Source organism: Panthera tigris, chromosome D2, assembly GCF_018350195.1.
Source record: "Panthera tigris isolate Pti1 chromosome D2, P.tigris_Pti1_mat1.1, whole genome shotgun sequence".
In the NCBI taxonomy this organism is placed as follows: Eukaryota; Metazoa; Chordata; class Mammalia; order Carnivora; family Felidae; genus Panthera; species Panthera tigris.
In genome coordinates this window covers 80090383-80162471 of record NC_056670.1, presented here as the reverse complement: position 1 = coordinate 80162471, position 72089 = coordinate 80090383, and positions in this window count along the sequence as shown.

Sequence of the window (72089 nt, the reverse complement as noted above, 5' to 3'; positions counted from 1 at the left end):
CACTGAACACCAATTTCCCATCCTCTCCCCGCCCCCCCACCGCCATCACCCCCAGGGGACCCTCTGTTCCACTTCTGTCTCCATGAATTTGCCTACTCTAGGTACCTCAGATAAGAGGAATCCTACAGTAGTCGTCCTTTGGTGCATCTGCTCATTCTCTGAATGTTATTGCTAACCTCCCAGGGTCCTGTGAAGGGCAGTGTCTTACGTGTTGTGCGAGGCCTTGTACCTTCTAAGAATTTTCGAACGATTTAGACGTTTGAGTCTCACGTCAATTCGTTGAGGCGAGCAGGGGTCTTGTTATCCTCATGAGACTGAAGTTCAGAGAAGCTACTTATGTTGTGGAAAGTCACACAGCTAGTGGCCGGATTAGGACGAGAAGGCGGAGTCTGTCGACTCTGTCCGTCTTTTCTAGAGTCTGGCAACTGGTCCGGAGGTGGGGACGCTTTCTTCCTTCCGGAGTCTAAACCTGAAGTTTGCGTAACTACATTTTGCAGAAGCAAAGAAAGACTCCCGTTGATTTGTGAGCGTGTGGTGAGGGGAGAGCGGGAGTGGGGGCAGGGCCCGCTGGCGGGGAGCCGCCGAGGGGGAGGGGTGTGTCTTCACATCCAAGGTCTGCCTGCCGTCTTTATCAGGGTTTTCTCCCAGAGGGAGGGTTCCGGATGTTCAAGATACGCTCTTCCAAAAAGGTTGGGCATTTCTCCAGGAGCCAGAAAAACCAACCAGTGCTCAAACAGGCTGGAAGACAATCTTGTTTTTCCAAGCCCTAAAATAATCAAGATCTCGCTGTGTACATGTTTACAAACAAGAGGAAACAATAAGCTCACTCGACACATAGGGTTTTACTTGCCGTTCTATCGCGCGGGACAGTCACTTCTGAGGACTCGACTGCAGCTGTCCCTCCGTGAAAAAAAAAAAAAACCTGGGGAGCCGGGACCCTGCTCGGAAACGAGAGCCCGGGACTGGTGACGGGCAAGGGTCCGGCCTCCGCGGGCATTAATGCTTGTCACGAGGGCGAGGAAGGCCAGCTTTTATTTATTTGTTTTTATTGTAAGTGAGCTCTATGCCCAACGTGGGGCTCGGCCTCACAGCCCTGAGAGCAAGAGTCGCGGGCCGGGGAGGTCATTCTCCACAAAGAAAAGCTGACGGGAGCTGCGCAACCAGACCGGGGTCAGTGCACCTGCTCGTGGGTAACTCTGAGCCGGAGGCGGTTTCCACTTGCACGCGGCAGCGCCGTGCACACGCGTGAGCGTTGCAAGGACACTTTTAACGTTACGGCCAAGATTTGCTTTGACACAGGAATACCGCTTTTCTGTTGACTTCGGCGACTCGGAGCGTAGGGAGAAGCGTGGCTGACACTGCGTGTCTTCAGCGAGGGTTCCCAGCCCGTGCGTCTGCACCCAAAGCCATGGCCATCTATCGGGTCTGGCAAGAGGGGCCTTCTCGACGATTCTGTGCAGCATGGGGCCTCTCACCCCTGGGCCCCGCTGCCTCCCCGTCACTATGGGTAGAACTCAGTGGCCAGCTTGTTGGCGGTCTGGGGGCCGGGACCTCCAGCGAAACCAGCCGTCCACAACCTCTCCAACTGCCATCACACCCCAGCTGACTCTGCTCCTGTCGAGAGCCCAGCGCAGGAATAAAAGTGACGCAAATGACAGTCTCCCGGCCGGCGGGCCCGGGGAAGCGGGGCAAAGCCACAATGCAAATGCTCTCCCTTCAGTGACTCAGTTTGAAGTGCTCGCACTCCCAAGACAAGTGGTTTCTAGTGTCACCGTTTGCCGTTTAGAGGTAAAGATGCAGACACAGAGAAGACCCTCGCTGGCCCGGGCTGCACAGAGAGGTTGAGGGGATGTTCATACTCCGGTCCCCTCCCAGCCCCACTGCTGGGACCGCTACCTTCCGGGGAGGCAGGGAGGGCAATGGCATTAAAATGACTGAATTGAACAAAATTGCAGAGACACAGAGAAAGGGCTCCATAGAACACCTTTCTGAGCACTGTGCACCTCCTGAATGCCCAGTATTTATATCTAGTGAATCTCTGTTACGCCCCAGTGTCTTCCTGTAAACCACGTTGTTTAAGAGGTGAACACAATGGGAACCATTTCTTCATCAGACGGTCACGCTGATGGCAGCTGACATCATACATGACAATTGTTTCCCATGGACGCGCAAATGTCTTATTTGAGTGTTTTAAAGTTAATATGAATTATTAATATCCAATACGGTTGGCTTTGATGGCTATTAACCATTAACAAAGGCTAACATTAAATCTGATACCTTTGGAGCACTTACCCTGTGACTTTAAGTTTTTATTTATTTAACTTGAGAGAGAGATGGAATTCCAAGCAGGTCGCGCATTGTCAGTGCAGAGCCCAATGTGGGGCTTGATCTCACGAACTGAGAAATCATGACCTGAGCTGAAACTGAGAGTCGGACGTTTAATTGACTGAGCCACCCAGGTACCCCAACGCTCCCCGTTTTTAAATAAAAGTGGAGAGTGGGACAGAGCGGTATGGGGGAGCTCCCTCAAGGTCATGTGATGCCAATGAGTGGTTCTCCGCCAACATTCTGTGGACAGGGGATGGTAGTTGAGGGAAAAGAGACCTTATCTATGTGGACTTGAAAAAGCAAACCGATGCCCAGCGGTGAACTTGCTCAAGAACCACCTAACAGGTTGTGATGCCCAGACTTTACGAAGACATTATCAGAAAGAAAACCAAACTAACTTCTCATGTGAATATATATAAGAAATGCAGAGATCCCAAATAAAATACTAAACAATGGACTCTTGCACTGTATTAAATAAGGAAAACACATCATTCTGGGAATGCAAGGGTAGTTTGGGATTAAGAATCTGTTAATATAATGCATTATGATGCAAAGAAAAAATATGATTACCTGAATATATTCTGAAAATCTACTTAATACAATTTAACATCCAATATTGATTATATTTTTCAAAACTCTAGTAACGATCTCTCACTAAGCTGGGAATAGAGAGACCTCTTTTACAAAGGTAAAGAATGTCTATGCGGGGGGACGCCTGGGTGGCTCAGTCAGTTAAGCATCCCACTCTTGGTTTTGGCTTAGGTCATGATCCCCGGGTCATGTCCCGCTTTGGGGTCTGGACTGAGCACGGAGCCTGCTTGAGGTTCTCTCTCTTCCTCTCTCTCTGCCCCTGCCCCGCTCTTCCGTGGTCACTCTACTTCCCTCTCAAAAATAAATACACGTTAAAAAAAAAAAAGGAAAAAAGAAAGGTACAGGACCCGAAACTACATGATGTCTACTGGTGGTTGTCTGGGTGACAAATATTTATCACAACCCTCAAAATTGTATATAACCTCTGACCCAACAATTTCTTTTTTTTTTTTTAATGTTTATTTATTTATTTTCAGAGACAGAGACAGAGCATGAGCAGGGGAGGAGCAGAGAGAGAGACACAGAATCCGAAACAGGCTCCAGGCTCCGAGCTGTCAGCACAGAGCCCGACACGGGGCTCGAACTCACAAACCGTGAGATCGTGACCTGAGCCGAAGCTGGACGCTCAGCCGACTGAGCCACCCAGGCGCCCCAACAATTTCACTCCTAGGGGTTTATGCCAAGGAAGTTGTCACAGATGAAAACAAGGATTGGCTGGCAAGAATGTTAATCACAACCCAGCTTGTGAAACTAATCCATTGGAAATGAACTGTATGTATGAAGTCAGAAGTGCAGCGTTGATTAAATGAATTACGTTATACACACCTGCACCGGACACAAACTTGTGTGTCTTCTCAGAGTCCCCAGACAGCCCGCTCGTTTCTGTCTTCCGGGCTCACGTCTCCCCTGCTCGGGCACCCTCTGGTACCGAACTTAGACCAAATACCCCAAGGCAGGGTCTTCTGAGTGAGCGCCAACGCACTGAACGAGACCCCGGTGAGCGTGGGAGACTTAGCTCCTGATGGGGGTGACCCTCGACCTCTTGGAAATTGGGCAGATACACCCCATCTTGGTTCTCCCCTTGGGGAGCGAGGCTGTGATAAGTTTTCTCCCCGAATCCCTTCTGATGCCAAGGAAGCGTGTCTGTTGAACGACCTGTAGTATCTCTTTGGAGCTTGTCCTGAAATCGCTGCCGGCACGGTGACTCGTCACAGGGCATCGCTTTGTGTTTTCCTCGTATTTTTTTCTTTATTTTTCTTGCCGTCTAGGCCCTGGGCCTGCACCTCCCAAATAAAGTATCAGCACTTTGATTCTTGCTTTAGGCCATCTTTTCCAGAAGACTCATGTGAAGACATTATACTAAGCCGTTATTTTAAATGATGTTGAAAATTCTATTGTTTATATACATTTTTCATTTTCTCTATGGGAGGATAGGTTTTGACATGGTAAGAACCTTTCTGGCTGGGGAGAGACTGCCCCTCCCAGGCCTAGCAAATTCTTAGAGGTAGCAAATGGCTCAGCTGGAGTATGCCTTTAGCACACAAACTAAGTAATCCAGAGCCTTACCTCCTTTGTCCTGCAGACCCCTGGAGGTAACACTCCTCTCCTTTAATTAACACCTCCTCCCCCCAGGGGGCAGGGGCGGGGCGGTCAAGGGCTGGCAATGAGAGACCACCCCTGGAGCCCAGAGCCTGAACAAATTATTCAAACTAGCCAATCCAGACTGTATACCCTGCCTTCCCTTCCCTTTCCCAAGGAGGCTCCAAGAAAAGCGAAGCCTAAGTTCTCTTTACTTCTGCCCCTTCTGCCTCAGGACCACCCTGTGCTTCCCCATCACGTGACCGTGCGTGGCCTGGTTTGCTTCCTGTTTCTAGCACCTGGGAGCGTAATGAACTAGGCTTTCCTTGAGCCTCTCCTACGTCTCCTCCTGTGACTATGTTTGACTGACCATCACATAAAAGAACCCCGAACAAAGACTCTTTTATGACACGGAAAAACATTCACACTGGGTGTGTCAAAAAGCTCACACATCCAGTGTCTGACTCTCGACTTCTGGCTCAGGTGATGATCTCGCGGTTCTGGAGTTCGAGTCCCTCATCGGGCTCTGCGCTGACATCGCAGAGCCTGCTTGGGACTCTGTCTCCTTCTCTCTCTGCCCCTCCCCTGATTGCTCTCTATCTCTCTCTCAAAAAAACAAAACAAAACAAAAAACAAAAAAAACAACCTCCCCATTTATAAAACAATATGTTTCCATTCTTATAAAAAACAAACATAAAAGAAAACATTTGAAAGAAAAATACCAACACAGTAATAGTGGTTAATGTTAGAGGAAGATTGGGGGGATGTTTTGTCTCTTTTTGAACTCTAATGTCTGAATTTTCGACATTTTTTTTTGAAAAAAAACACATTGGTACCAGTTACCTCTTGCTGCATTAAAAGCAACCCCAACACTCAGTGGGTTCAAACAGCAATTTGTTGATGAGTCTGTGGGTCAGCAGTTTCGGGCTGGGCTCGGATGGATAGTTCTACTAGTTTGCCTGAAGTCTTTGTGGTAACTTTCTTGGGGCCGTTTGGTCCCCAGTAGCCTAGCATGTCTGGGCCTCTCCTTCCAAGTGGTCTTTCATCTGTAGAGGACAGCTGGGCTTTATTACATGACAGTGGCGTTCCACGAGGGTCGACCGGGATGCTGCAAGGCCTCTTAAGGCCCAGGCTCTAAGCTCACACAATGTTACTTCCGCCCCCAAATGATTGCTCAAAGCAAGTCACGAGGTCTGCCCAGATTCGAGGGCGGGGGAACAGATCCCTCCTCCAGCTGGTCTGCAGGGATGGGCAGAACGATCGCAATCTCCTCGTAAACACTGATAAGCAAGCTACCATACCGTTTGGAAGACGTTTCCAAAGTTTCTTCTAGTCTGTCTATAGGGACGGATATTATTTCTTCTAGTCTAGGTTGAGACAGTATTCACGAGTAATGCTTTCATATCCATCACTTCGTGCAGGACTCAAGGTTCTCAGGCAACTTGAAAGACAAATTTAAAAAGTATTACGTAGGGGCACCTGGGTGGCTCAGTCGGTTGAGGGTCAGACTCTTGATCTCGGCTCAGGTCATGATCTCACAGCGGGTTTGAGCCTCTCATTGGGCAGCATGCTGACAGCGTGGAGCCTGCTTGGGATTCTCTCTCTCCCTCTCTCTCTCCCTCTACTCCTTCTTCCCCTTGCTCTCTCAAAAATAAATAAACCCCCAAAAAAGTATTAAGTAAGTCCTACAGTGGAGATCTATCTCTATCTATATCTATTTCTATATCTACATCTATTTCTATATCTATATCTATCTATCTATATCTGTAATTTATTTATTTATTACCAAAATAGATTGGCTCTTCCTCTCCATCAATTTGAATCAGGGAGATTTACAGCATACGTATCAGGGAAAGAAAACTTCTTTAATTTAGTTCCTGGCTGCTGGACAGATTGTCAGATTTGTGCCAGTGATTAAAAAATGAATTTCTCACCATTCTGCAATTAAAACCCTACCCACTCTCCATTCCCGATGATGTGATAGGACAGGAGCCATCTCGGAGTAGCTTAATATTATTAGATTAGCAAGAAGATGTCTAACATGACTCAGTGTTGTTCTTGAGAAATAATTAGCTACTTAAGTGGAATAGACCTCCATGGAATACAAGTCTATCTCTTTTATAACATTTAGATTTGGAGGCTTAATTATCCAGTGAAAAATAGTCACTTTAGCACTTTCGTCCATTGGGCTATATATTGACATTATTAAAATGCTTTCCTGGTCTCTATGCAAATTGCTTTTTTTTTTTTAAACCAATTTATCTCCTAGCAACCCAAAGTGAAATAAGCTCTGAAAAATGACATCCCAAGAAGACTTTGGGCTGTTAATCCACAGAAATTCCTGGGGTTTATTTGTTGATTGTCTAAATGAACAAACGGATTTGTGCCTCTCGGTGTCTGTGCTGTGGAGTCACTCCTTTCAGCTCAACTTTTAAGCAGCTAATTAAATAGTTGACTTCACACAAATAAACAGTGAAATCGACTGCGTTGGGTCCCCAGTTCCAGTCTGTAAGCACTTTGCATCCAGCCGAATGGGAGGACCCAATGTGAAGTCAGCTAAGGTGCCCTGGAGGCCCGGCCGTGCTCTGGGGTGTGGGGGAGTTTCTCCGTCTTTCCAGACACGCTCCCCCGCTGCAGGAGAGGCGGCCACCTCTCCTCCCGGGGTCTTAGCTTCTCTCTCCTGGAGATGCGCGCAAAGTCCGCGTTCCAGGCTCAAGGCCGAGAAGCCTGGAGTCAGACAACGAGCGCGACGGTGTTTTACAGACGGCACAGAAGCGCCAGCCACGGTTATTCCCTCGGATGAGGCAGCGGCAGATGGGGACCAGCTTCCCGCCTCAAGGATGGAGGCCACGGGCCCTGCGGTGACCCAGAGGGTGCCCCCCGCTGCCTGCCCACCCACCTCCCTGGCCTGAGGCTTTGCTTCCTGACTCAGTCGCCTTGCCATCAGGGGGCACTCCTGCTGGCTGCTCTCCACTCTGTCCCTGAGCTGCAGGGCTGGGGTCGCAGTTTGCGAGACCCCTGTTTGCTCTGCTGAGCATGTGCCACCACAGCCTTGGGAGCGGGGCTCAGGCTCCAATCTTGCTGCTGCTGCTGCAGCTGAAGCTTTCCCTGGTGGCAGGACCAACAGTAATCCCCCTCCCCTCCCCCCAAACTAAGTGTGTGCCCAGCCAGTGACACCCTGGGGCTGCCACTTTTCAGACTCACTTCCAGGGAAGGGGATGCATGAACCTGGATGGGGTTGGGAGTCCACCACCGCCCCCAGCCCCCGGCAAGCGACCACTTGCCTCAAAGCCTGCTCTGGCAGTGACTTGCTCACCTGCTCTTTTCCAGGACCCTTTAGAGGTGACCTGAACCCAATTCAGTGCCATAAGTTTAGGCAAACAGGGGATTTGTAGGCAGCTTAGCCCCCAAAGGGTCTTAGACAGAACTGGCTTTCGGGACGACCACAGCCAGACCCTCCCTGGTTAGTTTGGGTTCCCCCCAAAGTGGAGCCTGAGACGAGGACTTAAAGCGGGGGGCGAAAAGTGGAACAGGGAACTGAGAACAGCCATGAGGATGTGTCAGCGTGGTGAGTGGGCAGCTGGGCTCTCTGGTGGGGACCCTCTGAGAAGCCAGCCTCACAATCATCCAATACAGGCTGGGCAGGAGGGGGCCCTTCCCACCAACCCCCTTCCCCTGCCCCTTGAAGGCTGCCTCGGGAACCCAAACTTCCCAGTATTTTAGGTTGTGTCAGTTGGAGAAAGCACTGGCAGAGAAGAAGCCAGCCCCTGGGACTTGAGGCGGGAAGCTGGAGAAGCCAGGTGGGCCATGCTCTGTGGCAGGGGCACCAAAACTTTCTGCTCTAGGCCCGGATGCCCTGGGGACTCTGCATCTTCTTTGTCTGCCCCTGCTGGTTGTTTGGCTCCCTCTGACAGCAAAGGGTTTGTCTGCAGGAAGCCACATGGCAATCCCTTCCAGGCTGATGTCCATTCAGATCATGGAGGACTCTTCTCTTCTGGCTCCAGCCAGCGGAGTCCCAGGGGAGGACTCTGATTGGCCTGGCTGGGTCACGTGACATCCCTGGACCAATCAGGGTAGTCTAGGCTCTGAAGGATTGTGACTGGCCCACGATGGGTCGTTTGCTCCCCCCGTGATCAGAGGGATGGGGTCTGCTCCCAGAAGAGGGGGTGTGAGGCTTCAGGGAGTGGCTGGGTATTTTCCTCATCGGGCATTGGCCAGGACCAACCCAAATAGCTGGCAGGCTTCAGACAATTTGAACCCGGGCAAGGAGGGTTTGGGGTCTTGATCCTTCCCTCTCCGAAGGCTGCTAGACTCTATATTTAAATTTTCCCCTTTCTCACTCCCTGTCAGTCTTCTAAGTCTCTATATCAATGATTTCTCTCCTCCCTCCTCTCTGCTTTTGCTTCCCATGCACCAGGTACTGTGAGTAGGCAGTTATAACCCCTGAACTCTACCTAGCTGGGTGTGTTTTATGGTATTCTAGGAAAATGCTCTCCCATTCATCAGGCATGAATATAATTTAGAGAATAGTTTTTTTAAATTTTTTAAATGTTTATTTATTTTTGAGAGAGACAGAGACAGAGCGTGAACAGGGGAGGGGCAGAGAGAGAGGGAGACACAGAATCCGAAGCAGGCTCCAGGCTCCGAGCCATCAGCACAGAGCCCGACGCAGGGCTCGAACTCACAAGCTGTGAGATCATGACCTGAGCCGAAGTCGGACGCTCAACAGACTGAGCCACCCAGGCGCCCCTAGAGAAAAAGTTTTGACAAAAGATACTACCACAAAAGAGCCAATGGAGAGTTTTAAAATATTTTTCACACCTTAGGGCAATTGACATTTTAGATTTATGCTTTTGCTCTCTTTTACTGGAAATAAGACTTTCACTTGCTTGACCTTAATGAATGTTAAGAGAATTCCTTCGTTGCTCAAAGACAAGGGCAATATGTGTAGGAAGCTAGTGGTAAAAACCAAAGGGACGTTGACTGGAATGAAACTGATACTCCAACAGACCATCATCCTCACCTAACAGCAAACATGTCTTTTCAGAACTCGGTGTTCATTCATGCTTTCATCCAACTAGCATTTATTAAGTACCCAGAAGGTGCTTAAGAAGCAGTGCTAACTAAGATCAGCAACATTCTTGCTTTGAAGGACCTTACTTTTGAGTTGGGGAGACAGAAGATAAGCATGCATGAGTGAAAAAACGAGCTTCTTCCAAGAGTGAATGTGCTAGAAATGCGGTAAAGTGGGAAGTGGCCAGGGAAGTCTCACTGAGAAAGATCTTGACTTATTTATTGATTGATTTTTATCGAGAGAGCAAGCTGGGGAGAGGGGCAGAGGGAGAGAGAGAACCTTAAGCAGGCTCCACGCTCATCAGGGCTCAATTCCATGACCTTGGGATCATGACCTGAGCCAAAATCAAGAGTTGGATGCCAACTGACTGAGCCATTCAGGCGCCCCAAGATCTTGACTTGGAGTCAAGAGACGAATGGTTGGGAATCCTTGGCGTGATGAGCTGGGGAGAAGCAGCTCAGGTAGAGGCAGGAACCATTCTGTGATGTTGGGGAAACTAGAAGGGAGGCCTGACTGGCCCAGGTGCAGTGTGCAGGGAAAGGGAGGGAGGGTGTGGGCCAGAAAGGGATTCCATTTACGGGGCCATGGGCCACGGTAAAGATTTTGAGCTGTGAGCTTGAGGTTTTGGTTTTTGAAAGACCCTCCTTTCACCCAGTTCTTGTTGCTGGACAGGATACACAGAAAAAGAATGGGAGGGGGCGGGAAACATGGCACCCCCCACCTCCCCTCAGTTCTGCTCAAAGAAAGCTGAGCCCGTTGTCTGCCGAGTACGCCCATAGCCAAACTTGGCGTTGTATGGCGAACTGTGTTTTCTGAGTCATTGATAATACCTGGGTCCTGTCTGTGTTGTCCTGGGGGGAAAAGCCGAGTCAGAGAATAGCACAAAATTTAGTTTTGTTAAATGAAGACCATTTAACTCCAGTTAAAATGTCATTCCTGGGCCAGCAAACAAGCTCTACGCCAACGCCCTCCTTGGGAGGGACCCAGGGATTTATTTTCACCATCCACGGCAGTCCAGTTGAGCTAAACCAGAATGCAGTTTGGATGTGAGCTTCAATTCAGCAACTTCAGAGTCTGTGGGTTTGGATGCACATTATTATCAGCAGCTCTCAGAATAGCATCCTGTCCTCACCTGATGCTGGAAGTGCTTTGCACAAACCCTGTTACCACCCACACCTCACGATGCATTTATGGATTCTCTGGGGAAAGCCCTCCTTTCTCAGCAGGACCGTGTGGCAGGACAGCACAACCTCCCACCACCCTGGGACCGTCCCGGGAACTCGGTCACTGAAAAAATCGGGGAAGAATGTATCTGGTGGAAAATGACTACAACCGGTGTAAGGATTTCACATATAATGTGTCACCTGTTCACATCTCAGCAGCACTGCCAAGGTCACAGAGCCTTGTCTTTTTAATCCTTCCTCCTCTCTTTGCTCAAACTCCCCGAAGTCAAAAAAGCCCACACTCCCTGCAGCTACTCGTGCAGGCTGCACATTCTTCCGCCGAAGAGCTGGGGTGGGAAAGGAGAGGGATCTGTGCAGGGCACGGAGTCAAAGGAAGTAACACGAGCAAATCCTTCTGTTACAATTCCAAGTAAAAAGGGCAGGATGCAAAATTGTCTCGTCTACGGTAGGACTGTATTCAACATGCACCTGTGCCTAGGACAAAATCACTTGGGGCCGACACCCGCATGGTGTTCACTACGGTTGTTTGCGGATGCCAGGATGATGGGGGACGTTTTTGCTCTGAGTTTTTCATCTTTTCCCATGATTTGAAAATCACAAGTATTAGTAGCAGATATTTCTTATTTTGTTTGTTCAGAAGAAACGAGAGAACTTCTTCCTCTGCGTCGACCCTGCGCTCCTGCCCTGGGCTGCCCATGGCTGCGCCCCACCCCTCTGGGTTGAAGGGATGAGATGTAGGTGACCCGAATTGAGCCGGTAGTGCTACCCCATTTCCCCGACCCCAGTTCAGGAATGGGCGTGGGACTCAAGCCGGGTCTTACCACGCCCTTCCCCTGGTCCTAGTGAGTGGAAGAGAAGGACAGGCAGGACAGTCAAGGTGACACAACTGTGTGGAAGACTCAACACCCCATCACTGGCTTTGAAGATGGAAGGGGCCTCAACACAAGGTTCGCGGGCAGCTTCCAGAGGTCTGAGAAGGCAAGAAAATGGATTCCCCCGAAGAGCCTCCAACACATTGACTTTAACTCAGGGAGATTTTCAGACTTCTCCACTCCACGACTGTAAGATAATAGATTAGGGTTGTTTTAAGTCACTAAGTTTGTGGTCATTTCGTTGCAAGGAGCGGTAAGAAACCCCTACAGGGAGAGAGAGGCCAACTCCAGCCGTGGACTGTCTGGGCTGGGTCAAGATGGCACAAGTGGGCCATCTTCCAACCACGGCTGCGGGGACAGGGTTTTGGGGAGCAGATGGGGCCTGCTGTGTGGGAGGCCCGCTGAAGGGCCCTCGGGCAGGTACTGAGCGCTCCAATGGCAGCTTGGGTCCAGAGGTGCTCGGGAAAGGCCAAAGCCAGGTTGTCCTCCCACCCCCATTTCCAGCTGAGCTAAACCAGGCAGCATGAGAAGGGACAGGATGGTTACAGTTTCATGGGTGTCCCTGGAGGAACAGGGGTTAAATGTCTCCTCACAGGGTCAGAGGAGACAGAGTACAAGTGGGAGCCCTCAGACCAAATGTCAACGGAGATCACTACAAATAACACCAGTCTGGGGTGGCCAGCTATCTCAGTCAGTCCTGGTCTCGGGGTTGTGAGGTCGAACCCCACGCTGGGTGGAGAGACTACTTAAAAATAAAATCTTTAGTCTCCTGATTTGCTCATTTTAGCCACTCTGACGGGCGTGAAGTGATATCTCAATGTGGTTTAGATTTGTATTTCCCTGATGAGGAGTGACATTGAGCATCTTTCATGTGCCTATTGGCCATCTGGATGTCTTCTTTAGAGAAGTGTCTATTCATGTTTTCTGCCCATTTCTTCACTGGATTATTTGTTTTTCGGGTGTGGAGTTTGGTGAGTTCTTTATAGATTTTGGATACTAGCCCTTTGTCTGATGTCATTTGCAAATATCTTTTCCCATTCCTTCAGTTGCCTTTTAGTTTTGTTGATTGTTTCCTTTGCAGTGCAGAAGCTTTTACCTTCATGAGGTCCCAATAGTTCATTTTTGCTTTTAATTCCCTTATCTTTGGAGATGTGTCAAGTAAGAAATCGCTGCGGCTGAGGTCAGAGAGGTTTTTTCCTGCTTTCTCCTCTGGGGTTTTGATGGTTTCCTGTCTCACATTCAGGTCCTTTATCCATTTTGAGTTTATTTTTGTGAATGGTGTAAGAATGTGGTCTAGTTTCATTCTTCTGCATGTTGCTGTCCAGTTCTCCCAGCACCATTTGTTAAAGAGACTGTCTTTTTTCCATTGGATATTCTTTCCTGCTTTGTCAAAGATTAGCTGGCCATACTTCTGTGGGTCCATTTCTGGAGTCTCTATTGTATTCCATTTGTCTATGTGTCTGTTTTTGTGCCAATACCATGCTGTCTTGATGATTACAGCTTCTATAGATGCTGGAGAGGATGTGGAGAAACGGGAACCCTCTTGCACTGTTGGTGGGAATGCAAACTGGTGCAGCTGCTCTGGAAAACAGTGTGGAGGTTCCTCAAAAAATTAAAAATAGATCTACCCTATGACCCAGCACTAGCACTGCTAGGAATTTACCCAAGGGATACAGGAGTGCTGATGCATAGGGGCACTTGTACCCTAATGTTTATAGCAGCACTTTCAACAATAGCCAAATTGTGGAAAGAGCCTAAATGTCCATCAACTGACGAATGGATAAAGAAATTGTGGTTTATATACACAATGGAGTACTACATGGCGATGAGAAAGAATGAAATCTCGCCATTTGTAGCAACGTGGATGGAACTGGAGAGTGTGATGCTAAGTGAAATAAGTCATACAGAGAGAGACAGATACCATATGTTTTCACTCTTATGTGGATCCTGAGAAACTTAAGAGAAGACCATGGGGGAGGGGAAGGAAAAAAAAAGTTAGAGAGGGAGGGAGACAAACTATAAGAGACTCAAAAACAGAGAACAAACTGAGGGTTAATGGGGGGTGGGAGGGAGGGGAAGGTGGGTGATGGGCATGGAGGAGGGCACCTGTTGGGATGAGCCCTGGGTGTTGTATGGAAACCAGTTTGACAATAAATTTCATATTAAAATAAATAAATAAAATAAAATCATAAAAAACAAAAAACAAAGCCAGGGGCACGTGGGTGGCTTAGTTAAGCATCCGATGTCGGCTCCGGTCATGATCTCACAGTTTGTGACTTGGGACCCCACATTGTGCTCTCTTCTGTCAGAGTGGAGCCTACTTCAGATCCTCTGTTTCCCTCTCTCTCTGCTCCCTCCCCATCTGGTCACTCTCTCTAAAATAAAATATTTAAATATTTAAGTAAGTAAGTAAATAAATAAATAAATAAAATAAAAAAACCAAAACCAAAACCAAACAACAAAAACACAAATAACACCGATCTCACAAGCTCTTAAATAAAATATGTCCCATCTTTCTCACTTGAGACCTATACCTTCATAAGAAGAAGTTAAAAAAGTTTCAATATGTTAAACATGTTAGACAGATGCTAAATATTAACACATTGAAATACATGTTATAATATGTTAAAAATATATTTGACTATAGTTTTTTTTAAGTTTTGTTTTTACGTTTACTTATTTTTGAGAGAGAGAGAGAGAGAGAGAGAGTGAGCAGGGGAGGAGCAGAGAGAGAGGGAGACACAGAATCCGAAGCAGGCTCCAGGCTCTGAGCTGTCAGCACAGACCCGGATGCAGGGCTTGAACTCATGAACTGTGAGATCAAGACCTGAGCCAAAGTCAGACGCTTAACCAACTGAGCCACCCAGGTGCCCCTGACTACAGTTTTTACATGGCAGAAAGTTGGCCAAAATATCAAAGATAACCAAATCTAATTTTTTTAAGTTTATTTATTTTGAGAGAGAGAGAGAGAGAGAGTGTGTGTGTGTGTGGGCGCGCGCACATGTGAGCTGGAGAGGGGCAGACAGAGGGGGAGAGAGGGAATCCTAAGCAGGCTTCAGGCTGTCAGCCCCTGGTGCGGGGCTCGATCCCAAGAATGGTGATATCATGACCAGAGCCCAAATCAAGAGTCAGACACTTAACCAACCGAGCCACCCAGGCGCTCCCCAAATTTAATTACTATTGTGTATGTCTATACATTTTACTGATGGGTCAGTGGTGGATGGGTAATAAAAAAATGCGTAACTCATAAATTATATACTTATTCCATAAAATTTATAGTTCTTGAATTTCACCCAAATCACTTATTACATTGTCATTATAAAGATTTTCACACAACATATACTATGGAATAATGTCAAATTAGACTTTTCGTGAGTTATCATAATTCTTAGCTCTTACCTTCAAATTAGAGAAACTTTGTTCTATGTGTTAATAACCACTGAAGTCATCACTATACTTCTTCAAGCAATACTTAGATTCCAAGATGGACCATAATTGTACATATCATGTTCACGTGTTATAGTGGAATCATATGATACATTATTTTAGAAAATATCATAGAATGGAATTTTCTCATCTAAATCACTATCATTTATCATCTCTTAAAGCAATGTCTAGATTGAGTTCATATTTCTTCATTTCTTCTTGCAGATGTTTCAATATCAAGAAAGCTGAAAATAGCAGTAAAATACTCATTTTTTTTTCACATCTTAGCTGAGACTATTCCTTGATCCATAATGACCAGAAGATATTCTCTGTAGAAACAAATTTGGGAATTATTTTCATGTAGATCTTCATAGTTACCCAGTTTGTTCCATTTCTTTGTTCTAATTTCTCTACATTTTAATGGAATGCCACGTATTCTGCACGTATTTTCTGTTGATTAAGAAAACTCGTTTTCTTTAAAATTTCCAAAAATATCTTTTCATAATTAAAAAATGAAGTAGCTACACTTAACATTTTTTTTTCTTTTGGCAGCTTCTGAAAATGTTAAGAGCAAGCAACGATATATACCAAACAACAGTGGACAATGCAAATTCAAAATTGACTTCGTTTTCCATACATTCACTTTTTTGGTGGATCCTCTGTTCTTTTGCTTACTTAACTCTTGTTTAAATTAAGTCTAATTGCTTGAACAGCATTTACTTGGCATTCCCATTTTAAGTCTTAGAGGTTGTTAAGGTCAGATTTGAAGTATGTTTGATCAAGCTGTTCCCTTTTTGGGCAGATCTCGAAAATACCCTTTATTCTTCCTTAATTATTCTGAAGAATGCATCACTAGGGGCCAACATGAGACATGTGTCCTCGTAACAAAGTCAAATGATGAGCTACACATGGGATGCTTCTGAATTTTTGGCCAAAAAATTCTGGGCCATACACTTTTTCCTTTACTATGTTTGTGCCGTTTTCACAGACTTATTCTCAACCAGCTTTTTAACATTTTTAGTAGTAATCGCTACACCCCACGTGGGGCTCAAACTCACGACCCCAAGATCAAGAGTTGCATGCTGTGTTGACAGCCAGCCAGGTGCCCCTCAAATTTATTTTTCCACTTCTTCACTTGGATAAAAAACTATTTCTAGGCATAAAAACAATGCAATATGCTCTTGTTTTCTCCTTCAACAATATATGTAATCAATGTTTGTTGTTCAACATGACTTTTGTCAGTGGTACGATCTAGTTGCATTGAGTAATGGTTACTTATGTTTTTATTGTATGTAGGATTGATTCTCTCACGTTCTTACCTACTGAATTAATCATCTCATTTTGAATTATCCCATCCTAAATAGTGATTGTTTGTTTTATTGCGTTTATCCATCTTACATTTTTGGCCGTCCTAGCCTAAAAATTGGGATTATTTCTATTAACCTTACGACATTTTTATTGCTTTCTGTAGACATTGGGGTTTCAGTACTGTAAAAAGCACCATAACTCTTGGCTAAATGTTGAGCCCAAAATATATTATTTCAGAACGTCACAACAGTGCTGTAGACTGGCATTTACTCGTCGTTGTTGAATACTGTTAGTGGTTTGCTAGTTTTTCGTCCTATTATTAAATTTTTAGTACTTGCATGTGTATTTTGTTCATATGTGCGCAAATGACGTTTTGTGTTATTCCAGTAAAAAACCCCAAATGTTTCCGGCTACAAATAACACCTCTGGCCAAAGCTGATCTTGGAAATCGGTTGTGAATTACATAACACATGTAACAAAATACTTTGTCTTTCACTTTGGAAGATGAAAAACTGCTTTTGGAGGTTCTTTCCCCATTGGAAAGGATGTTGGTATAAAGTGAAATACTAAGTTTTCCGCCATGCTCATCCAATGAAAAATTGTATTTGCTAATTTGAATAGGATTGTGTTTTGCTAGAACATTCTCCTGTTGTCCAAGAGGTCTCGACGCCATTTTAAGGACCATCCTACAATAAATGAGTGAGGCTCCAGATGACCCATGAATGGATTTTTCTTCATCTTCCAACAGACAGGGCAGAGTTCCACTTGTTCCTTCTGAGTAGTGAATGTGTTATGAACAATCCTCTTTTTCATTCTCATGGCTTTGATCAGTAATTAAATCTACACGTAGTGGAGAATATGAAGTCCCAGGGATTTCCTCTGACCTCCTGAAGTTGTGAATTTGATTAGACCAATTTTCTTGCTCCTTTTCATTGTTTTGATCAGTAATTAAAACTTTATTAAATATAGAATTTCTAATGTCCTACTAGCAAATTTTATGTGGGTCATGCCTGACATAGACTTCTCACTTTAATTGTTTCTGGCTTTAAAAAATTTATGCAGATCACTTATTTGAAGGTATTATGTTTCTTTTTTTCTTCTCAGTTTTCTTTTCTTTTCTGACCTCTACGGTCTGTTTTTTTATTCCTATCATGATCTTGCCTTTTATTTGTTCTCAGTGATTTAAAGATTAAAAATGGAAGGTAGTTGTACCTAAAGTAAGTGCAATTTAAATATTTTTATATCAAAAAAAAAAAAAGAAAGCAAATGTGACAAAAAGTCAACATTATTTTTCATGTTAAAAAAATTTTTTTTTAACGTTTATTAATTTTTAAGAAACAGAAAGGGACAGAGCGCAAGCAGGGGAGGGGCAGAGGGAGAGGGAGACACAGAATCCGAAGCAGGCTCCAGGCTCTGAGCTGTCCACGCAGAGCTCTACGTGGGGCTCCAACTCTCCAACCATGAGATCATGACCTGAGCCGACATCAGACGCTTAACTGACTGAGCCACCCAGGCGCTCCTATTTTTCACGTTTTTAAAAGTTACTTCCTTTTAGAATATTATTATGCATGAAATTCAAAAGGAAAAATAGAAAATATCATTAACAGGTATAAAAAGGGAAGCTATTTTTCTAAGAGATGAATTTTTATTTAATTTTCAAAGCCTCGCTAATCCTATTAAGTAGTTTACAAAAATAGGATTACTTTCCGTTCTAGTCTTCGGTGTCCATCTAGCTGCGACCGCAGGAGCTGGTACCACGCTTCATGCATGTCATATCTAGTCCAGATCCCTCTGTACGCCAATTTAAGGGCAATATGAATTCTCTAGCTATTTGCTAAGTGTTCCTTGGGACAGCTGGGCCGCGCATTGGAATACAAAGGGAAGCAAGAAAATGGACTCTCCGCATCACAAAGAACGCCTCGCTGTGCAAGAATCTCTTGTGTTCATCCTATCGAGGCGGAAGGGTTTGACAAGGCAATTAATTCATCATTTATCTTACCTGAGCACTTTTGCTGCTCAAAGCCTCCCTTATGTTGAAGCGATGTCTGTTTCTGACACCCACAGCACACCCCACAAACCTTCATGGCCCTGGGGTTCAGGTACTTTTTGATTCGAGGACGTAGGGCAAGAGACGTAGAGAAGTGTTTCCCCAGGGCCCGAGCGGTTGTTGCGTGAGCGGGTGTTTGGGGCGGCACGTAGCGCTCTGCTCGACGGGTTCCTCCAGGACAGCGGCACCCGTGTGTTCTCCGAAACATCGTCGTGTGAGCCGTGTGTCAGACTCAGAGCCCTCAGAGGCTCAGAACCCACAGCCAAGGTCTTCTATCCACTGATCCGAATTGAACTCCTTTTTTAAAAAAGACTTTATTTTTCAAGTCATCTCTACACCCCACGTGGGGATCGAACCTATACCCCCAGATCAAGAGTCGCATGGTCTGCTGACTGAGCCAGCAGGGTGCCCCAAACGAAACTACTTCTTTGAGTAGCTCCTACATTCCAGGTACTGTGCCAGGTGCTGGAGTCACCGACTGGAGGCACTGAGAGCCCTTTGGGGAGAGAAAACTCGAAAGGCTGTGTGGATGGGGCGACAGTGGAGCTGTTCTGGAAGAGCGAGAGATCACCAGGGAGAAAGACCATTGAGAGTCACAGTCTGTGCAAATGCAGCCTGCTGGAGGGCTGTGATGGCTGGGTGCGAACACGGCTGGAGGGCAGGGGCCAGGGGGCCAGGGACCCACAACCCCTCTGGAGAGGTCTGAGGCCTGGTTTTGAGCAACCTTGTTGCCCGGGGAGGGAGGTGGTACTTCATCCTACAGGGCATCAGCATGACGTGATGAGATGTGTCACGTCAGGGAGGACAAACTTTCCTCCCAGTGCCTGGGACCTGCAAACTAAACCGACAAAAGACAGACCAGCAGGAGAGGAAACCAGATTAAACGCACACCAGAGTTCACCAAGAATGCGACTCAGGAGGTGGTTAGAATCTGGGGCTTCTGTCCCGTCTAATAGGGGATGGGGAGGCCAGAGGGGTATTTTTGGGAGAACAAATGCCTTCTCAGAAGAGGGGAGAGAGGACACTGACGGAAAAGCAAATGACATTTTGGAAAGACAAATGGTCCCTCAAGAGGATAGATGGGAGATGGGATGGGCAGGTGCCAATGTCTGTAGGGGTTAGAGATTGTTGATCTGCAGAGGGGATGTATGACCACCGAGTTCTTTTGGGGAGGCTCTGCTTTTAGACAGAGAAGAGATTTCAGGATCACAAATGCCTTCAGCTCAAGATAATTTTACAGTGGCTTATTCTGAGCCCCTTCGATAGTATGGAGATTGCCTTCAAATGAGGGGGAATTTGGGAGACTGTGGATGCGTACCGGGAAGATACTAGAGCCTAGGTTGGTGCTGCCGATAGTTCAACATGCACACGACACATCTAGGGGTCTCGTTAAAATGCAGGATCTGATTCAGAAGGCCTGGGCTGAGATTCTGGATCTCTACTGAACTGCCAGATGTCACCGATGCTCTGCTCCCTGGACCACACTGGACGCAGGAGGGCTTTGACTGAAGCAGGAGGTGGAGCTGAGAGAAGGGGGAAGGTTCTTGATTTTGGCTGCACGATACAATCATCTGCCTGGACCCAGAGCCATCACATTGGAGTCTGTGAGGGGTGGACTCTGAGACCAGCGTGTTGTAAAGCTCCCCAGGTGATTGAAACTGCAGGCAAGGCTGGGTGGCGGGTCTTAGAAGCCGTAGTGGCTGAATCCAGACTTCATGAGCCTTGCCACGCCTGCTCCCATGTAGTAAATTCTCTGGCTCCTGATGCCAAAGAGGATTCCCAGGAGAGCTCATGGAATGGCTTTGTGGAGTGTGGGAAATAAGCCCAAAGGAGGGCCGCGGACATGGATGCAGATACTGGGAGCACGGTGAAGGGAGGCTTTAATCAATGTTCTTGCAAGAGTGGGCTTCTGATGGGCAGGCACACTGGGGGCAATGACAGCAGACAACTTATCTCCTAGCATGCTAGTCCCTCCCCTGGATCCTCATTGGTTGAGCACTACAGAGGTAAGTCCCTCCCCTGGTCCCTCATTGGCTGAGTGCTACAGAGGTTACTGCCTTCCCCAGAAGTCGCCTGTGCCCAGGTAAGGCAAAAAGCAGTCTGGTTGGAACAAATGTGCATTCCTTGAGGTGACGCAGACGCTTCAGGTATTTGACGCATGCTGCTTGCAAAGCACACGAAAAATAAGCCCCAGAAATGGAGAGGGGAAGGAGAACCAGGATGTGAAGCGTCCAAGGGTTGGGACTCCATTTTGGAGGATGGGGTTTGTACACATTTCCAATAGGTTGTAAACCTGCTGTTAACTAGACAGCACAGCTTTTATTTGATATTTCTTTTAATATAGTTTTTTTTTAATGTTTATTCTTGAAAGAGAGAGAGAGGGACAGAGCACGAATGGGGGAGGGGCAGGGGTGAGAGAGGGACACAGAATCTGAAGCAGGCTCCAGGCTCTGAGCTGCTGGCAGAGAGCCTGACGCGGGGCTGGAACTCACAAACGGCGAGATCATGATCTGAACTGAAGTGGACGTTTAATGGACTAAACCACCCAGGTACCCCTGGTATTTCTGGTAATGAATCCTCTCCCTTACTTCTCACAGGAGCTGTAGGGCAAGCAGAAGACGCACCCAGCAGGATAGAAATGATGACCATTTTCATCTCCATCTTCGTTGTTGTTTTCCATGTTGCTGTCTTCCTTGGAAACCATGTTCTTGTAACTCAATTCTCACAGAGTCCGAAAGCAGAAGCCAGAATCTGCTGTTGTTTACCACAGTTGGGTAAACAGCCTCGAACCCTATCCTCAGAAGACGGAGCTCGGGCAAAAAAGGAGAATGAAGGAGCCTATTGTTTTCTTTTGTTTTCAATGTCAGTTGCTTTTTCTGATGACCACAATTATACAGGCTCCTTGTAAAAACTTTCAGGCGTGGTAGGTAAAACCAGAAAGGGCCAGTCCCCAGCATCAAGTTGTTTTATCTTAATTTCCAGGACAAGAGTGAGAGAGAAGGAGAGGGGGAGGGAGAGGGAGAGAGGACACAACCCAAAAGCAAGGCCCTGGAGCTGGAACACAATTGGAACAGGGGCGGCCTTCTGACTGCATCAGCCCATTTGCTTTTCCACCTTCCAAACTTCACCGAAGGTGACGCTGCTCTCACGTCCTCACCTGAAGTGATCGCTACTTAATGGTAGTGATTAAGTCTCCAGCTCAGAGGCAGCTGGTTATTAAATAACAGCCTCCTGCCGCCTTATCCTTCTCCAAAACAATGCGCTTCCACACCCCAAGGTTTGCCTCCCTCCTGCTTGGGCCCTGCTCCTTCGGGGGCAGGCGGTACAAATCCCCTGGCGGACATACCTGGGCCTCACCACCAGCGTCTCTCTCTCTCTCACTCGGGGTTCAGGGATAATTGTGGCTTCGATTTCCAGTGATTCAACTCGCTTGCTCTGGCTAAAAGCCCACACGTTGGTGCTAAAGATGAAATGTTAAGTCATAAATGTGTGAGTGGAATTAACGAAATAAAATAGAGATTATTTTTTAAAAAAAGTTTTTAAACATTTATTCATTTTTGAGAGACAGAGAGAGGCAGAGCATGAGCAGGGGAGGGGCAGAGAGAGAGGGAGACACAGAATCCGAAGCAGACTCCAGGCTCCGAGCTGTCAGCACCGAGCCCGACGCGGGGCTCGAACTCACAGACTGCGAGATCATGACCTGAGCCCAAGTCAGCTGCTCAATCGACTGAGCCACCTAGGGGCCCCTATTTTGAAAACATCGTACTGGCACCACTGTGGGACATTTGGGGAAGATACTAAAATTCTGCAAATTCTTGAGGATGCCCGAGGAAGGGAGGGAGGGGTGTGAGGGGCTGCAGAAGGAGTGGGGGTGGGGAAGAGTGGGGCTGGGGCTTCTTTACCCAGAGGCGGAGGGAGACTCGAAGGCACACACCTGTATGAAGCCTGCTCATTTCATCGGAACTCAGACAGAAATGGATCCTTTTGGAAGTACCTGTTTCAAAGGGATGGAAGGATTGATGCAATGAATGAATGAAGGGGGGAGGGATAAAGTAGCTGGTGGTCTGGCCTGGATGATAATTTACCAAGAAGAGGAAAATCCAATGGGGCGATGGCGAATATTATCACAGAGGCCCATGGATGGACTCTTCTAGCCAGGATGACATCTTCCCATTTTCTCGCCTTGTTTTATTTCCCCACAAAAGGTCAAGAGGAAAGTTTCATCAACTGAGATGTGTGAAAATTAATCCCTTTTAATCCTCAGTAACCCCCCTCTGTACCCCACTGTTTCCTTTGATGCAATTAATTCCATCCACCGTCACCGTTCTGTTCGTCCTGAGCTCTCCGGCTGATAAGCAAGAGCTCCGCTCAGGAAGAGCCCACCGAAGGGCTCTAGGTTTCCACTCAAATTTCCGAGTTGAGTCCAGTTTCCAGCAACACAAACTGCTCTTGCGAGGGGCTCTCTTTCTCTTTGATGAGTGGCGCCATTTTGCTTGGAGGAGGTGATCTCTGATTCAAGGTCTGTCAAACCCTCAGTTCTGGTGACTATCAGCTTTCACCTTTTGTGTGCGCTATTCACTCTTCAGAGTGTTCTGAAGAGGGGCTTCTAGAATATAAGATGGTTCCCACTTAGTCATTTCTCACCTTCCTGAGCCATCGTCTCCCATTTGAAGTATCAGTGAATCAATTCAAGTCACAGCCCAGCTGTGCGGATCTTTAAACTAAGTTAGGCTCAAACTAGGAAAGGGTATGTCCCCCCCGGGAAATGGGAAAGGGTGGTGTATTCTTAGACCCCCCTCTCCTCACCCACAATTGCCTGGATGAGTCAGGGGTGGAAATGGGGTCTCCTTCCAGGTAATTCCAGGTAATTCAGGCTGTGAACTCTGGCAGAAGCTGATTCTAAGTGACTCATACATGAGTCATCAAGTAATAACCAAATGCTTTGCAAAAATTACTCCCATGACAAGTCTTGATTTCTTAGTCTTTGTGATGCTCAAAAACTCATCATCAAAAAGCTCTCCAAATATATTGTTAAGTGAAAGATGCAAGGTTCAGAACAATGTATATACTGTGCTATCATTTATGATAAAGGTAGGGGGATAAGAGATCTTTGTATTGGCCTGTAAATGCTCTAAAGTCTCTGGAAGGAAAAAGAAAACAAAACCAGAAATCTAGCAATCCCGATTCTCTGTTGGGAGACATGGGAGAATAGCATCATCTGGGGATTCTTTTCAATGTTTGAACCATATAAATGAGTAACTTGGCAAGAAAACCAAGTCATTATTTAATTTCAAATGCTTCATACCGAGGATCGGTGCTTAGGGGCTAAATGAAGGAAGGCTGTATTTAGACACCCCACAGGCTTCTCTTTAATGTGTGTCCTTTGACTCAAGGGAATATTCCAGGCAGAAATAAGGGCTCGTGTATTTGTCATCTCTCACAAGCAACTTAAGAAGAGCGCTCGACTGTCTGAGGTAGCGGAAGAAACCCGGTCACTTGGCACGTTGCTGGACAGTCTGTGGAGGGCCTAGCCCAAAGCCTCGTGTCCCAATGTGCACTTAAAAATGGTTACTTTGGGGGCGTCTGGATGGCTCAGTCGGTTAAGCATCCGACTCTTGATTTTGGCTCAGGACATTTTCTCACAGTTTCACGAGATCGAGCCCCGCGTTGGGCTTTGTGCTGACAGTGCAGAGCCTGCTTGGGTTTCTCTCTCCCCCCTCTCTCTTTCGGCTCCTCCCCCACTCACATTGTCTCTGTCTCTCTCAAAATAAAAAAACAAAACAAAACACCCAAACTTAAAAAAAAATGGTTAAGTTAGCAAATTTCATGTTACATATATTTCATCATCATCTCAAAAATTAATATGTAAAACCTCATTGAATTATATGCTTTAAATGGGTAAGTTATTGGATATGTGAGGTATATCTCAATAAAGCTGTTAAAGCAAAAATCTGCCTTTCTCTGAATCATTGTAAGCTCTTTGGAAGCAGAGGCTGAGCCTTTTACACACTCATATCTCAAATGTAGGAGGGCTGGCTCAGAAGGGTGCCAGTAAATGTTTGATGATTAAATGCTGACTCACATTAGCCGTGTGGATAGTTCAAAGTAACCCACTAACGCTATCTGGCTTGTACTGGAAACCACCTCTGTACAATTAGCTGGATCCTCATTTGAGTAATCTAGTCGTTTTTTCTCTTACAATTTTTATGGTTAAAGACAAGACATGAAACCTTCTTTCCGTCTCTACTTAAGAATAAATCACAACACAGGGCGCCTGGGTGGCTCAGTTGGTTAAACGGCTGACTTTGGCTCAGGTCATGATCTCACAGTTCGTGGGTTCAAGGCCTGTGTTGGGCTCTGGGCTGACAGCTCAGAGCCTGGAGCCTGCTTTAGATTCTGTCTGTCTGTCTGTCTCTCTCTCTCTCTGCCTCTCCCCTGCTTGTGCTCGGTCTCTGTCTCTGTCTCTCTCTCAAAAAATAAAATAAACATTAAAAAATTAAAAAAAAAACAAAAAAAAACAATAAATCACAACTCAGCAACAACAAAACGTCAAATAACTCAGTTAAAAAATGGGCACAGCACCTGACTAGACATTTCTGCAAAGAAGATATGCAGACGGCTAAACAGACACGTGAAAACCAGCTCAACAGCGCTCATCATGAAGGAAATGCAAATCAAAACCACAATGGGGTATCACCCTACGTCCATCGGTAAGGCTACTATTAAAAAAAAAAAAACCCAAAGAACAAAATAACAAGTGTTGGTGGGGGTGTAAAGATATTAGAACCTTGTGCACTGTTGGCATGATTGTGAAAATGATGGGACTGCTGGGAAGTTTCTATGGAAAATTAAAACTAGATGTGCCATGTGATCCAGCAATTCCACCTCTGGGTATATATGGACAAGAATGGAAATCGGGACCTTGGGCATCCGGGTATTTGGGCATCCATGCTCATAGCGGCACTATGCACAATGGCCAAAAAGATGGAGGCAACCGAAGTGTTCATTGACAGATGAATGGGTAAACAAAATGCCGTCCATTCATCCAGTGGAATATTATTTAGGCTTAGAAAGGAAGGAAATCCTGTGGCCCCCCGGGGGGCTCTGCTGGTTAAGTATCCAACTCTTGGTTTTGGCTCAGGCCATGATCCAAGGGTTGTGGGATCAAGCCCCATGTTGGGCTCCACACTGAGTATGGAGCGGGCTTGAGATCTCTCTCCCTCCCTCCCTCTCTCCCTGTCTCCCTCTCTCTTCCTCTCTCTTTCTCTCTTCCTCTGCTCTTCTTCCCCATTCTTACTCACTCACTTTCTCTTTCTCTGTCTAAAATAAATAAATGAAAAAAATGCTACAATATGGGATAAGCCTTGAGGACATTATGCTAAATGAAATAAGCTAGTCACAGAAAGACAAATACTGTACGATTCCATTAATGTGACGTAGCTAAAGTAGTAAAGTTCCTAGAGACAGAAAACAGCATGGGGGTTTCCCCGGGCTGGGGCAGGGAGAAAAGGGAAGTTGTTCAGTGGATATAGGGTTTCGGCTTTACGAGATGAAAAAGTTCTGGAGATGTGTTTTACAACAGTGTGAATATACTTACCACTGAACTTGTATATTTCAAAAGGCTAAGCTGGTAAATTTTATGTCATGTTTTTGCCACAATAAAAACAATTTTTTCTGGAAGATTGGTGAAAGGTCTCCAATAATGGGGGCGGATGGACACATTGAAATTTATTATGCTGCTCTGTTTTAGTAAATGCTTAAAATTTCCTATAACATAAAGTAACTTAGAAAAGGACACCAGTCTTTTAGCAAAAGCCACACCGAGAAAGACCATCGGGGATCTGGATCTCTGAAACATCCTGCGGGATTTAGGATGCATGAACCTGGGCAGACACACAGGTTTACCACCTGGGTCGCTTCCGGTGACAAAGAGGAAGAGAGCTCAGGGCTGCCGGTCAGACGCGGGACCGCATCTGCTAGGAACTTAGTGACAGAAGGTGGCGCATTTTTTTTTTTTTTTTTTTTTTTTTTTTGCTTCTCACGTTCTTCTAACACATTACGAGAATCCGAGCATTAGCCTGACTGTAATTCTCTACCGGAGAGATGCAAATAATACTGATTATAGGGCATGTATTTCTGATCTATTTTGTTTACATTCTCTAGTTATCTGCCTGTTACCTGCTTAAACTGCTCTGCCTACCTTTCTGGAATCAGCAGTGTCAACACTCTTAATGTTTTATTAAGCTTCTCAAACACATCATCGATCCCCCAGCCAGAATCCGCCGCTTTGTTACCATGGCTTTAGTCCCAATGCAGCTTTCCGGGGATATTTGCCAAAATATTCTTGGATTCATTCGTAATCCATTTACTAACTTACACTTGAAGGATAATTGTTTGTGCAAAATATTAACCACATTATTACGCCTGTTGATGGCTACCTAGATGAATTGGTAAATTATATAAAAATATGTAAAAATAAAAATAAGTAGCAATATAATGATAACCAAATGTGGAAAATCAAAAGAACAGGCTAGCTTTCACGCGAGATATCTCTACGTTATGAGAAAATTCCAGATGAAAACAGAGGCAGTCACACATCCGGATGTTTTATTTACCTGCTGTCAAATATCTACACATTTGGACAGGTCAGGGATGCGGTTAGTTTTCAGCGCCGGGGCAACAGATGTAACCGTACACAATTCAAAGAAGACGGGACTTCAAAGGTGATAAAATGATGTTGAAGAGCGGGTCGGTGGGAGCAAAGTCCGGGGGATGTGGGTGTATGACGACAAGATAAAATGCCAGAAAGCAATAGTGATGGAATATATCTGACACGTGCACCGAGTCACATAGTCCCGAACTCAGGAAAAGCAGTGTTCTGGGACATCAGAGGGTTTAATGGAGATACCGTGTAATTTACAAAGGTCTCCCTTCATTAGGGAGAGGGCAGGATGAGAAGGTACGAAAAGAATTTCCAAGCGCAAGATCCCTCCCCGTTCAGCCAGCTGACTGACCTGTCTTGACACTGGCTCATAAATTTCCAAACCCTGAGTTATGGTTCTGAGCTACAAATTACCCCCCGAATAATAATAAAAACAAAGGGTGTGCCATTTCTTGTGCTCTTTCCTTGCCTTTGATCTCCGCAGCATATTGAGAAATCAAGTTACTGGGTGTTTTTTTGTTTTTTTTTTTTTCCACTTCAGCCATTTGTCAGCATATGCCATAAAATTCTGAGTTGTCCCTCTTGATCTTTATCAGAGATCGAAGTTTCCTTTGATCTCCTCCCCTGTGTGTGACATTTGTGCATGGTTTCCCCACTTAATTGTCTGACTTTCAGTTGCTGTTTTAGTTTGAGAGTTAACGGTAGGGTTTTTTTTTTGTTTGTTTTCTGGGTGTTTTTTTTTAACCCCAAATTTCCTCAAGCCAGCGCTCCTGGGAGAGTTATTCAATCTCCCGATGACACCTTGTCGGTTAGGTCAGCAACGTCTGCCTCAGTTCAGTTCTGCGTATATAGCGAACTTCCTGAAATCGCGAGGAGGAACATCTCGTAGAAAAGTTCATGAAGCTGTCACGGGCCCTAAGTTGCCAATGTCTGCGCAGAAGACACCCAGGCTGGTTTGCAAAGGGCAAACCTCAAGTCCCCACGGCGGGCTCAGTCTCTCCCGTTCGGCCAGGTTCCTCAGTTTACCTCCATTCCCCTCCTTCCATGGCACAATCCACAAGGGAAGCAGGAAATGGAAAAAGGTAAGGACCTAGCTCTCCTCTCCCTGCGTTGTCCCTCCCTGGTCCTGGGCTGAGATCTGCAGATTCCTCTGCCGATGGGGGTTTCCAGAACCCACCTCCAGGAACACCGAGGCCTTTTGTACAGTTTCCCACGCCTGTTTGTGTCAGTGTTGGGGTCGCAACTGGGACTCTCAAATGGCATATATCGGGGAAAGGGGACGGACATTTATCGGGGCAAACGATGCGTGCAATGCTTGGGAAATCTCTCTGAACTATGGCTATCCCACATCTCACAAGGGGAAATAGAGGCTGAAGACGTGAATTAATGAATTTCTTCTCTTTCTTTGCTACTTTTGTGCCTTTTAAGACTCACAGTTTTTTTTTTTCTGCATTCCGCAAAAATGCGTTTCTGCATTACAGGCATCTTTGGGCTCTCCCAGCTCAGTACACACACTTGTGTTTTCAAGTTCACAGTTGAGCTTTGGCCGTGTGGACACAAACGGCTAACGACGAGGGCTGGGAAGCAGCGGTCCGCATGGAAGGGAAGGCTGAGAAAACGCGCTCATGCTTCACGTGAGAACAAAACGCTGGAGAACATGCTAGAGGCTTCCGGAAACACTTAGATGTGCAGGCACATGGGCCCAAGCTCCCTGTCCAGGGGAGGGATCACAGCCCAGTGGTTTTCCCCATCCCAGTGCCTGAAGAGTGGAAGAAGACTGGAGGGCCATGTCCACCCTTGAGGACACGTCTGCCTTCCATCCTCAGGGGCCAGGCGTTCTCCAAAGCAGAATGTGTTTTTCCGGGGGCCGCAGCTCGAGTACCCATCAGTGCCCAGGGTCCTGACCGGGAGGCAAGCACACAGGACATGTGTTGATCGATGGCAGATTTCCTTTGTGACATACGTGGCCGTCTTGATGACTAAGTTTGCTAGACATTTGGTTGGCGTCTGTTTCCCTACTGGCCTTCACGTGGCTCGCAAGCTGGGTCTATGACTGTCTCACGAACCACAGGATCCACAGTTTTTCATACAAAGTCTGGAGGGTAGAAAGTGCTCAATGAGAAGCTTCATAATGAATGAACAGGGTCTTCACTTCAAGCAGCCCTTTTATCAGGGGGCGCTAAGAAAGATCCTTGAGGGTGTCTGAAGGGAGGCAAAGGCCCCACATGGGGGGGGGCTGCTGAAGGTGGGAGAGGGTTGGACGTGATGGCTTAGTGGGGCCAGGAGGAAGGATGTCCGACGAACCCGGGGTTCAGGCTGGCGGCTGGGAAGGGGCTGGGGCGGGGTGTGCAGGAGGCAGCTGGGCAGGGCGGCATCATAGCTTGACTTCCTTGTGGGAAGACTTCAGGGACAGGGAGGGGAGTAGAGGAGGGACCGAGGAGGAGGAAGAGAGGAAAGATGGAAGGAGGGAGGGAGGGAGGGAAGCGAAGAGAAGGCGAAGAAAAGCAAAGGAGAAGAAAAGGTCCCCTTCTCCTATTAGGTAGCAAAGGCACGGAGGCCAGGCGGACATGATGATTTTACAAAGCATCACAGGAGGTGAGGGAACACAAATAGGGGAGGAGCGGGAGCAGCTAATCTGAGCTGTAGCACCGCAGAAGAGGTGCCGGGATCCGTAATGAGGGGGCGAGATTGACAGGAAAAAGATGGGCCAGGCGGACGAGTATAAATCGTAGCCCCGGCTTGTTTGTAACTTTCATTTTTAGGTGAGGATGATTGGCACCTGGATGGCTTGGATGAAGGGAGCCCCCCGATCTTTAACTTGCGGGTCACATGGAGAAAACTTTGAGAAAATGCTCCGACATGGAGATGTCAACTTGAGTGACAGCCCTGTGTGAGGTGCCCTGCACCGGCTGCCTCCTTTACATGCATCGCTTCACAGAAATGATGGCTGCCATTTGAACAGAAGAATATCCTTCCCGACCAGGGTCAGGAAACTGACAGGGCCCACCCATTAATAGAAATAACTGTCACTTAAAATAAAATGCTGGGTGGAAAACTTCAGAAATCTATTAGATAACGTGGGGCCTGTGATCGGGGCCCCCGTGAATCACGGGCTCGCAGATGGACCGCCATGTGCGGGAGACGATGGCGCCCGGCCACGTGACTTCTTCGCGCTGGACGCGTGGGCTCCTTTTGTCCAATTTACTGGCCTCCCCTCCCTCAACTAGGAGCTTTCCCTGTGGGACAACACGGGGTGGCATCTGAATGAAAAGACGGATGGCAACCTGCTTTCTGATTTGACAACTTCGGGCAAAACCTCTCCTGGTGAGCCTTCGCGGGATCTTGTTTTCCGATGCAAATAAAACGTTGCTTGGAGAGATTTGGCCACTTTCGAGGATAATATAACCTCTAGGCAATGTCTCCTGAGCATTCGCTACTTTTCTTAATTGGAGGGGCCCGCGCTACACAGACATGACAGTGCCTGACGATACGCTTGCGGGAAATGGCCCTTCCTGACCCGTTCTCGGGTGTGTGATGTGTGTGGTTTGTGCTCAGGCTGGCGGTGTAAATAAGAGACCCTGATGTCGTGCCCTCCTCCACCGTCTCGTCTGATACGGTCTTTAGAACAATGATATGATAAGTATTAATGAGGCCCTTTCTACAAGGAGACAGCTGAGGTGCAGAATGATTATGGAGTCCCCTGAGAGCATCCGCGTGTCAGACTCCAGTAAATGAGACATCCCTGAAAGACAGGGCTATCCAGCCCTTTATAGATGAGGAAACTGAGGCTCGGAGGTGGTGAAGCTAAGAAGAAGAGGAACTCACCCACAGCCTGTAGTGCCCCCAAACCTACTGCAAAGAGCTCTCAACGAAGACTGTAGCAGTCTTCCATTGCTGTGTAACAAATGAACGCAAACACAATGACTTGAGACAGCACCCATTCCCTCACCGTTCCGTGGCTAGAAGTCCCCTGGGTTTGGCTGCCCTTGGTTTAGGGGCCTCACCAGACTGAAATCAAGGTGTCAGCCGGCTGGGCTCTTACCTGAGGCCCTGAGGAAGGATCCGCTCCTTCAGGTTGTTGGCAATATCAGGTTCCTTGCGTTGCAGGACTGAGGTCCCCGTGCCCTGGCAGACTGGTGGCCTCTCAGCTCCTATAGGCCACTCTGCAGGCTTTTCATGCGGCCCCCTCCAGCTTCAAAGTCAACAGTGATACGCCGAATCTTTGTTGTGTTTCGACCATCTCTGGTTTCTCTTTCTGCCACCAGCCGGAGTATCTCTGACGATGTGGGGCCCACCTGGGTAATATCCCTATCTTAGGGTCAACTGATTCGTAACCTTAGTTACAGCGGTACCACGACTACAAGAGTGATCGCCCACCATACGCAGGGGAAGGGCTTCCAGGAGAGTGGGAGCCATCTTAGTGTTCTGCCCGCCACAGACTATGGGCTGGGAACCACTGGCCCTTGGGTACACATCAGTGCATTCTCAGCTTGAGGGAATCCATGAACTCCTTCCTCCCAGGAGGGGAGTAGGGAGACAACCCACCAGCAGAGTCCATAGACGTGGCTCCCCCAAGCCTCTGCCCTCCAACACTCAGCCGACAGTCGGTTTTCCTCAGAACCCCTTCCCCCATTCCAAGTATTTCTGAGTCTCTCAAGAATGCTTTCTTCCCATGCATGTGACAGAATTACGGTTTATCACCTCGTGTCCGCTTCGTTCCGTCACTCCCCTTGTCCAGGCTGCTGGAACTCTTCTACGTGCCCACTCTGCACATGGGCACTTCACTTCTGTATACATGGGGGTGGAGGTTTGGGGGTAACATCAGGGGCTGCAGGTGTAAATGAGGAAGCTTTTTCTTTCTCTCTTTTTTTTCAGAGAGAGAACATGAGCATGTGAGCGGGGGAGAGGAGCAGAGGGAGAGAGAGAATCTTTAAGCAGGTTCCAAGCCCAGTGCAGAGTCCAACATGGGGCGTGATCCCACAACCCTGGGATCACGACTTGAGCTGAAATCAAGAGTCAGACACTCAACCAACTAAGCCACCCAGGCGCCCCAATGAGGAAACTTGTAAAATAGATTCCAGAATTCACATCTGCTAGAGCCTACTGGCCATGCCCCTCACCAAGGTCCCCTTTTGGCTCTTTCTTCTCAGGTGTCCATCCCAGATGTCCACCCTCAACGGGACCAGCCAACTCCTCCCAGGAGTGAGGGGACAGCTTCTGTCACATCCCTCTAGCTAGAGTTGATTCAAAGCCATGCCTCCTCTCCACCCCTCCTTGTCTGGTTTCCCAGACCAGACCGAGCTCCGTGCCTTGCCGAGATAGCCTCGAACGTTAGCACACAGTGTTTGATTGTGCTGTGGCCTCCCCCTCCCCATCCCAGAGCAGGCTTGGGGCTCCACTCTGCATGACCACCAGGACACTTAAGTGTCCCTCCCACCCCCAAACAAATAGATGTGTAGCCTTTTCCCAGGGACAAGGTCGGCCTCCAACTCTAGCTGAGGAGGAAACTACGAGCGACTTTAAAACGGCACCTTCCCTCATTTTTAGCCATCAAGGTATTTAAAAAATAGCCTTCATGGTGAGTTCAGCCTCAGAGCAGTTAGCAAAATTAGACACAGGGTGCCATGGAGCGCCTCAGTTCAAATTCCCCAGAACAGACTCTGAGAGGGAAAGCTGGATGTGTTGGGAGGTGGGCCTGGAGGGAAGGAAGGGCTGAGCAGAAGGAGAAGTGGGTCCACGATGCAGGTGCAATAGGCATGAGCCCCCGCCGACCCTCCAAGAGCTCTGAAGTCAAGACGCGTCCAAATCTAGGGAAATGGGCCGGGCTTGGTGTCCCTGCCTTAGCCAGTCGCTGGCTGTGGGCTCCCCTGATGGTTTAAACTTGGGCAAGCCTATTCCCTGTGGCCAAAGGCAATTGCCAGTGAGGGCTGCCGCTGTGAGCCGCTGGGGTGGGGGGTGGGGGTGGGTGTATGTTTTCATCCTAAAGAAGGAAACCAGACAGAAAACCCCAGCATCCACTCCAAAGAGGCACTAAGGCAGGGCTGTGAGTCATGGAAGGAGAAATCCATCCTAGGAAGGCTTTCTGGAGAAGTGGCCTGTGACCAACCGCTGAAGGAATGGTAGGATTAGGAGGAAGGACCAGCTCACAAGCAGGGTGGGACCAGGAGCTGTGCCCACCCAGTAGCCCGCTGCGACTGGGGAACCAGGAGGCGTGGGCTCCATGAATGCCGGGAGGCGGGCGGCTCCAGTAGGGTTTGACCCAGGGGTCTTCTATCCGTCAGAAAAATGCACGGGGAAATAAAAATAATGGAGAGGTTAATTAATGGTGCCGGCAGACTTCTTTTTAACCTCCTCCACTTCACTATGTCAATAATAACTCAGGAGTAGACTTTCCCCAGGATATTCCAAAGCGTGACTAATTGCAAGAACACCGAACACCTTCCCCACCCCCCCTGTCTGCTCCAATTTGGAAAATGATTTTGCCCTTTTCCAGATAAATGGCGCAAAATGGGTGAAGCATTTGAGCATATTTACATAGTAAAAGCTTAGACGCTAAGACCTCGCACGCTTCGCGAATCCTAGGCACTTCTTTAGAAACCAGGCCCAGCAGTAGCCTGACAGGGGGGCGACCCGTTGCGGGCACGAGGGCACAGACCTACCGAATTCCCCCACTTGCGCTTATAAAAATGCTTTTGGAGAATGGCTCTAGAATTGCGTCTGCAAGGTTTCTCTTTTTCTGAAAGGCAATTTCGCTGCTAAGAGATTCGCCTCGCCTTCCCGAAGGTCGTGAAATACATTTATTCGTTAACTTCTGTGTAATGCCCGAGACATAAGGCTTTGAGATAACGTGCGAGTAGGGACCCCAGCGAGGACCGGGAAGTTTGCGTGGCCGTCGCGGGAAGTGCTATGCGGGCCCGGAACACAGCGAGGACACAGATGATTTGCAGGCTGTGCCTACCACATGCCTGTCGGCCCAAAGTACCAAAAAACGAAGTCTCCCATGTGTTTATCGTGTGCCTCGAGCGAGGCACTTGCCCTATGTTGCCAGGATGGCCACCTTTTGTGACACGTTCTCAATCTACCCTTTGGGTCATCCCCGCCCACGCCGGCCCTGGGCTGACCTTACGTCTTGCTTTGGCCACTGCGACGTTAGCAAACAAGCCAGAGGAGGCGGAAAAAGTGCCTGCACACTGGGGCTTGCTCTCTTGCTGCCCCGGGATGCAGGGTATCTGCATGTAAACGAACCTAGGCTAGAGTGTGGCCCAGGGAGCCCTGTCGCCCCGCCGATGCCCCGTCAACCACCGCATAGTTGGCTGAGGCCATTTCAAATCCACCGGCCTCCGGCCGACCTGCCGGCCGACCAGAGAGCCATCGCGGTCTCCGCTGAGGTCAGCTGAGGGAGTCAGTCTAGCCCAGCCCACACTGCTGAGGGGCAGCACCGTAAGCTAAATAAATGGTGGTGTTCAGATACTGGCCGGGAGTGCTCTGTCATACGGCAAAACCTGATGGCTCGACCTCAGCCCTCGGCCTCTTCATCTGTAAAATGGATTCCTAGGGTTTCTCGAAGCTGGGGCAGACGCTGGCTCCTTACTCTTGACCGTGAGAACGCACGTTAACCGCTGCAGAGCCTTCCGTTGGGAGCAGCAGAATGGAGACTAGGCCCTTCCGCAACTGGCGACAATCTGCCGTGTGCCAGGGGCTGTGTTCAACGCTCCGCGTGCCTCGGCCTTCCCACTCAAAATGGCACCAGGAGGCAGGTGCTCTAGTCGTACCTGCTTCCCGCGTCCGGAGACGGCAGGAGGGCGAGACTGAGGAAGACGGTCAAGGGCGCAAGAGTCCAGAGCTGAAGTCCGGGATCCAGCCTCTGGCCGCGTCTCCCGCTCGGCCACAACCCTGCCGCCTAATGCCACGTGGGAAGCCCCAGATCTCCCGGGGTTCAGCCGTTGCCAGACTCAGCCAGTGCTCCGTGCTTATCGGAGAGGCCGGCGGGACCGCTGCCTGGAAAGAGATGATCTCGGTGCACGGACCGAAGGCCATTTGGTGCGGGGGACCCTCACTCCCAGAGTCCGCATTCATGATGGGTGCTCCACAGATGACGTTTTCTCTCCTTTTATTTTGCTGTGGGTTGCAGATGTGCAGCAGGGCACTGATTTCTGTGAACACGCTTGATTTGCACGCGTGAGCTGGGCTGGGCCTTCGTAAAGGGCAGGTGTCGCGAGGCAGGAAGGAGCTTCTGCAAACAGCTAGCGAGGTGCCACGAGGTACCCTGGCAGAGCCATCAGCTTGGCGCTCTGGTGCTCCTCTCACACTCTCTCCCGCACAGATGATGCTCCCAGTAGGGGATCCTGTCATCTGTCCGCCAGACTGGGACACCGGGAAGAGTGAAGCGGGGCTCTGCTAACAGGTGTGACCTCCGACCGTCCTGGCCACTCCAGGGCGTGGGTCGCTCCGTCCCGTCCGGGAACTTTTCAAAAAGGATGACAAGTGGGCTTTCCGAAGGACCGTATCCTTCACAGAGCCCTTTCGCCTGCCCCGGGGAAGCGTCATCAGATCACTTTACAGGCGGGAAACCTGCCACGGGGGAGTTTGAAAGGCGTGTGACAAAACCCACGAGGGGCCAAGCGCTGGCTTGAATCTACCAGGCGTTTCCGACTCCAGATCCGATTCCTTCTTCTCCAGGATGCAGATGGGTCTTGAAAATCGTTTTCCATGACCTGTGCATAGAAGTCACCTGGCAAATATCTGCTGAGTGACTGAGTGCTTGCAACGGCCCCAAATAAGTAAATAAATAACAAGTAACACAGCAGCCTCGTGTCTTGGGAGTTCGTCGAGGACTCGGGTGGTTCGTGATGGACGAGAAAGCCTCTGTTCTCTTGGAACTTCTCTGAAATCTCCTAATACCTTAATTGCTCCTTAATATGAAGGGATTCTGCCAATATCCCCTTCTTCTGTTCTGGGGCTGCTGGAAATGAGCACTTTGTTCTTTCCGGCGTGGGAGGATTTGGTGGAGCTCTATAATCAGCAAAGTGGGAATAATGTCTTTGTTCATGTGTTCTTTGCACACCCCCCCCTCACGCCCTCCAGCTATCCTTTCCTCCTTTTGAGTCTTGAGACGCTCTTTTATTTGTGGCCCCCCTCTTCCACCCGGTGGCAGAGGGGGTGCCGCTGCCTTTTAGAAAGGCTTTGAAAGGCTCCCTCTTTCCCTCCGAAGTTTCCGCTGAAGCTGTGTGCCTGGAAACTCTTAGGAAATTAGTTAAGTGGTGTAATTCCCCAAGCGCTTCTAACATCAGCCTTCTACCTTTTCTGGAGAAAACGCTTTCGTTCCTAGGAACTCGAGACAGCAGGGAGCAAGGTGCTGACGGCACGTCCTACTAAATTGTTGTGGCCATGGCGTTAGCAAAGGTAGCTTTGAATGATACTGTTAGAAGTGATGTTTTCTGGAAATGAACTCCAGACAAGGCAGGGAGCTGTGCTCCGATGTCTTTGTGCTCAGCCCCAGGGCTTCCGTAGCTACCTTCTTTCTCATTCACCATCTCCACCCGTTTGCCAGAGACCCGAAGTGCAGGCTCCCATCTTCAGGAAGAACTTTCTCTGCCTTCTTGGATTAACCAAACCACCCCTGCCCACCCCGAGCACCACAGGGCAAAGCCCTTAGCAAGGAACTTGAGGGCACAGGAAGAGCCCCTCTTAGAACTGGACAAGGAGCTCACGTTTGGGTTCGGCCCACGGCTGTGGCGTCAACCTTCACCGTTCCGCTGGAGAGCGTGATCCCGGGACAGGCCCCTGGTGAGTGTGGCAGCTGGCACCTCTCAGTTAGACACAGACTCTGGAGGCAAACAGAAACAAGGAGGGGGGGGGTCTTGGGCATTCCTGTCCCCACAAGGTGTAGATATTCCCCCCAGACCCCCAGCTTCCCAGCCCTGGTCTCTCCTGGCCCATCCCTGCATTGGGGCCCCTTCAGAGGCCCGTCTGGGGACTACTGGGTCCCAAAGGGCTTTCAAGGTCTCATTCCCCTGGCCTCAGCTTTGAGGTGCTGTATTAGTCAGAGTTCTCTCAGAAACAGAACCGAATAGTATAGATGTAGATATAGGTATAGACATGAGGAGATATATTATAGGAATTGGCTCTTGTGGTTATGGAGGCCGAGAAGTCGCCCAATGTGCTGTCTACCATCTGGAGACTTAGGAAAGCTGGTGGTATAGTCTGGAAGCTTCCAGAAGCTTCCAAGTCTAGAATCTCAAGAATCTGGAGTGCGGATGGCCAAGGGCGGGAGATGCCCCAGCTCACACACACACAGAATCTGCCCCTCCTCTGCCTTTTGGTTCTACTCAGGCGCTCAGCAGATTGGATGATGCCCACCCGTCTTTTAACTAGTGGACCGATTCGAATGTCAGCCTCTCTGCAGACACTCGCACAGACACCCTCAGCAATAATGTTTTGCCGGCTCTCTGGCATCCCTTGGTCCAGCCAAGTGGACGCCTAAAATAAGCCATCACGGTGTAACTCATGCTGCGGAACTTTCCGTGCGATCAGACCGAAATTACCCCACTCCCACCCGTGTTTCCGGGAGCGCTTCCTTTGTGAATCACTCACACATGAAACCTTGTCCTGCCAGAACCTAGCGTACGGCTCCAGCTTTCGAGAAAGAGCACGTCAGCAGGAAGCGAAGTACCGTGGCAGGAAGCCCTTTGGCTTCTGTGCCTCCACGTCTGCTGGGGGAACTCCAAGTTACGACTGCTCCATCAATATGTCTGCCCAAGAGGGTTATCGGCAACCTCTCGCTGTGACAGGCGGCGTGAAGGTAGCAGCTAGCGTGGTCTACACGGCCAAGCCCATCTGTTCACCCCCCCCCCCCCCGCTCGCTCCTGTGTTCACGGAGGGCACAGGACTCTACGTGCTAGGACCCGTGCTCCGTGGAGATACAAACACAGTCCTGACCCTTCCCGGGACTCCAGGGTGCGCAGTGAGGAAGACAGATGAGTAGACAAAGACAAACAGAGCCTGACGGTCCGGGAAGAACACTGTGAAGGCTACTGTCCTGTCCTGTCTCCCCGACATCGTTGCTCTGGGTCAGGGGACTCTAAGCTTCCTGCAGGTCGACACCACGTCTCGTTTGTCTTTGTGTCCCCGGCGCCCGCCCGTGGCCAGCACACGGGAGGCAGGCAGCCAACAGGTGTTTGCTGAGTGAGAGTCATTACAAGGAAGGGGCTCCCCACCTGGACCACGAGGGTGGTCAGAAAGGCTTCCTGGAAGAGCTGGTGCTGAGCCGAGTCAGCCGTGGCTGGATGAAGACAGGCGAGGGAACAGTGTTGCACTCGGAGGGAACAGCATGGGGCAGGGGCGGGCGCTTGTGAAGCCCCGGGGGGCCTGAGAAGGGGCAGCACAGACTCAGAGGAGCCAGGGCGCCCCTGGGTTCAGGGCGGATGCTACTGAAAGGCCATTAGCGTGGGAGGAGCCTGATGGAGAGACTGGGGTGGGGAGAAGTGGAGAAGTGGGGAAGTAGAAACCGCCCAGCGGGACTCGGGACTCGGGTCCTGAGGCTGGAGAGGAGGGCGCTGGACAGGCGTGAGGAAGTAGAAGAGGAACCTCTCTGCCATCAGGACGGGGCGGTTCGCGGTGAGAGGACCCTGGGGTGAAGCTCTCCTTTTTCCTTTGGACGCAAAGGGGTGTGAGCGGAGCTGGAGCGGCAGGGGCAGGCGGAGAAGCAGGCACCGCAGGGCCGGGCCCCGGGGCTCCAAGGGGTGGGGAGACACATAGACCGTGACGGCCCGAGGTTGGCTAGTAGCTTGGCCAGCCTGACTTTTGGAAAACAAATAAAGAGATGAGGTTGGGGCCGGGGCAGGGGTAATAAGAACGGAACACTCTCCAGGGTCCCTGATGTCCCCAGACGTGGCAGTGGTTAGAACCGGGGCGGCGGGGGGGAGGGGAGCACCTGCGTCTCCAGAGGGGTGATTGCGAGTTCCTTCGGAAAGGCACCTGCTGTGTGAAGACACTCAGGGCAGTGGAAATCTGGTCCCAGCCCTGTCACCGACCCTCAGTGTGACCTGAGGGCAAGTCCTGTGCTCTCCCGGGCTTTAGATGAAGTGAGCTTCAAAGTCACTTCTGGCTCTAGCCCTCTGGGATCCAGTCCATTCCCAGGAAGGACACAGGCAGAGGGACCCAAGTGATGATTCCGGCCACGCCAGAGGCCTGGTTGGCAGGGGGGGCAGACCAGGGCTCACGACCGTCCCTTCTGGCAGGAGGAGCCGAGGCTTACCTGAAAGTTTTGTGGGGCCCCATCGGCCTAGATCATGAAGTACAGCCCTCCCGCTCCAAAGCCTGACCACTTTAAACATCTTAACTTTGCGGCGCCCGGGTGGCTCAGTCGGTTGAGCATCCAACTTCGGCTCAGGTCATGATCTCGCGGTCCGTGAGTTCGAGCCCCGCGTCGGGCTCTGTGCTGACAGCTTAGAACCTGGAGCCTGCTTCAGATTCTGTGTCTTCCTCTCTCTGCCCCTAACCCACCTGCATTCTGTCTCTGTCTCTCTCCAGAATAAATAAATATTAAAAAAACCTTTTTTTAACAACTTAACTTTGTGCAAGAGAGGGTATCAGCAAAAAACACCACAGGGCTTTGGGGGAAACTAGACGGGGTAACAGGTCAGGCGTGTGCCCTAACAAGGGAAGGCATTATTGGTGGTAATGACAATGATAGAACAACAACTTGGTGAGCTGGAAAGGCCCATCCCCCTGCTCGTTCTTCTAGCCCAGTGAAACACACACACACACACACACACACACACACACCCATACCACCCAGGAACACACTACATGACCCTCTTAATACACTATGTTACTTAAGTCGCATAGTCAGTATCGCAAAGTCTCCATTACAGAAAACGAAAGTCTCCGTTCTAAAAACATCTAGTGTTGCCCACAATATCCTGCTCTCTTTCAAGGATTGCTCAAACACAGGCTCATTGACCATTAAGCTAAATGAAAGGGCAGGGGAATTCCTAAGCCAGCGTTCTAGAAACTGAGCTCAGCAGTGTAAGAGCAACAATGCGAGGCAGGAAAACCCGGCGGAAGGCAAGGGTTTGCAGCGGCAGTCACTACTGAGCGCACAAGGCACAGCCACAGGTAAGATTACGAATCACTCAGCAGATGAAAGTGACAGCCTGCAAGGTGATAAGTTTGCAGTTAACTTTATTTCGCTCAGGGAGATAAAAATACATTGTCTTTGGTTGGGTCAGAAACGTGTGTATCTAACTAAGCCCTCGTGAAATTTACCTAACTTGTCCCTGGTCGCTCGGGGAGTTTTGAAAAGCACTGCGATGTGTCCACAGAGTCCCGGGGAACCGCACCACAGCCCCATTTTATGCACACAGACCCTTGCGTGCCATTCCGACACGAGCCACCCTCGGCGATTCTGGTGAGGGGACACCAGCTCACCGGGTGTCTTGTCTCCACTCCATCATCATGGCTTTCCCCACCGGCAAGGCTAGAGAGCTTCTCTGGTCCACAGGCACGTGCAGTGGGGACAAGATGCTCATGTGTGATGCCCCCACCCTGTCACCTGCCCCGCCTCCCATCTCTGGGAGATCATCATCCTCTCTGTCTCCTCTGCGCTCGGAAGAGATACCCTCCTTTTCCGACTCACTGCCAGTCTTTTGAGATACAAACCAAGAAAAATGGCTCAGGGGACGTGGGGTTGGAGTGGTAAGAGGGAAGAGGGAATCAACAGAAAGAATGGAATTGAGAGCCACCCAGGTGGCAGCTGGGAAGCAGAATTTGGAGAGTAAAATGTTTAGCGTCCGAGAGTCCCTGCAGGAATTGTGTAAGAATCGGAGGGAAAAGGAAAGAAGGAAAAGGGGTTTTCAGAAGTGTTTCTAGATAGTATAACTTGGGTTTCCCCTGATATTCTTCTAGGGAGATTGGAATTTGTAATCCAGTCCCCGGGATTCACTCAGGTCACAGACGGCTATCTTGGAAACGTCGGACGGAGAAGCTTCGAGGGCTTCCGTGGTGATTTTGCAACCCAGCACCTGAGGAGCTGTGCGCCCAGTAAGGAATACGTGGGTGATATGGATTGAATTATATGAACAAACACCTCTGTCTTGCTTTGTCTCCACCCTCAGAGCCCGGTCCTTCCAAGCTCTGGGACCATTAGCATCGCCTTAGCGTATCTGCAGAACTCGACGTACTCAAGAAATCTCCAAGGTCAGCTGGGTGTGGCTCATCTCTGAGCTATTTCCCAGACGCCGAGGGAAGGAAGAAACAGTGGAAGATAAGAGAGATGATACGGAAAGAAGGAAGAAGGCCTGTCCCCCTCCTCTGTGCCAGGCACGGGGCCCAATCCTGTGCACACTGAACATTATTTAATCCCCCAACAGCTGCACGCGTCATGATTTACTCTCCCCAAATGTTGAGGCAACTGAGACACAGAGAGCTGGAGTCCCTTACTCAACTAGCAAGCACAGAGATTAAAACCCAGTTCTGCCCGACTGACAAGTCCAGCCTCTTCACAGCAGGGCATTTGCCTTTCCAAGACTTATGCCCAACGGCCAGACTGAGTTGTTCCCAGCGACCTGGGACTCCCCGTCCAGCGTCCTGTGGACTGACAGAAAGATGAAGGATGGGTGTCTACGCGCTTCTCCCGGTGAGAAACCTGCAGTCACACAAGCTGAGTCCCAACTCACTGCAGCCCGGCTGGGACTGACCTACGGGGGCATAAAAACAAGGCCTGGGAAGCCAGACCATAACCTTGTTCCACTTGAAGACAGTGTGTTCCCGTGGGGATTGCGGAGAGTGAATCATAAAGTTGAACCCAATGGAGTCGTCGAAAAACATAGAATGACACAAAAATGTTCACATTATATTTTCATTAGAAAAGAAAGGTAGGGGCGCCTCGGTGGCTGAGTCGGTTAAGGGTCTGACTCCGAGTCAGGTCATGATCTCACGGTTCGCGAGGTCGAGCCCCGCGTCGGGCTCTGTGCCGACAGCTCGGAGCCTGGAGCCTGCTTCGGATTCTGTGTCTCCCTCTCTGCCCCTCTCCAACTCATGCTGTCTCTCTCTCTCTCTCACTCAAAAAGAAACAATTTTTTTTTTAAAAAAGAACACTACAGAAAGGATACGTATGTTTGCTTCGGTTATGATTACATCTCGTACGGTAACAGGGCTTTTGTCTGGTGTGGTTCCCTATTCTCGTGAAGTAAGCAAGGCAGGCATTTGTATCCCCATTTAGCAGACGCAGAAACCGAGACTCAGGAAGCCTACGTGACATGATTGGTAGAGGGTGGAGCCCTTGCCTTCTGGGTCCTTGCCACCTGCCGGTCCCTCCCCGCTACGTCCAGCACCTGCCCGGCTTTTGTCCGGGCCCATCGCCCGCCTAAAACATCCCGAGGGCCCAAGGACTGGCAAGGTTTGATTTGTGTGATGTACTTGTGGTCCAACATGTCCCCCAAGAGGCTCCCAGCCGTGGCCAGGAACTACAGGGCTCACATGAGGAAGGGGGTTTGTGCCTGGCAGGACACAGCCCACTGTCACCAATGGGGGAGAAAAAGCCACCAAGAGAGCTTGTGCTGGTGGTGGCCGGGTGCAGAGTGTCACCTTCAAACAAGAGAGGGAAGTGACAAATGTGAGCACCCCTCCCTCAGTGCCCAGCAAATGAATTTACTACCTCCAGTCTCAAAGTGTTGGTCTCGTTTCCACGGAATAACATTTATTTCAGTCTGATGGATGAGACATAAATCAACTTCTCTGTATTTGCCGGGTGTACTATACCTTTTCTTTAAAAAAAAAAAGTTTGAAAGGTAATTCTTCCCAGAACTGGATTGATGATCATGTATCTCCTATTAGCGGGATTTGTAAGACCAGGATTGACAGCTGTTTTAGAGCTCCCCGGCTGGGAACGGTTTGTTTAACAAACACGGCAGGACACATACATGTTCCCCTGGCTGCCTGTTCTCATTCCCATCTCGAAGGATGGCATTGTGCCCACTCACAAGCCATCAGCTCCCTGCCCTTGGGCAGAGGTGCCAGGGAATTGGGGCTGTAAACTGGCATCGAGCAGAGCACAGAGGATGCCTGGCATTTCCTCTGTCGAAAGTCACTCGCTGCCCCCAGCGACCCGGGGGCCCCGCATCTTGCCGTCTGCGTGTCCTCAATCTGGCACCTGAGTGTTAGGACAGGACTCGGAACGAATGACACGATTGGCGATAGTCACTGGCATGTACCGAGTGCTTGTCATGGGTCAGGCACGGTGTCAAACCAGCTCGTTAGATCCTTTCACGGAGACACTCACAGGTTCTCAGGGAGATCCCATTTTTACCCCCATCCTGCAGATGAAGACGTGGAGACTTGGAGAGCTGAAATACCCTGTCCACCATCCGAAAGTTGTAGATGGTGGAGCTAGGAGGGACCCGGGGGCAGGACCAAACAATTCGCAGGGGGGAAAATTCAAGTGGCGATAAATACATGAGAAAGTTGAGGACTGGAATGAATACATTCTATGAAAACACCACTTTCTTGTCTAACCATCTCTTGCATATGAGCAAGCAAATAAACATTCCTTGTGCTAATACTCGATGCTCTTACGGAGGATCAGAAGGGGCCATAACTTTTTTGACATTCCCTCCGCCGAGAAATGATGCTTGAATCCCCTCCCTTGAAGCTGGGTGGGCTCTGTGACCGCTTTGACAACAGAATATGGCAGGAGTGACAGTGTGCCTTCAGAGACTGGCAGCTTCCACGTCCTTTGTCGGGCAAGGCTGGCTCCCTGTGGCTCCCTGAGCCTCCCTGTAACAAGTCTGACTCCCTGTGGGAGAGACCATGTGAAAAGGCCACCCCGTGAAAGGGGAGCGACTTGATGGGACCAAGGTGCAGGACATGTGGAGAAGCCATCCTGGAGCCTCCAGACCAGACCACCTGCCAACTTAATCCTCCAAGAAAGTCCGGTCAGTGCCGCTCAGGGCAGAAGAGCCAGCCGGCTGAGCCCTGCCTGAATTCCTAACCCACAAAATTGTGAGAGATAATAAAATGACTGTAACTTTAAAAAATTTTTTTTTTAAATGTTTATTTATTTTGGACAGAGAGAGAAAGAGAGAGAGAGAGAGAGAGAGAGAGAGAGAGACACCGAGTGGGGGAGGGGCAGAGAGAGAGGGGAACCCAGAATCCGAAGCAGGCTCCAGCTCCGAGCTATCAGCACAAAGCCTGATGCGGGGCTTGAATTCATGGACAGCGAGATCATGACCTGAGCTGAAGTCGGATGCTCAACCGACTGAGCCACCCAAGCGCCCCAAATGGCTGTAACTTTTAGCAGCTCGTTTGGGGGATAGTTTGTTCCACGACAGCACATCACTGAAGAGCCGGTGAACTGGGGTGTTGAGAGCAGCAAACCCCCTGGGAGCAGGATACACCGAGGCAAACTTTCCAGAAAGCAATTTGATAATACGAATCTAATTAAGATCTCTAAAATGTTTATTTCCACTGATTCCAGAATTTCCCTTTTAAAGAATCTATTCTAAGCCAATAACCCAAAATGTGGGCGACACTTTATAAAGATTTCATTTCAGCTTTATTTATACTAACATAAAATTGGAACAATCCACATGCCGAACATGACGAAAATTTAAGTTACAGCCTTATCAACATGTCTCATTCCATGGTGGTTTAAGGCTGTTTTTGAGTTTTACTGGCAGTGGAAAGTACTCTAAATAGTGTTTTTAATAGCGCTTATCAATGTTAACAATACATATCTATATGAGTGCTGTAAAGAAATCTGCCAAAAATAATATTTATGCTTGCCTCTAGGTTATGGGATAATGGGTGATTTTTGCCCTAATTCTTCAAACCTGTCTCTACTTTCCAAGATGTTTATGAGATTGTGTTGCTTTTTTCTTATGAGAAAATAGAGTAAAAACAAACACAAAGGCAAAACAGGAGAAAAGTCTTTGAAACTAACCCTAAATCAGAGAATACTGAATTCAAGTGGGCACTTGGGGTAAAGAAATCCTACTGCCCAGATACAACCTGTGAAGTTGGCAGGTTGACATTCTAACTTCTCTTTCCCGTGAATTTACACGGAATCTGTAAAGAGTTGAATGAGATCTTCTGAAGTTCTACAGATTAGCAGGAGCCCCTGGGTCCAAATATCTCCTTGTTCAGGAGGCCCCGGTCCACCGGTCTACCCCAGGCAGGAAGCGATCCGCCCTCTAATCCCAACCCAGCTCCAAATTTCCAAAGCGTTTGATGGTTCTCATCCATTTAACCAAGTTAAGTGAACGCTGGCTCCTGCCGGACCCTCTCTTGGTGCAGAGACACAAAAGAGCGAGTTCTCGCCTTCAGGGAGCTTACCGTCTAGTCTCAAGGTACCTTCTAGATTGTATTAGCTCCTGTGCCTCTAGCTTGTCTCTTCCATCAGCCTTCAAAGTACCAGAGGGCAGCAGCATCCCAGTCAGAGCCTCTTCTGTGTTCCCCTGGTACCCGGGCTGTGGTCAGGCTCACGGGCGGCACCTGCAGTCAGGAATCCGTGGAAGGAACGGGGCCTAGGATGCCCTGCCCATTTCTCTGTACTGTTGTTAGAGTAAAATGTGCTACGGTCCAGGAAGTGGTACGTAAGTGGCAATCCCACGTTTAAGCAGGAAGTCGTAGAGTTATGGATCGCACGGAACGAAAAACACTGAGCGTTTTCACACGAGGGGAAAAGCCTTCCCTTATCTGCGTTTGTCTGAGAAGCAATTCTGCCTTCTCAAGAAGATTTTCTCGTCCCAAAGAGTGGGAGCAGAGAAAACCGATCATCGGTCTCTGAGATGTCAGTTCCCACACGTAAGCTGCTCAGAGCGCACGTCCGCGCCTGGATTGCTCCCGCTACCGTTCTGCTGTGGCAACCTTTAATAACGGCCTTGATGAAAAGGGTAAGTGTTGTAAGCAAACAACAAGGATCGATGAAATTCCACGAGCATGACTGAATGCCAAAGATAGCACTGGCTTTTCCTTTGTATCTGCGAATATTTTCAAAGGCGTCATCCCCTCTTTTGGCTTTAAATCTAATTGTGGACAAGGAGTCCCCTGAATCATGCAAATTAACAGAAGGGCAGATTTGGAGCTTTGGTCCTCCAGCCACCATGTGCCTGGGTTTTAACTCCGGAATCTGCTGACCCTGAGGACACCGGACCCCACCCGGACAACTTTAACTTAGCGGGTTGAGTGGGGGTGGGGGTGGGCGTGAGATTCCCATGCAGGGGGCCCGGGACCTCGGGCTGAGTGGGGGATCTCCAGAGAGGCGCCGTTAGAGGGATGCGGCACAGAGTGGACAGAAGTAAGCTGAGTTTTTCTTGTAAGATCTTCTATATCCATTTATTTGTGTATCCATTTGTTCACGTTTTACACAAACATTTCTTTCTCTTAATTTTTTAATGTTTATTCATTTTTGAGAGAGAGAGAAAGAGAGAGAGAGAGAGAGAGAGAGAGAGAGAGAGTGTGAGCGGAGGAGGGGCAGAGAGAGAGGGAGACACAGAATCCCAAGCAGGCTCCAGGCTCTGAGCTGTCAGCACGGAGCCCGACGCGGGGCTCGAGCCCACGAGCGGAGATCACGACCTGCACAGAAGTTGGGGGTTTAACCGACCGAGCCACCCAGCCACCCCTACACAAACATTTCTTTAAGGCCAATTATGTGCCCAGACAATGACCAAAACAACCCAGTGGAGACCACTGGCACCTGAGGGACATCTCTGTAGGGCGATGGGACAGCCACCAGCCGCCCACGGGCTGAGCAAGTGGAAGGTGAGGAAATGGTGGCCGTGAGTGCTGGTGGCTTTGTCATGAAGCTTGGGTTGGAAGAAAAGGATAGGAAAGAGTGAGAGAGAGAAAGAGGGAAGGGTGAGAGGGATGGAGGAGAGGGAGGGAGGGGGAGGGAGAAGACAGAAGAGGGATCCAGGACTTCTTTAAATGGGTAGATGTCGGGGGTGGGGTGGCTTGAGTGTATTTCATTGTTGATGGGGACGAGTCAATGAGAAGGGAGAGGCCGATGATCCCGGAGGGGCAGGGACGGTTAGAGCGAATCCCTCAGAAGGTGGGGTGGGTTAGGACCCCGAGGCTGCAGAGGGACCGGCCTGGGGTGAAGGACTGATGTCCATCTAAGCACAGTGGCTGGACAGTGGTCACCTCCCGGCTCTGACGCGTGCTGCTGCTAAGTGTGTGGCCCCGGACAAGTGTCTTAGCCTCTCTGCCCCTCAAAATGGGGATGAGACCATCACGGGGGTACTATGAGGATGAAGTAAAAAAGCACAAGCAGAGACTTCATGGTAAGCGCCCTGGAAGCTTTATCTTGGGTGACATGATTATTAAGACAGGAGAAATGAGGACAGGATGGGCGAGGCCAGGTCAGTTTACGGGGCTGGGCGCGTTCCTCCCTGCGGGCTTCTGTGTTCTCTGTGAACTGGAGGGAAGGGAGGGGGGGACCAGGTCATCTGCTGGGAGGAGGGCCCGGAGAGTTGGGTAGACATTGGAGGAGGGGCCGAGATCCAAGATGGTCTTTGGTAGAAGCTGGAGAGGGCAGAGTTGAGGCCCACCAAGTACAGGCTCCCACCTGCCCGGGGTGTGACATGTTCGGGGAGCTGAGACCTGGCTCAGGGTGGGGTCCATCCCGGGTAGGGCCTGGGGCAGCGGACGCAAGGGCCGGATGAGTCCCTCTTCCTCCCGCCTTTCTTTCTCTCTTCCTTCTGCCCCGCAGCTACAGGTGCACATGAGGCCCCCCTCTTCCCCGCAGGCAGAGACCCCACAGGCGGGTCACTCGGACAGGGCAGGCTCGCGGCTCGGGCCAAATCCTGCCAGGCGAGTAGCGTTACCCAAGGGCGTGAGAAAATGTCCACACAGTGAGGAAACAATCACATGAGGCCGAATGACGCTCTTGCCCGACTACCGGAGGCGAATGTGACAGCGGTCCCCTTGCTTTAAATTGAATTGCTCCTCCCTGCTAACTTCTGTCCTCTGCACCTGCTGGGTGCCCCTGTGCCAGCCTCACCCCCGGGAACGCTGGGTGGGGCTAGTGCTGACCCCCGTCTTCCGTGGGCAGCACGGGCCGGGGCGCCGAGTGACTGATGCAGGCTGACAGCTGCAGAGCCGGGTAACAAGCATCACTTTGTGCCCACGACTCCTGAGGGCCTGGATGAAAGCTTTGTCTCCTCCAACATCTAAACTGTAACATCTGCTCGACAAACACGTCTGATTGGATGATTCTTGGGGAACAAAGTCTCGGTTATCGAGCTCCGTGTCAAAAGAGCTTTTTCACTGCTCACCACTTAACATTCGACTAATAACAGTCAGTATTTGTGTGGTTGATTTATGTTTTCAAAATACACAGAAACATTTAATTAGGCAGTAAATATCTGTCTTTTTCTTTCAAAAAGAGCTCAAAGTAAGGTCCGTCCAAACATGATTTTCATTTGATCACCTGCCTTTTGAAGTCAAATCTCTCCAACTCCAGCAAAGTGTGGGGCGAAGGCAATTATCTAAATTATTCAGGAAGCAGAATTTTGGCCTAAATCATCACATTCCTAGAGAACAAAGAATATCTGTCAGTTCAGCCGAAAAGCAGAAAAATTGAACACTTTGCTCTTTTTCTACATGAAATAGCATCTATGCCGCCTTATTTTCTCCGAGCTAATTGGCTAATGAATTCTGTTTGACCCTGTCCGAAGAGGGAGAAAAATCTTAAGAGGCGAAGCCACGAAGTTAAAGATTCCTTCTCTTTGCGCGAGTCGGGGACGAGAGATCTATATTTACCAAAGGTTTTCTGCTTTAAGTTTCTGTGCCAGACTGGACCCTCCCGGGCGATGGTGCTCGCGTGTGTCCTCACTGCTCCAGGGATATTTCAGTTCAGTCAACCCCGTTCTCCATTCATACCTTCTCGGCTGAAAATATCCCACACTTACGGGATGAATGGTAAAGAACGATTTTATATTCGAGTACCCCGTTCTTTGCAAGCGACGTGGCCTCCGAGAAGTGACTCGCGGAGCTGACACGCGAGTCCATAAATTACGCCGCTTCACTTGCGACAACATAATTTAGGATGAAAACCAGCTTCGTGTAAAAAGCCTCCGACCCTAGGAAGGGCGCGTTTAGCCAGACGCGCTGGATATCCTATTCTGCTCATGAAAACGCCAAGTTTCCTCCTGAGAGGAGTTTGACTTTGAAAAAAATCAAATAAACTCAAGTTCACTGGGCAGGAGGGGAGGTGCAGGGGTGCGTCACGCCTTGTTTATTTATGTATCATTTATTTATTTATTTCAGATCAAACAACGGATCACCCACTAACTAGGATCTGAAAGAACGGGAGTGCCCCGGGCATCTCTAATTGTGCAGTTCTCCAAGTGTAAGTCCTTTCAGACTCACAAAGCTTATACGGTAACACGGTATGTTCGGAGGCAAGTCTGGGTGGAGTTTGGGGCTCTGTCCTGGAATTTGAAGGAAGGAGCAGGAGGGTGCCATTATGCGCAAACTGGAGCCACCATGGCTTGGTCACCGTGGCTTGGTCAACGCCTCCCGCAGATGACGAGCCATCGGCTGATTCGTCTTGATTTCGATGCTGCCGACACCTGCTCTGAGAGCCCGTCCTGTTTCCATGGTAACCAAGGGAAAGCATCCTTGTCCACATACTTTCGGAACCTCATTAAATCAGGCAGCAGGACAGCAGCTGTGTTCTCCGTGCGTTACTCTGACAGCCACGGACTAATTTTACGATGCTCAGGTGATTCTGGGCCCTTTCTAGGCCAGACTGTTGAGAATGTGTAGATGGTGAGACAGATGGCAGAATAAATAAATATTGCCAAAGTGTTTAATGCACACAAATTTTCTGAAAGGTGCGAACCAACAATGGTAATTTTATTGACTGAGGTAATTTGAAGCCAAAATAATAAATACGAAGGGGATGGGAAGCTCTTGGAAAACGTTAACTCGAGACACTCTTCTGACGATAGTCTCTCGGGAAAATAAAGCTTCCCAAGTGTCACTAATGTGGCCCTAAGGCAGTTTAAGATGCCAACTCCAGAACTTTCTCTCTCCTCCCCACCATCTTATTATTTGATGGATTCTGGAAAACCTGAAGGACGATCCCTTTATGCACACCAGGAGATAGATGTTTGATAAAGCCAAGCAGTCAGCCCAAAGCCCAATTTTTACCAAAGTGCCGTGTGGATGTAACAAATATTGAGGCAATAGCCAGATTACTCTGGCTGCTTGTTTGCCCCCAAGGGTGCTTGAAGATACACGTTCTGTGGTTCTGTCGAAAGGAGTCTGGGATGGCTTGCTTGGCCCAGAATAAACATGTCTTGCTGATTTCCAAAGATAATCCAGAAGTCTCTTCAAGCAGGGGACAGTAGGGCAAGCGTTGAATTCATCAGTTTTAATGGTGATGACCGACAGCCAAGAGGAGAGTTCTCATGTAGCATAGAGTAGTGGCTCCTTCCTCAGATCCAGAGCGGACCCCTTGGGGTCCAAGCTCTGCCCCACCGCTGCCAGGGGCATGGCCTTGGGCAAGTTGTCTGACCTATCAGTGCTGGCTTCACCTACAAACCGGAGATACCAATGGTGCCTACCTCCTAGGGTCATACTGAGATGAAGGTAATGAATTCGTATCTGACAAATGCTTACGACAGTGTCTGATGCATATTGAGTGCTGCTTGGGGGTTAGCCAATTGGGGGTGTTCCTTCTATTATTGTCCTATCGTATGAGTTTTGTCTCTTTCATATGCTGATTCCAATTTTCCCCGCGAAGCTGTTATACACAACTGGTTTGGCTCTGGAGAAAGTGAGACCTGGTTTTTTCCGCGCATTTATTAGCCACACCATTGTATGCCGTGACTTCGCCTCCCTGAGCCTCAGCTTGTGCACCTGCCACAGCAGAAGCTACAACCCAGGGGGATTCTGTGGATGAAATGAGTGACAGTCACCTGGTGTCTGGCCCCGAGGACGAGCTCAGTCCAGGAGAGCTATTAGGATAATGCTGCTCTTCATATTAAGTAGTCGCCGTCTAAGCTAGGTTAAAGTCTTACGAAAGCGAGGCTCTATCTTACCTGGCAGAGAAGTTAAAAATAATATTGAGGGAGGCAGTGGCCAAAGAGATTCTGCGTTGCACATGATTTTTGAAAGCGGAAAAAAGGTTCCACCGTTCCTACTTGAAAAATAGACTCTTGGGGTGCCTGGGTGGCTCGGTCGCTTGAGCGTCCTACTTTGGCTCAGGTCATGATCTCACGGTCTGTGAGTTTGAGCCCCGCCTCGGGCTCTGTGCTGACAGCTCAGAGCCTGGAGCCTGTTGCAAATTCTGTGTCTCCCTCTCTCTCTGCCTCTCCCCTCTTCACGCTCTGTCTCTCTCTGTCTCAAAAATAAAAATAAACGTTAAAAAAAATTAAAAAAAAAGAAAAATAGACTCTTGACTTTGCGTGTGTGTGTAGGCGTGTGCGTGGATTCAGCTCTCATAGGAGCTTCTGTATCCCTAGCCTTCAAAAATTGTGTAGCAGAATGTTCTCTGTGTTAGAAGAGGTCAAGAATTATGTAAACTGTCATGTAATTAATTGGAACCAGAATACCATTAATAAATAGTCAAGACTTGGAGCTGTCTCGAGACATCCCAATTCTCTATCTCTGTAATGAAAGAAGATGTCCCTCACTAGGTGATTGTCCAATCTACAAACTTTTCTTGTTACTCTGAAATTGGCGAACGGTCATATGTAACCGTTTAATATGATGATTAAAATCAATCGATTTACATGATGCAAAATAGAAAATCCCTACTCTGAAGGGGGGTGGGGGGAGTCCAAAGGCCACGAATAGAGAACACAGATTCGGAGGGAGAGAATGCAGCGTGGCCTCAGTGACCATATACAGCCAATTGTTCCTCTGACACTTGTTCCTCCGGGAGCTATGGGAAGCTTCTGCTTCCTTCTCCACTCTTTTATGCTGAGCAGGATTGATTTGGGAGCATGTAAAGAGAAGGACACCACTTATATTATTTTAGCATATGAGAAAACATTTGTGGACATGTGTCATGCCTAAGGCCCTGTGCTAATTACCAGAAGGGACTCAGAGGTCCCTAAGATACTGTCCCCATCCTTGGAGAAGCCTACGGTCAAACGGGAAAGAGAGGCAGAGAGAGTTACTACAAGGACGGGATGGAAAAGAAACACGGTGCAGCAGCCTGTTTTGCTAAGTTAGAGCCTAGTGTTGGCGCATACGAGACGCTGTCCACACCAGGGACACGGCCGGCCCTAGGAAGCCCTTCCACAGGGAGGAGAATATTAGGCAGAGGCTCTGGCACCCACCACCTTCTCCTAGACATTCCTCCCTCTGCCAGCAAACATCCACTTCCATGGAAGAAACTGGGAGATTTCTATTATTTTGATATTTCCATTTTCCCAAAAATACAGAAGCAATCCATGCTTGTAGAAACAGGAAAAAGCAAACAAACAAACAAACAAACCACACACACACACACACAAACAAAACAAAACAACAAAACAAAACACCCCGACCATCCAAGATGACTATTTGAATCTTATTTGATTTATTCCTAATGATTTTCTGTTTTCATTTCTTTGTTTGGTTTTAATGTACATGTGATGACATTGTTTAACGTTTATTTTTGAGAGACAGAGTGAGAGTGGGGGAGGGGCAGAGAGAGAGAAAGAGAGAGAGAGAGAGAGAGACAGAATCTGAAGCAGACTCCAGGCTCTGAGCTGTCAGGACAGAGCCTGGCATGGGGCTCGAACCCACGAACTGTGAGATCATGACCTGAGCCGTAGTCAGACACCCAACAGACTGAGCCACCCAGACGCCCCGACATAGTATATTTTTACCCTGATTTTCCACTTAACATTAAAGAATGCATTTTCATGCTTTTATGAAATCTTTGCACACAGCAGTTTATGACTGCATAATGTTCCATTCTACCATAATTTACCTAAACATCCCCTCTGGTTTAGGTTGTTTTCTAATCTTTGTTGTTATAAATAATTTGTAAGAAACAGCTTTGCGCTTAAAGCAGCATTTCCCAAACGGATACCTCTTTAAAGATATCGCGTAGGATGTTTTAATAGGTAAGCTTAAAAAAAGAAGTGTCTGTGTTCAAATTAGTTTGGAAAGCCTGGGTTGAAGAAAAAAGCTTCTTCTCAGCAGGAGTTTCCAAAGCCTTCCTGATGTATTGTGAATGTCTGACAGAGGGATATGCTTCCCAGAACTGCTGGACCATGGAATCCTTTCTTTTCAAGAGCTAGTTGGCATGACTGACACTTATCAATAGAATTAAGATGTACTTCATATTTTTGTGTGTGTGAAAACACACTTGGAGTGTCTTTCAGACACATTTTAAATGACTAACATATTCCTGATAGCAAGATCAGACAAGGGCAGTTGAGATAGAAAAACTAAAGGTCATTCGCTCGTGAGCAAAAATGCAAAACTGAAAGAAAATATCAGCAGATAAGTTACAACGGGGTATAAAATAGATTAAGAATGCAATGAGAATTCACTCTTAATAAATCTATTAATGTAAATCATTGCAATGAAAGCTTAAGAAAACGTCTGGTGGTCAATTCAGGAGACATGAAGGCATCCTACAACATTTCAGATTTATTCTGGATTTAAACGAAAAGCAACAATTCTGGAAATAGGTATAAAATAAAACCTTACGAGTGATATAGAATACATATTAGAATATAAATAAACAATATTGAAATATTTTTAAATAAAGATATTTGGACTAAAGTTAGGGTTAAGAATATCTTCTCTAAGAGCCATTAGTCTACCCCGGGTGGGACCTTGAGCCAGTGCAATAGAACAAGAAAAAGAAAATTAAAGAAACAAGTATTGGACATCATCATTATTAATAGGTTATATGATTGTTTACTACAAAACCCAAGAGAATCAGATGCATAACTATGATAATCGACTTTGAAATTTAGGAAGCTGGCGATTTTCTAAATACTTACAGGATGGGTATACAAAATTCAATTGTTGTCCTTTATCATAATGATAATCAGCTAGAAAATATAATGGAAACAGAGATCTACTCACAATAGCAATGAAAAGTACAAGATTTGGGAAATGAATTTGATATATGCATAACTTTGGTATAAAACATTGACAAAGCTTTTCTGAAGGGTATTATGTCCTAATGAATAGCGACAGATCATGTTTTCAGATCCAGAAAATGTTTACAAATGCCACTGCTCCTTAATATCTACTCAATACAGTTTCTAACACTATCCCAATTTCCCTTTTGGCTCTGAGTTTATTAATTTTTTAAAAAATTAAATAAATTGAGAATGATTTGGCTTTATCGGGTTGGCCAGAAGAAAAAAGAAAACAGTGCCTCCTGGTAGGGGGAAATACTTAGTATCTTGATTTAAAATAATAACTTCATGGAGCGCCTGGCTGGCTCATGTGCAACTCTTGATCTTGGGCTTGTGAGTTTGAACCCCACATTGGGTGTAGATATTACTTCAATAAATAAATAAAAACTTTAAAAATAATGATAATAACTTAGGAATATGTTTCTGTTTAAGAGTTCTCAGGGAAGTCCAATAACGATTTGTTGAAGAGAAATGTTCAGTTAAAATTCTACATTAGTTAGGGGAAAATAAAATGAACAACTTGACTAAACAAGACAATTTTTTAAAGGAGAAAGAGGAAGCGATAATGAAAAATCCAAAGTAAGCATGGACACAGAAGGATGAAAAATAGATATGTAAAGGCCATGTTGTTGTTGTTTTTATTTTTATTATTTTTTTAACGTTTATTCATTTTTGAGAGAGAGAGAGAGAGGGAGAGTGCATGGCGGGGGAGGGGCAGAGAGAGAGGGAGACACAGAATCCAAAGCAGGTTCCAGGCTCTGAGCTGTCAGCACAGAGCTCAATGTGGGGCTCAAACCCACAAACTGTAAGATCATGACCTGAGCCAATCAGACGCTTAACCGACTGAGCCACCCAGGTGCCCCAAGGTCATGTTATTATACCGAAATAAAAAAAAATTAATAAACATTAAAGAAACATTGACCAAAAATCTCGTAAATGAAGAACCACAGTCCCAGTTAATCATTACGTCACATCGAAAATTAAAGGGAAGCCACATGCAAAAGAATGAAACTAGGCCATTATCTTACACCATACACTAAAATTAACTCAAAATGGATTAAAGACTTCAGTGTCAGATCTAAAACCATAAAATTCCTAGAAGAAAACATAGACAGTTAGCTCATTGACATCAGTCTCAGTGACATGTTTGTGGAGCTGACTCCAATGGCAAAGGAAACAAAAGTAAAAATAAACAAGCAGAACTATATCAAACTCAAAAAAAGCTTCTGCACAGCAAAGGAAACTATCATCAAAATGAAAAGGCAACTTACCGAATGGGAGAAAATACTTGTAAATCATATATCTGATAAGGGGTTAATATCCAAAACATATAAAGGACTCACACAACTCAACACTAAAAACCAAACCCAGTTTAAAAATAATGAGCTGGGGCACCTGGGTGGCTCAGTCGGTTAAGCGTCCGACTTCAGCTCAGGTCACGATCTCGCGGTCCGTGAGTTCGAGCCCCGCGTCGGGCTCTGGGCTGATGGCTCAGAGCCTGGAGCCTGCTTCCGATTCTGTGTCTCCCTCTCTCTCTGCCCCTCCCCCGTTCATGCTCTGTCTCTCTCTGTCTCAAAAATAATAAACATTAAAAAAAATTAAAAAAAATAATAAAATAAAAATAATGAGCTGAGGATCTGGACAGATATTTTTCCAAAGGAGACATACAGATGGCCAACAGGCACATGAAAAGATGTTCAACATTATTACTTATTAGGGAAATACAAATCAAAACCACAGTGAGGTATCACCTCACCGCTGTTAGAATGGCTGTTATCAAAAAGAGAAGAAGTGAGGTGTGGGGAAAAGGAAACCATTCTGCATTGTTGGTGGAATGTAAACTGGTGAAGCCACCAAGGAAAGCAGTATGGATATCCCTCAAAAAACTAAGAGTAGTTCTACCACGTGATGTGGGGATCCCACTTCTGAGTGTTTGTCCAAAGAATACAAAAACACTAATTGGAACAGATACATGCTTCTGTATGTTCACAACAGCATCATGTACGATTGCCGAGATGTGGAACTAAACGTCTGTCCCTTGATAGATGAATGGATAAAGAGGATGTGGTGTGTATGAACCCCACTCAGCCATAAGGAAGAATGAAATGTTGCCATTTGTGACAACACGGACGGACCCTGAAGGTATGACCCGAGTGAGGTAAGTCAGATGGAGAAAGACAAATGTCATCCGATTTCACTTGTATGTGGAATCTAAAAACAAACAAACAAAACAATACAAAACAAAACAAACTCATAGAGGGGCGCCTGGATGGCTCAGTTGGTTAAGCGGCCGACTTTGGTTCAGGTCATGACCTCTTGGTCCATGGGTTCGAGCCCTATAGCGTGCTCTGCACTGATAGCTTGGAGCCTGGAGCCTGCTTCGGATTCTGTGTCTCCCTCTCTCTCTGTTCCTTCCCTGCTCGCACTCTGTCTCTCTCTTTCTCAAAAATAAATAAAGATTAAAAAAATTAAAAAAAAAACCCAACTCATAGATACAGAGAGCTGATTGATGGTTACCAGAGGGGAGGGAGGTTGGGGGTTGGGCTCAGTGGGTGAAGGGGTCAACTGCGGGGTGATGGTTGGTAGCTAGACTTTTGGTGGTGATCACTTTGTGGTGCGTGTGGATGTCAAATTATAATGTCGCACACCTGAAAGTTATATAGTGTTATATACCGATTCTACCTCAATAAAAAATAAATCAATAAAATCACTAAACCCTAAACACATACACAAAGAAAATTAAAGGGAAATAGCAAACCACAGAAAATAATGAAGAGAACACTTTTTTCTAGAAACCTCTGGTGCACCCAGGAAAGCTTTAACAGCATCTATAGATTTAAGTATTTACCTACCAAAGGTGAAAAATAAGGAAAAAATAATAAAAGTTTTTAAAAGACAAAATATTAAAAATAAATTAGAAAAGGAGCTATAAAATAAACCTAGAGAAGCTGGAAAGTCGGAACTTATTCATTTAAAAGACAAAATTAATGAAACAGAAAACCATAGCAACAAAGACAGTGGAAGGATAAATTAATCCAAAAGCTCTTTCTTTGCAAATAACACTGAAAAATCTACATTCCTTTCAAGTTTGATGAAGGAAAAGAGAGCGAGAGCAAAAATATACAGGATTAAGAATGAGAAAAGAGAGAGATTCACAGATACAAGAGAACTTAGAAAAAACACGAGGGAGTGTTACATGTAATACTATGGCAAATGCATTGAACATGTAGGGGGGAAAAATACCAAATTAGCTATAAATTGCCTAAATTGACCCAATAAAAAGTGGAAACCTTGAATAGACCAATTACCAAAGAAGAAATTGAAAACTGCATAAAGATGCATCGTTAAGAAACATACAGAACAAGGTGGGTTCACAGCTGAAATTTACTTAACTTTCAAAGATCAGACAAATAAATCCAATTACGTAATGATTCTAGGCCAGAGATAAAGAAAGAAATCTTCCCAATTAAATTTATGAAGTTTACTTACCTTTAATACCAAAACCTGATAAAGAGTTGCCAAAAAGAAGCATAGTCTGATTTAACTTCTAAAAATCGATGTAAAAATTCTAAGTAAATATTAACAGATAGAACCCATCAATATATCAAACGAATGGGACATTTTTATCAAAATGAGTGTTTTTCAGAAAAGCAAGAGAGATTTAACAATCCTACAATTATCAACATAATGCATTATGTCTGTAACTTAAAAGAGTAAAGTCACTTGATCAAATCCACAGATGCTAGAAAGGCAAATGATAAAATGTAGTGGTAATCTCATTACTAACACAAATTTTAAGTCGGGGGTGCCTGGGTGGCTCAGTCAGTTGAGTGTCTGACTCTTAATTTTGGCTCGGGCCATGATCTCTCAGTTCATGAGATCGAGCCCCATGTCGGGCTCTGTGCTGACCACGCAGAGCCTGCTTGGGATTCTCTCTGTCCCTCTCTCTCTGCTCCTCCCCTCACTTGTATGCGTGCTCTCTCTCTCTCTCTCTCCCAAAATAAATAAACAAACTTAGAAACAATTTTTAAGTCCAATGGAAAAAGAGAAAATAATTTAATTTAATAATTTAATAACTGTTATTTGTTTACTAAACTATTTTTCACTAAGTTATGTAATAGATTTATTTACCAAAAAATCAACAGCAAATATATCCTATAAGAGGAAAACTCAAAATAATTTCAACTAAGTTAGAAACTAGACAGTGATGCCTGCCATTGCTGTTATTATTAGGCACTATCTTAATAATAATAATGTCCCCCACCTCCCGCAAAAGATGTTCCAATCCCCAGTACCTAGAGTATGACCTGATTTGGAAATAGGGTCTTTGCAGCTGATCAAGTTAAAATGAGATCGTTAGGGTGGGCCCTAATCCAATACGACAGATGTCCTTATGAAAGGGGGAAATTTGGACACATATACATGCACAGGGAGCATGCCCTGTGAAGGTGAAGGCAGGGATCAGGGTGATTCATCTGCTGGCCAAGGAACACACCAAAGATGACCAGCGCACCCCCAGAAGCTGAGGGAGGGGCACAGAACAGATTCTCCCTCCTCAGGAGGAACCAACCTTGATGCGTCCTTGAGCTCGGACCTCTAGCTCCCGGAACCCTGGGACAACACATTTCTGCTGCGTAAGCCACTCGATTTATGGTACTTGGTTGTGGCAACCCTCGCAAGCTCATACAACAGGAAGATGAAATAATTTATATAAACATCGGACAATAAGAGAATTGCCCGTTTTAAATAACGATATCATTGTACAGCCAGAAAACCTAAACGGATCTGGGTTTTTTTAACTTATTAGAATTAATAAAATAATATGTAAGGTGGCCTGATGCAAGATGAAGTCACAAAAATTCAACAGCTTTTCTCTATTCTAGATTTGGACATGGTGCTGGGCAGTCTGTCTCCCCGTGGCTTCCTGATCCTCCCTTGTCCCCCTTCTTTGCTCTCTGACTTCCACCTGGGTGCAGCCCCTGGAAAGCATTGGCGGGAGGTGGGAGAGAGAGGGTATCTCCCTTTCTGTGCTACTGGGGAAGGGCGATGGCTGCTTCCTTACCAAAGGCTCCCGTCCAGCTGTCCTGTCCTGCCACCACGGCTCTCTCTCCAAGTCTGTAAAGTGCTCCCTGCTGACCCTTGCTGTCCCACCTGGGTTTGCCCCGGCATGCTTCTCCATTATCCACACCTTTACAAATGCTTTCTTTTAAAACTCTTCTCAGAATCCCATACCGTGTATCTCCTGCCGGGACACTGACCCAAACACCTAGAAGTAAAAACTGGAAAATATGTTTCATTCACGATGGCAACAAAAGCCGCAAATACTTAGAAATGGATTTAACCAGGGGCGCCTGGGTGGCTCCGTCGGCTGAGCGTCCGACTTCGGCTCAGGTCATGATCTCACAGCTCATGAGTTCGAGCCTCGCGTCGAGCTCTGTGCTGACGGCTCAGAGTCTGGAGCCTACTTCCAATTCTGTGTCTCCCCCTCTCTCTGCTCCTCCCTCACTCATGCCCTGTCTCTCTTTCAAAAATAAATAAACTATTAAAAAAAAAAAGAAATGGATTTAACCAAAAAATGCAATCACTAAAAGAAGAAAACCAAATACCCTAACTGAATGTATAAAACCAGATCTGAACAGATGTTCTCCTTGGATTGGGAGACAGATCATAACGTCAGTTCTCCCAAGTTAATACATAAAAGTAATCCAATTCTAATTAAAATCTCAATGAGTTGTTTCCAGATTGGATGGGATGATATTGAGACTTACTTGGAAGAATAAGAATAGCTAAGAAAGTTACAAAAAAGAACAGTGGGTGGGCAAGCAAATCATTGTGGATTCAAGAATAGGCAAATAGATCAGCGCAACTGAATAGAGAATCCAAAATTAGATCCCAGAAAATACAAAAATATAATAGATGACAAAGTTTCATTTCAGTGGGAAAAGGTTATTTAATAAATAGTGTCAGTACAGGGCTGTCGGAAAGAAAATATAATTAGATCCTTACTTACATCACACTAAAAACATAATCTACTTGGAGTGAAGATTTAAATGTAAAAAATAGAACTTTAAAAACCTCAAGAAAATCTAGGGGTGTATCCACACCATCTAGGAGCTGAGAAGGCCTTCTTAACCACCACTGGAAACCTAGAAGTTATAGATTAAAAAAAAAAAAAAGACATATATGACTCAACATAATTTTTAAACTCTGAGGAGAGAAATCGGCCTCTGTACCAAGGCAATAGACAAATGGAAAATTTGGAAAAAAATATTTGCAATGAAGAATTTTGGAAAAAAATATTTGTAGGACTCTGTATAATGTAAAATATCCCAAAAACGATTGCAAGAGTATTTGTAATATAGTTAGGTGCCAGTTTGGCCAGTAGAGGCCCTGGAGGGAAACTGTTCCTCCCGAAAGCCCTCCTTCACTGGCTGTCCCCTCGTCCTGTGACGCGATTCCACACTTCAAGTCTCCGCTCCCATGCCACCTAGGACACGTCTTTTCTGAGCACCCTGTCTCAAATAGCACTGCCTGCTTCCCCGCCTCCGTCAGTCTTGTCCCATTCTCTTCCGGTCCCCTCTGACTCACTACTTATACGCCGTCAGTTTACCTCTCTAGGATAGAACCTCCCGGAGCACAGGTGCACTTGACTTCCGTTGTTCACAGGTGTATACAATACCGCTGCCAGCAACCATGCCCGGTATGGAAAAGGTGCTCAATAAATGTTTATTAAGTGAGTGAATCACAGCCACTGGACTAGAAACAAGTTTAAATAACTCAATATTAATTCTTAGTCTCGTTAGGGATGAGCAAAGAAGGATCTGCATACGTTGTAAATTGTTACAGCTTTTTTTTTTTAAAGATACCGTGTTTCTACTCCTAGAAATCCAATTCACAGAAATAAAGGCGGACGACATAAACACATACAGAGACGATGTTTGCGCATCACTTATCCAAAAAAACAAAAAAAGGAAATGAAAATAAACCCTATCAGTAGGAGAATGATTGAATAGCTCAGGTAACATCCACGTTATGAAATATTATGCAGCACTTTCAAAGGAATGAAAGTTATACTAATTGTTGCCCAGGGATTTCCATGAGTTTTTGTGGAGTTTGAAAAGCGAGATTCATAAATATCTCACTTGAAAGATGTTACATCATTAATTATTCATACAAATACACTGTTTAGTTTCTTAGAGAGTAACAAAATGATTATATAACACAAGAAGAGTGTCGAAAAATTCCAAGGCAGGGGGTGACTCTGTGGCTCAAAGATTTCCCTGAGGATAGAAGCTATAACATAACTTCAAGAGAAATGATAGTTTGGATCAAAAAAAAAAAAAAAAGAAGATAGTAAATCGCTAGCAAGACTGCTTGCGAAAAAGTTTTTACTCATGGGGACATACCACGCTCAAAGGCTCACGTACCTAAGTTCCATGAGCCCGGAGGATTTATACCGGAAGTTCTATAAATCAAGATGATAGGCCCATTCACAATGGTGTAATTAAATAATTTGCATCATTAGTATATCATTTTTCAAAAAAGATCCTGTTGACACACTACTGAAGAATTATATTCAACGTCACACGATGCACTCATTTGGACATGATCGCGAGCTTGAACACTTCTCCAATATAGCGATCCCTAAAAAACAGAGAGACTGTAAGATTAACAAAGAAAACTGAGTACCTGTTTGCAGTAATAAGAAATCAAATTGTTTGTACAGTCAGTTATTCCTAGTGTTTCCCAAACTCCCATTTTTTTTCCCTTGAACATTTGTATTTGAGAATACAAATCCTGATCAGGCTAACCATGGCTGATTTCATCCGGGGAGTCCATATTCATTGAAGGAGGAAATAATTAACTGCTTTAGAAAACAAATAAACTCAAAGTGTGGGAAAATCGCAAATATGGTACAAAGAACTTTCTGTGAACCATTTCAGACAGAGTTGCCTACATGATGTCCCCACATCCCCAAATATTTAGTATGTATTGTGTATTCCTACAACCAAGGATGTTCTCCGGCATAAATAAAATTCAACCAAAAAAAAAAAAAATGAAGGAAATCAACACTGATATAATACTACAGTCTGACCCTTCATGGGCGTTCAAGGTTTCCTAATTGTCCCAATAATGTTTTTATAGCAAAATGATCCAGTTCAGAATCACATGTTGAGCGTAGCTGTCATTTCTTTTTAATCCCATTGGTCTTTCCTGATTATCATGACCTTGACACTTTGAAGATCACAGGCCAGTTATCTTGTGAAATTTCTCTCTTCTCAGGGTTTGCTATCTCCTTGTGAATGGATTCACACTTCGTATCTGGGGCAGGGAGAGCACAGACATGATGCTGAAGTGGCATACTATCTCAGTTTGTCCCCTTACTGACGTTACTTTGATCCTTCGTCCAGGGTAGAATCTGTCGGGCTTCTCCGCGGGTCAGTTCTCCTTTTCTATTTATAACTAATAAGTATTTTGTGGGGAGGTGTGGTGACACTATGAACACATCCTGTTCCTCCCCATATTTTCAGTTTACTCATTCATTTGTTTATATCAGCGTGGACTCCACGGTTTCCTAATTTTATTCAATGGGTTATAACGCATTACTAAAATGATTTCGTTTGATACTCAAATTGTACCAGATTTGGCCAGTAGGAGCCCCTTCAGTCTGGTTCCTGTGTCCCTCTGGCCTCATTCTTTAAGCACTTCCTCATTTGGGGGACACAAAGAGAAGTTTCAAGTTCATTTCGTTCTTTCTCTGTGCCAGCCATGCAATCAGCCATTTCCCCAAGGATCCCTGGTTTCTTTTAGTAAAGAATGGTATTTCGGAAGCAGTATCTGGGGTTAGCGCTGCTCAATGCAGTCGAGGAGTCCCTACTTCCAGGTCCTTTCGATGGTCAGATCTAGGGAATGTATGTACGTATACACACACACATTTATGCTGATATTTCTCTACCTCTATCTACACCTCTGTCTACCTCTACCTCTCTCTCTATCTTGATCTCTATCTCTCTCTCTGTCTCTTTCTCTACCTCTACCTCTGTCTCCCCACCGGGAAGATGCCCTGCTTTCTCCACCCCAAAATCCTGCACTGGGCAGCTACCTTCCCCAAAGCAGGGACACCCCACCTATTCAGGCCAGCCAGGTGCAAACAAACCCCTGCTCTGGGCCACTGCAACCCCATCCGTTCCATGACAGATGCCTCTATGGCTCAAACCCATTGACCAGCTTTTGCACTGGGTTTCCATCAAGCTCTTTACCAGCCCATATCGCCCTGGTGAGACACTGTAATGTAAGTGGACTTTCCGGGGGCTGCAGTGTCTCAGAAAGGGGGGCAATGCTAGTGGGGCCTCCTAACATGGCCTGCAGGAGACGGCCCCCTCCCCTGCTCCACCTGGCCTGCCCGCATGCGAGCTGTCACCGCTACAGACGTTTATATGACACAAACGTTGAGGAATGTGCTGTTCCCTGGCATGGGGAGGTCTGCATAAGGGCCTCTGCAACCTTCAAAACCCTCCCCATTAAACATCCTGACTTTCTCCAAGCCATCCTTTAAGTTCTGCTAAAAACAGAAACTCCAGGGTGTAGCTGACGTCTGTGCCATGAAATGGAACTGCACTCTCTGTCCGCTGCCACCCTGCCTGCTGTCCTCCCGTGCGCCATCGAGAGACCAGGGAACAGAGAAGGAAGGGCCTCAGTGGCAGAGTTTGCTTGACTGTACAGCGAATATTTCAAATGTGGCTAAAGATACTACGGCCTTTTGCCGTTAAATGCCTGAAGGTGAAACTGAGTGAACTTCATGTATTTAGGAGAGTGATTATGGGACAATTTTGACTGCTAAATTAGAAATTGTTACAAAGCAGAGTCGTGCTCATAAACATTCAATATTTTATACTAATTTTTATTTTATTCCTGGAGTCAAAATGATTTAACCATGTTGTCTTATATTTGGAAGTTTTGGAAGTGCCCGTGCTTGGACACTGATTCCGAAGGATGTCATTTCTCGGTTGGCCTTTTCTTACATTTCAACAGTAATGATATGGTTAGGAGAAAACTCACCACACTCTGGGAACTTAAATAACTGTGAGAACATTCCAGTCACAGGTTTGGATTTGTTCATGTGAAATCCGAGGTGTAAGTTTGTCACGCTGTTCGCAGGTGTCTGTTTCTCAGGAATCATCTTTTATTTTGATAACAGTCACACAAGCTCCATCTCCAGAGGCTTCCACGGAGGAGCTCTAGTCTTCCTGTTGTGTCCGAGACTCTCTCAGACGTACGGAACATTCCAGCAACTCCAAGGCGGGGCCCAGAGATCATCTAGGCGTGATTGAGAACGCAGCCAAATTATGTATGGAAGCTACAGGGCACTTCCCTCTTTGTTTTTAAAAAAAAAAAATTTTAAGTTCCTCAAATCGAGATCATTTTAAGTTTTTGTTTTATTTTTGTCTATTTGTGCCAGCTGTAAAAAAAAAAAAAAAAAAAAATTAACCTAGCTGGCTGTGAGGGGAAGCAAGTGCCTGGAGCACAGCCACCGGCATTGCTGAAGCATTTTCCAGCTCCCTTAGGAACTGACCTGACGGGAGGAAGTGGAGAGAAAACGATTCTTCCCGCTTCCTCATCAGCTCAGATTGGGATGCCTGCCCAGAGCCTCTGCATATCTCAACTCAAAGGGCCTTCAAGACTGGCTCAGGTGCTGACTTCTCCCTGGGGCCATCTTTGACCACCACAGAACTGCCGTCCCTCCGGGGCCTTCCTAGTGGCCCTCACCCATTTGAACAAATCGTGATGGCTACCCCTGTCCTTTGTGCTATCCTCTGATCTCTCTGGGTAACTTTAAGCTCTCTGAGGTCAAGTACTGAATGGAATTCAACCCCGGGATCTCTTCGTGCGCCCAGGAGCACATAAAGAGTCATCAAATGAACGAGGAGAGAATCTAATGTTTGGAGAGGAAAACCAACTGACGATGGTGTTATCACGTGGGCGACGGATGCGTGTCCTTCCTCGGAGCTAACAGAGGGGAGAACGTCTAGGCAAGCAAGGATGGATATTACTCTTGAACGTTCTTAGCTCCTCCCTGAAATCCCTTTAGCTTCAAGATCCTTGTGAGGAACCAAAGAGGCGTTCTCTCTGCTTCACAATCTGGACCCAGGACCGGGATATGAAACGTTCAGATAAAAGCTCAAATCCTTAATAAGAAAAACAAAAAAACAAAAAAACAAAGCCCATGTTTGTTTCTGGAAGACAGAAACGAGAGGAGATCAACAGAGTGATGGAGAGGAGGGCCCCTGCCACACCGCTGGGGTTTCCTGCAGCCCCACCTCGCGGGGATGCGCTGGCCTGGATGGTGTCGGTAGCTGTGCCCCCCCGTCCGCAAACCCGCTCTGTTCCAGTCTGACTCACTATGGTCATGGGGCTCCTTTTTCTCTCCTCCCAGTTGTGCGGAGTGGTTCTTTGGCCTCTGCTTCACAGAGCCGGCTCTGGATGCTCTCCAGCGGCTCTCCTCCCTGCTTCCAAAGAGCCGGGCTGAGAGGGCAAATGGGGACCAGAGAAGTTTTTCTGGAACTTCTTCTGGCGACAAGCCTAAAAGGCCATTAAAGCTAAAAGCCATGTAATTTTTGTGCTGGGCAGAGCATGGAGTAAGGGTCTGGTTCTACTTACGAAGTTAAGATTCCTGCTTCGTGGGCGGGGTGGGGGGGAAGTTTGTGGCAGGGACAACCCATTTCGCGTTTTTGGTTTTAAAATGATTTCCTCTGCTCTGCTAGGTGAATAAATAATCGTGTTCTGTTATGACGGAAATAGTCATTTTGTTCACACAAGAAAGCCTCGGGCATCTTGAAAACAACAGGCAATACGCTCTCCGTGCTGGATATCACTAACTCTTCACTCTTTCAAGTGTGTATCTTTGAAAAATGCTAAAGAATAAAGACATCTGGTAAAGGTCAAATTCATGTTCTTATTTAAGGCCTCCGTTCATCTGACATTTTGGTTGAGGAAAGACAGTTTCTCTTCTGCTCAGAGAGGAAGTAAAAGTCGTCTAATGGCAGATGTAACACTGCTGTTAAACAAAGCCCTGATATTAATTCCCTCCCTGTCCTAAATCGCTGGGGGCAGACGGGACGGCTCAGGCTTTGCCAGATGAAGGAAGATAAACAGTAAAGAAAACAAAACATGTCCCTATCCGTGAGAAGACAGACGCAAAAAACCATACTAAACGGAAGGTTTTTGACAGACGTCTTGAGTTTTTAACGCACGTACAGAAACATGCAACCTGAAAAATGGCTTTTGGAGAAACAAGGAAACCAAATATTGGCAGGACACCCTACGGATCTCAGGTTTGGGGCTGACTCGGAGGAATAACATGCTTGACAAAGACACTCGTGTGAGTCTGGACAGCTTGACTTCATGGATGCGATGCAACCGTTGCTTAGACTAGTTGAAGACCTTAGACGAAAAGCATTGTCAAAAAGAACCTCGCATTGGTTTCTACGCCTCCTCCAGCCACTTAAGCCCTGGTACAGGGTCATCAAGGGGTCCAAAAGGCCTCGCCAGGTGGACTGCCATGCATGCTGAGACACTTCCTGCTGGGTCTGGGTGGGGTCAGGTCTGGAAGTCCTAACCTCTGATGACCTCCGGGCACAGACCGGCATCCCTCCACTTGCCCACCTGCAGACGCCGTCAGTCCCGGCGCCCCCCACGCCAAACCCTTCCCTCCTCTCCGGAAGCCCGGGAGCAAGCACGCTTCGGCTGAGTTTAATTCATCTTCTTCTTCCAGACTGTGTTTAAGACTGGCTGGCAAAGATCAATGCCTCTCCTGCGCGCGTGAGACCAGAGAGGAAACGAGCAGAGATGTTTTCAGTTTACTGCAGCTCTGTCTTTGTACAGTTTAGTCTTCCCTGCCTTGACCCACAGCAGTTGTCTCATTTGGACTGCGGCTGCCATTAGCGGGTTGAATTCTATTTAAGAAAAATCACCTGCCCACCTGCCTGCTCCCTGACATGATTATTCCAGCTCAGATATTCTGTTACTTACTTACAGATATTCTGTTGCTGTAAAATCTTTACTATTTATTGTATACAACTACATTTTCAAGTTGCCAGAAAGATCCTTTTTTTTTTTATAAGGCTGTTGGTATATCTTTCTTTAAACAAGAATGATCTGAAAACATATTTAAATATTTATGGAGGGAGTAAGGCTGGAAACGATGGTTGCAAAAGTAATGCCTTTGACTACGATTTTCAAAAATTCGGTTTGTCACAACTTTTTAAGAGTATATGCTCTGCACATGTTGGTGATACATAGGTGGGATGGATTTTTCTCTTCATGGAAGAAGGGAAAGAACCAGAAGGAGTCCAGAATGCAGGTTTTTAACTGAGCAAGTACTTAGAAGTTGTGAGCATCACTATGTGTTCGGAGGGGAAAGGGACAGGCGATGAAATGTCTTGTCTCAGCTATAGAGAGAGGACAATCAACACTTTTGGAGTTGGCCTCAGAAGGTCACCTGCACTCATCGTTGCTATGGAAAATGCCTTCCATCAGGATCTAGGATCTTGGGTTGCCATCACAAAGGACACCTTTGTTGAAGACTCTGGATGTTTTGTTTTACTGAGATTTCTGAGAAGCACATATTTTGATGAACTCCAAATACTATTTCCCGACTACTGATGGCTAAATACGTCAGGGTTGATGACACAAGAGTCCTCCTCCCTTCCCCCAACACCCCTCTCTGTCTCTCTCTGTCTCTGTCTCTGTCTCTCTCTCTCAAATTCACAGGTAAAGTCCTCATACTGTGATAGTCCATGACTGTTCGCGTTTTAAGAAACTGTTGGAACGGGGCTGGGAGCCAGCCTCCCCAGGATATATTTCAAGAAGGTCATGATTTTTGACCTTAGAGAAGCACTTCATTATAAATAAGAGGCAGTTCTAGGAAACACATTTGGAATGCTCTCTAAGGTCTCTCTACCTCTAACATGCCCAAATTCATTGTATAATTTATTGTTATTTGCTATTTGGATACCCTTCACTGAATGGTGAGCAAAAGAGGCAATTTTTTATCCTTTTTTCAATAAGTCAATAGAAGAAAAAAATGCCTATGCATCCTGACCTATTTGGTCTCCCACAATGCCCTTTAATTTGAAAGAGAATGAAGAATTATTATCGAAATTCACCAAAAAAAAAAAATTTAATGCAAAATGAGCGGAGCTGTTTTGTTTCTGCTAGTGGTGCAATATTTTCTCATGGTTATGTTCTCGAAACATGAATCTGTGATAGTTTAAGAGCTGAATACATAATTTAATACTGCCCAAGGCCAGCATTAGCTAAAGCAGATGTTTGTGAAAGATGCATGGTCTTTATTGGAGGGCTGAGCTGCCCTAATTCGGTCCATTTCACTCTGCCTCACTTTCAGTGCTCTTTACTGCAATGACGGAGCCTGAGAACGCCCCCCCCTTAAAGGTACCCCAGGAGGGCCATCACACATGACATAAAGCTGCCCGAAATGCAGAAGGTGGTTGTCTCTCAGGGTTGTTTTCTGTATCTAACAACTGTTGACGTGTCACTGAATCCCTGGATCTCACAATGGGAAGATCCTCAGCAGGTTCCTGATTCTCTTAATGCTCAGACCCTCTACAATATCCCAGTAACGATCGGCAACTTTCAGAGCCATCCATTTGTTCTGTAACCACACGCTCCTCACAAGGAAGCCTTTTGAGGGTGGCGACTGAGAGAAGCAAGTTTGGAATCCGAGCTCTACCCTGTCCTTGCTGTGTGACCCTGAGCTAATTAATTTAACCTCTCATGACACTTATGTCGTAGGGTTGTTTAGAGGATCTGACGAGATATGAAATCCAATGGATGTAAAATCCTTCGCATAGTATCTGGGATACCGGAAGGACTAAGTGGAAGCCATGATTGTAGTTTAATTTTTAGTTCATGTCCTTCTCCCTGGAATTTCCCCTCCTGGATTCTGGTTGTGCCCCCGGAGCCGGCTAGCTGCACAGAGCAAACCTAACCTCTCTCCCACACACCTGTCATCCAGATAACGGCAATGTTCGTCTTTTCCATTCTCTTTCCCTCCATCCTTTAGACTCTTTACTACAATGACCTCAAATTACTCTCATTTCTCCAAATGTCCAGTGTTCTCTCTCATCCTTGGGCTTTGGCACACGCTATTTTCTCTTAGCCCAGGCTTCTTCCTCCGTCATTTCTCCCCTCTTGGCCTCATCGAATCCATTTCAAACTTCAGGTCTCAACTAAGATGTCCCCTCTGCAACAAGCCATCCCCGATCCCCGACATATTTCTCGGTACCAACTGAAGCAAAACGACTTCAGTTTTGCAGGAAGAAGAAGGTATGGGGGAAGGGGGGGGGAGAAACTAGGCAGAGGTGGAGGAAAAGAAACATACGCATCGTTACTTGGAATTAAGCTACCTGCATCAACATGGGAGACTGAATTGAAATCCCTAACTGAAGATGGCACTTACGATGATGTTTTGTCTTTGGGGCTGTGACTTGACCTCTCGTGGCTGAAAGCACTGGTCTCCATGAGGCGGGGTCGGTGTCCTTCTTCACTTCCAATCTGTAGAGACTAGCGGGGTCTGGCACATGGTCTGTTGCTTACTAGGTATTCCTTACACATGTCGGTAGACTTCTTTCTGAGAGCTTTCACAGCCCTTTTGTGATCTCAACAAAACTGGGAAGCCCTCATAGCTTTTTTTTTTCACATATGTCAACTCTCTTTGCAGATGAGGCAACTGAGAACTAAGGGACACTGTCTCATGAGTGACAAATCAAATCCTTCGTATTCAGAGTCCTAGTCTAAAGGTTCTTCTGTGACATGAGTGTCTCTTTCCCACCCATTTCAGACGGAAGGCTACACACCCATAGCTCAACAGACAAGAAGTCAGACTGAGCACATAAACGTCTGCCTGAACTCCTTCTCTTGTGAAGGGAGAAAGGATTATACCCACAATCTTTATTTCACACACAGGGTAAAGACAGGAAGGCAGCTCTGTGGTAACAGGAAATGATAAGTGGTCAGGGGTAGTCTGTGTCAACCCAGTGGAGCCTAATTCTGCACCTTCGTCTAAGCATTATGTTGTCACCTGAAAAAAACCAAAGCTTGATCTTCACACAGTATCCGATGTTGGTCGTACCAGCTAGTGCCCACCATATCCTCTTAGCTAGGATGGTCCCATTATTCAGTGGGCTCTCCTAGGAAACAAACAAACGCAGGGGGGCTTTCTTGTTCTGAAGGCATCTTGCCCAACCTTTGCAGTGAGGTGAAGGTCTTCTTACAAAACCTGCCCCGAAGGTGAGGACGGGTCCTCATCTTCCTTTGTCTTCTGGAAAGACCTGAGCCTGAGCTGATCCTGAACACTGAGTGCCTCACCCAGTGTTTGGAAACAGTTGAAGAGAATTTTGACTGGGGCCAGAGAAACAACTGTTTGTTCCTTCCTGCTCTCCCATCTCCGGGTTTTCCCTTGGATGTATTAAGCCCAACCCAGTGACAGCTCAGGCCAAATGACAGGCTAAAGCCCACAGCTGTCCTTTGCTAGTGCCGAGATCCAATTGAAAAGCCATCACGAAGCTGGCTCTGAGGGTTTGGGGAGATAGGCGTAAATTGACTGCAGGCCTAGAAGGGAGGCTGAACTGTTGAGCTCAGACTCATCAGCCAAGAAGCCTATTTAGAGCTATGGCTATCCCAGAAGCCAACCAGACTAATAAAGGAATCCATTGTCCCAGCTGCCCCAGTGGAATGCATTTAGCCCAGCATAAAAGAAACATGGGAGGGTAGAAAAGGAACCAACCTTGCTGAAGAAAAAGGCACCGTCATGAGCTCTGAGGCTGGTAAGAAAGCCGAGCTCACAACAATATGGCTCAGATGGGTTTTGAGCCTTTATCTCAAAGACTAAAATCAACATGTCAGAGATGATGGTATCTGACCCCTGAGCCAGCAAGAACAAAGAAAAGAAACCATGGGATTTGGACAGGGGAGGGGTGAAGGGACCACCATGAGACCTACTTTTATATGAGCCTTGGCCAGTATGGTTTGTGAACCCTGCCTGAGCATTTAAAAAAAAAACAAAAACAAGAACTAAATTTACTCACCTGAGTTAGATCACACCTCAGAACATAGTTTTAGTCGCTTGTCAAGATCACATGTGCACCGACAGGAAAGTCGATGCCCGCTACCGTGGCCCTTGAACCATAGTAAACATAAACACTTTAATTGATAGATCGCTCGACAACAACTTGTAGCACAACAATGTAAAGTTAAAAAAAAGAACCAAAGTCTTAAAACGGTTACTTCTAGTTGTAAATGGTTAAAAGGATTCATGCTTGGTTGAAGTATTTCTTTCACCTCAAGAAGCAGCTCGGGGCTTTGTTAGCCTGCAGAGGAGACGAGGGCAAGCCAGAATGAATTGGCGGAGAGAATACCACGTTGGCATAAACAAAACAAAGAGAGCAAGAGACTCCATTGAGTTTCGGGAAAATAAGTGCCATCACTTGCAAAATACTGGGATGTTAGATGTCAAAATGTGATCTGCAAGGCTCGGGAGCTCACAGAGAAGCCTGCACATGTGAAAATATGATCTCCAGAGCGCAGCCAGGATTACAGTGCTTACTGTGGAAGCTGTAACACACTCCCGGCTTCCTTTCTCCGGGAAGTCATTTTACATGATGACTGTTGGGGACTGAAATGTAGTTCTGTTGCACAATATCATCACCAGAGCCCATCTTCCTCTGTGTCCAGGCATCTGAATTACATCCGCAATATGCCTTCAGGCATATTACATACAATTAGGAAATCTTCTTTAGTAGCTCATTTTTTTCCCAAATATGTAATTTTGGCTGAATGATATTAAGGGATTTAAAAAAAAAAAGATATCATTACATTAACTGAAATTATTGCTATTT